Here is a 66,192-nt window from a genome sequence, read left to right as displayed (position 1 = left end):
CCCACTGTTCAAAAAACCTGTGAGGTGTAAGTACTCACTGTAACACTGTTACGTTCCCAGAGGGGTCTAGTTTCCAAAATGTAATGCCATGTGTTTTTTTTTTTTTACTTTCCTGGCACCATAGGGGCTTCCTAAATGTGGCATGCCCCCAGAGCAAAATTTGTAACTCCTTCTCTTCTGAGACCTGTAGTGCGCCAGCAGAGCACTTTTCACCCCCATATGGGGTGTTTTCTGAATCGGGAGGAATTGGGATTTAAATTTTGGGTGGTATTTTCTGCTTTAACCCTTTGTAAAAATGTAAAATTTTTGGGAAACCAAGCATTTTAGGTAAAAATATATATATATATTTTTTTACATATGCAAAGTCGTGAAACCCCTGTGGGGTATTAAGGTTCACTTTACCCCTTGTTACATTCCCCAAGGGGTCTAGTTTCCAAAATATAATGCCATGTGGGTTTTTTTTTTGCTGTTCCAGCACCATAGGGGCTTCCTAAATGCGGCATGCCCCCCGAGCAAAATTTGCTTCCAAAAAGCCAAATGTGACTACTCCTTTTCTGAGACCTGTAGTGCGCCAGTAGAGCACTTTTCACTCCCATATGGGGTGTTTTCTGAATCGGGAGGAATTGGGCTTCAAATTTTGGGGGGTATTTTCTGCTTTAACCCTTTGTAAAAATGTTACATTTTTGGGAAACCAAGCATTTTAGGTAAAAATATATATATATATTATTTACATATGCAAAAGTCGTGAAACCCCTGTGGGGTATTAAGTTTCACTTTACCCCTTGTTACGTTCCCCAAGGGGGTCTAGTTTCCAAAATATAATGCCATGTGGTTTTTTTTGCTGTCCCAGCACCATAGGGGCTTCCTAAATGCGGCATGCCCCCCGAGCAAAATTTGCTTCCAAAAAGCCAAATGTGACTACTCTTCTGAGACCTGTAGTGCGCCAGTAGAGCACTTTTCACCCCCATATGGGGTGTTTTCTGAATCGGGAGAAATTGGGCTTCAAATTTTGGGTGGTATTTTCTGCTGTTACCCTTTGTAAAAATGTAACATTTTTGGGAAACCAAGCATTTTAGGTAACGTTTTTTTTACATATGCCAAAGTCGAGAAACCCCTGTGGGGTATTAAGATTTACTTTACCCCTTGTTACGTTCCCCGAGGGGTCTAGTATCCAAATTGGTATGCCATGTGTTTTTTTTGCTGTCCTGGCACCATAGGAGCTTCCTAAATGCGGCATGCCCCCAGAGCAAAATTTGCTTCAAAAAAGCCAAATGTGACTTCTTCTCTTCTGAGACCTGTAGTGCGCCAGAAGAGCACTTTTCACACCCATATGGGGTGTTTTCTGAATCGGGAGAAATTGGGCTTCAAATTTTGGGGGGTATTTTCTGCTTTAACCCTTTGTAAAAATGTAACATTTTTGGGAAACCAAGCATTTTAGGTAAAATTTATTATTATTTTTCTACATATTGCAAAGTCGTGAAACCCCTGTGGGGTATTAAGGTTCACTTTACCCCTTGTTACGTTCCCCAAGGGGTCTAGTTTCCAAAATGGTATGCCACGTGTTTTTTTTTTTGCTGTCCTGGCACCATAGGGGCTTCCTAAATGAGGCATGCCCCCAGAGCAAAATTTGCTTCAAAAAAGCCAAATGTGACTCCTTCTCTTCCGAGACCTGTAGTGCGCCAGCAGAGCACTTTTCACCCCCATATGGGGTGTTTTCTGAATCGGGAGAAATTGGGCTTCAAATTTTGGGGGGTACTTTCTCCTATTACCCTTTTTTAAAATGTAACATTTTTGGGAAAACAAGGATTTTAGATAATTTTTTTTTTTTTACATTTGCAAAAGTCGTGAAACCCCTGTGGGGTATTAAGGCTCACTTAATTCCTTGTTATGTTCCTCAAGGGGTCTAGTTTCCAAAATGGTATGGCATGTGGGGGGTTTTAGCTGTTCTGGCACCATAGGGGCTTCCTAAATGCAACATGCCCCCCAAAAACCATTTCAGATAAACGTACTCTCCAAAATCCCCTTGTCGCTCCTTCGCTTCTGAGCCCTCTACTCCGCCCGCCGAACACTTTACATAGACATATGAGGTATGTGCTTAGTCAAGAGAAATTGGGCTACAAACACAAGTAAAAATGTTCTCCTTTTACGCCTTGCAAAAATAAAAAAATTGGGTCTACAAGAACATGCGAGTGTAAAAAATGAAGATTTTGAATTTTCTCCTTCACTTTGTTGCTATTCCTGTGAAACACCTAAAGGGTTAACACACTTACTGAATGTCATTTTGAATACTTTGGGGGGTGTAGTTTTTATAATGGGGTCATTTATGGGGTATTTCTAATATGAAGACCCTTCAAATCCACTTCAAAACTGAACTGGTCCCTGAAAAATATTGAGTTTGAAAATTTTGTGAAAATTTGGAAAATTGCTGCTGAATTTTGAAGCCCTCTGGTGTCTTCCAAAAGTAAAAACACATCAATTTTATGATGCAATCATAAAGTAGACATATTGGGGGAGATTTATCAAATGATTTAGACTGGTTTTTCCTGTCTAAATTTGTCGCACAGAAAGTCGCAGTCTAAATATGTGCGACCTTTCTGCGACTTTTGCTGTAGAGGATTTTTAGAACATGATGCATGCAAGTCTATTTTAGACGGAAATGCATTGGAAAATGCATTGGTGCTGAATTTATCAAGTGCGACTTTTGTGCGACAAGTCGCATCTGCCCAAAATACGCTGAAATGTCAGACCATGTTGGAGCAGGTCTAAATGCAGTTTAAGCTGTAGACCCTGAAGTCTGAGCACAGAATTTATCAAGGGCTGTGAGACCTTTGATAAATTAGGAGCACAATAGACAGGAGACTACCACATACGCTGGTCTATAAGCATACCCAGAATAGACTAGAATAGTAAATGTCCCCCATTGTATATGTGAATCAAAAATTTTTTTATTTTGAATATCCATTTTCCTTACAAGCAAAGTTAGAAAAATGCAAAATTTTCTATTTTTTCATCAAATTTTGGGATTTTTCACCAAGAAGGGATGCAAGTTAACATAAAATTTTACCACTATGTTAAAGTAAAATATGTCACGAAAAAACTCTCTCGGAATCAGAATGATCAGTAAAAGCATTCCAGAGTTATTAATGTTTAAAGTGACAGTGGTCAGATTTGCAAAAAATGCTCTGGTCCTTAAGGTGTAAAATTGCCTGGTCCTTAAGGGGTTAAATATGCCCCCATGTATCCATTCTTCCTGATCCTGATTTTCACCCTCTATTTTAACGTGCTGCGCTGCCAAACTACTAAAATGACCTGTAGTCAGTTTACTTCTTTGCTGACTGACGGCCTTCTCCTATAGGCCACAGAATCCCTGCACCTCACAGAATGGGGTGGAAAAATTGTGACATGGCCTGGGGGGCCTGGCTTATCATGGAGATAGAGAAGGAACCCAGGCTCTCAGACAGGGCAGTCATCAGGTGATCTTCGTCTCGGCTGGGGGAGAGGGCCCTGCCTAGGAACGATTTATCAGAAAAGCAGTGGATGACTGACTGGCCAGTTTACAGTACTTCCTGCTGGAAAGTGCTGCTGCAAAGAGGGAGAGCGGGGCGGACCATGTAAATGATGTGTATCACAAAAGTAATACACTTTACAGCAGGAGGCTATTACCACATGATAATCATTTTAAGTTCCTATAGGAACTTTAATATACAATCATTAGATTGCAATGTACTGTTCAGTACTATCTCATAACAAAGCACCCACCGGCACTGCCATTTTGCCTATAGATTCCGTTATCTGCATTAATCACAGCATCTATAAGATTAATGGCAGAAATTAGCATGATTGCTGATGTCGCCATTAGCGGTGAGTCCCTGGCTGCTGATAGCAGTGGAACTCACCTGCTAAGAAGTGAGCATAACTCTTGCACTCGCTTCATAGACACGCCGTAAATGTATGACACTGTGTGTGCCGTGGCTTACTCCGATGCAGTACATTTCTGGCGCATGTCTTTAAAGGGGTTAATGAGAGATGTACAGTATATAGCTGTTTTCCCTTCACATGACTTAAGAGATGGACAGTGTCAGGCCCTGTGACAGACTGCAACTTTAGTTGAAATTTTAAAATGCAAGAGGTTTAAAAGATGTGGTTCCAATTGTAAATATTGTGTACTGTTTCTTTAACAATATCATACACCTTGTGCTCTGTAACATTTATAGAAGTCAAAGAATACAGATTTGCACAGTGTTGAGCATTTTGTAAGAAAGACACCCACGTGATGGGCGACATGACAATATCTTTGTGTCACGTTGGGCAGAAATAGAGTGAAGCCCTAATCTTGCCCACACCCTCTATTTCTGCCTACTTGCATACCTGTACTAAACAACGGGTCCACAACCACGAGGACCGTCCCTTCCGACGTACATGCAGGGACAGACAGAGTTAAAACAATAAAATAAAAAACAGTCGGAGTCGAGGAATATCTGGAGGCACACAAAATTAACAGGGGTCGATAACAGGAGTAAACAAAGTACCAGAAAACTAAGCAGGAGAGTAGTCAAAAAGCCGAACCAAAGATCAAAACTTGAAGTCAGAAACACTATGATTGCTGGTTACTAAACAGTCTTTCACTGGCAACTGCAAACAGAGTGAGCTGGACTTAAAAGGGTACTCTGGCCCTAAGACAGCTTATCCTCTTATCCATAGGATAAGGTCTGATCGTGGGGGTCCTGCCACTGAGGACCCTGCAATCTCTCATGCAGCACCCACCTGTGTGAGCTGCACGCCAGTGCTGGAGGATCCCACCCAGCGGCAGGACCCCCATGATCAGATATCTTATCGCCTATCCTTTGGATAGGGGCTAAGATGTCTTAGGGCCTGAGTACCCCTTTAAGTAGCTAAGCCCACAGGTGCAGGCTCAGCCTGGTTAGCTGCTCACATCCCAGATTGACTAGGGCGTAGAAAAGCAACCAGGCCAAGCCAAAACTCCGGGAAGTTTAACCCTTCAGGTCAAACACGGACGAGTTATTACACTCTGATTGTATATACAGTCCGTTTAGTATATATTTCCCTGCCCCACAGTCTAAAGCTTAGTTTCAAACACAGCCACAGTAGGCGGGGCTATAGAACCTGTTCTTCTTTATGTGAGGAGAGTAGGCGGACACTAAGCCAAATGGGCGGGGCATTAGGGGATTTTACTAGAAAACAAAGGGTCCTCTGGCTCTTTGAACTTCCTGCAAGAGGGGAGCATCTGCTCCTCAACACCATAGCCTGGGATGGAGAAGTATATTGCTGTATCATTTCTACACTAAATATTTATATCACTCAGATAGATCCATGCTAGTTTGCTAAACATAGAGTATGTACTAGTGTATTAAAGGGGTTATCAAGGTAAAAACTTTTTTTTTATATATATATCAACTGGCTCCAGAAAGTTAAACAGATTTGTAAATTACTTCTATTAAAAAATCTTATTCCTTTCAGTACTTATGAGCTTCTGAAGTTAAGGTTGTTCTTTTCTGTCTAAGTGCTCTCTGATGACATTTTTCTCAGGAAATGCCCAGTTTAGAAGCAAATCTCCATAGCAAACCTCTTCTAAACTGGGCGTTTCCCGAGACAGGTGTCATCAGAGAGCACTTAGACAGAAAAGAACAACCTTAACTTCAGAAGTTCATAAGTACTGAAAGGATTAAGATTTTTTAATAGAAGTAATTTACAAATCTGTTTAACTTTCTGGAGCCAGTTGATATATAAAAAAAAGTTTTTTCCTGGATAACCCCTTTAATGCTTGTATGTATGTCTTATTTGGTTTAGCTAATTAATGTTTTATTAAATATTATCAACTTTCCTGGTTACCGAGTGATTGTTCATTTGGTGGGTATACACTGCTGGTACAAGACATTTATGCCAAAAATACCTTGTACAATTATTTCATAGTTGTACAAAATTTAATCAGTGTTTCTGGGTGTTTACAAGCATATTTAGGCCCTATAAATTTAGCCTTTACTTCCTGCTTCTGTTTCAAATAGTTGGTGGCCATTTTGGGGACTCTAACAAGGGAAGCACATGGTCGGGGGAGGGGCATGTTTGTTGTACTCTAATCCTAAACCACAATTGGTGTAGTCAGTAGGGTTCCCACAATAAGTGGAGATGCAGACAGGATTACCACCCTAGAACCACAACAGTTATGTTGAGGCCTTGTGCTAAAATAAAAAAGTCCCCCTCCCCATCAATCTTCATTCAATAATAATGACAAAATGTTACAACATTTATTACATTAATTTATTTAATTCAGTTGATTGGACATGATTGGAAACACACAGTCATGTCTTTATGAGGTCTTACAGCTGACAATGCATATCAGAGCAAAACCAGCATGAGGTGGAAAGAGCTGCCTGAAGAGCTCAGAGGTAGGATTGTGTGAAGGCAAAACATTTCTACTGCACTGAAAGTTTACAAAATCACAAAGACGTGGTTTAAGGGATGCACTAAATTAATATTCTGCATATGTAGTGCCAAATAGGGATGTTTACAGGGTGTCCATAGCTGCTCTTGAGGAAATGAAGGATCCCTTGATCACCTGGGAGATAAGCAGCTGACTTATTTTCCTCTTTCCATTTAAAAACCATGCACTCTTGGCTTAGTGTGCATGTATAGCCCCTAATTCATAATCTACAGACCATCCAATAATTTATCCTGGAAATGTTTATTGTAATTATCATACTAAATAATATTGACTATAGGATCAGTCTCTTCCGGTATTTGTGCCTAACAGCATCCTTTTGGTCCGCAGCAGCTGCTGTAGCTAGGAGGTAAAGGCTGTTTGTTCTGGTTTTCTACTAGCTGGAATGGATCCGTGATGATTTGCTATAAGTATAAAAAGAAAACCCATCAACACAAAAAAAAAAAAAAAAACACAACAATTTTTTTTTTAAATATTATAGATCACAAATAGCTTCATTGAATACAGGAAGTATAAAAATATTTGAATGCCGCCTCCATCAACATTGGGTCTGCTCATCTCCTATGCTTTACCCAGCAGCTCTGCTAATTCGCCATAAGGCTGGAACTCCACTGAGTTTTTTTTTTGCAAAAACGCCGTCAAAAACGCCAATTTTCCCGCACTGCGTTTTTTCAGTGAAAAAACGCTGCGTCCAGATGTTAGCTGCAAGTCAATGGTAAACTGCAAAATGCCAGATTCACTTGGCATTTTTCAGTTTGGCGTTTTTTTTTATCCTTTTGGCGTTTTTCAGCAATTTCGGGCTCAGAGGCTGGATTTTCAAAACGCCTGCCAAAACCTAGTTTGGCGTTTTTTGCCCTGAAATCATGGTGTTTTCCTCCCATAGAAGTCTATGGGAGAGCAAAAACGCCAAGAAAAACGCCATGTTGGTTTTAAATTTTGCGTTTTTGCAGGCGGTTTCTATTCTTTTTTGGACTTTAGCGATCCAGAAAAATTATGGAGATACCTTTTTTATAAAAATTTCGTAGGGTACCATAACATTTTTTTTTAGAAAAAAGATACAGTAGTGATGGAAAAAATTGTACCTGACGAAATGTATCTTTTTATTACGGAATGTTTATTCATTTTTAAACAGGGATCAATTTATGTAAGCAGGTAAAGCACTAAAAATGTAGCCGACAATAATAAAAATGTATTGTGTGCGTGTTTTTCACTTATTATTTTTTTAAATTTTTTAGGTAGTACTACTACTCCCAGCATGGAACACACTGTTCCATGATGGGAGTAGTAGTTACCTGTACTTATTGACAGATCGCCCGTTGCGATCCTCCTGTATAATGTATAGATGCGGCGGTCGCTCTTCTCTGGTCCCCTGCACTGCCGTATATATACACATATTCATATTTCCCGAAGAGCTGTGATTGGCCAGATGGTTCCAGCCAATCACAGCTCTCTGTGAGAAATCAGAATGTGTATATATACGGCGTGCAAGGGGACCATAGGAGAGCGGCCGCCGCATCTATACATTATACTGGAGCATCACAGCGGGTGTCAGGAGTGATACCCGCTGTGATCTTTCCTTAACTATAAGTACTACTACTCCCAACATGGAGTACACTCTGCCCCATGCTGGGAGCTGTAGTACCTGCATTAATAGACAGATCGCAGCGAGTGTCAGAAATTACACTCGCTGCGATTTGTCTATTAATGCAGGTACTACAGCTCCCCGCATGGAGCAGAGTGTGCTCCATGTTGGGAGAAGTAGTGCCTGCTAAAGGACACATCACAGCGGGTGTCATTACTGACACCCGCTGTGACTGTCCTGTCTATAGCAGAGATGGAGCGACTGTATACATCGCTCACATCCCTGCTCTGCACTGTACTTCGGGCCGGCCGCTCATTCATTCATCTTTTCCTCAGAGCTGTGATTGGCTGAAACCATCCGGCCGATCACAGCTCTGGGTGGGAAATATGAATGGCCAGTGATGTGAATAGAGCAGAGATGTGAGCGCTGTATAGAGCCACATCACTGCTATATTATGGACGATCGCATCGGGTGTCAGGACTGACACCCGGGGCGATATGTCTATAGTACAGGTACTACTACTCCCATCATGGAACAGTCTTGTTCCATGCTGGGAGTAGTAGTACTACATAAGAAATGTGAAAAAAAAAAGAGAAAAAAAAAAGTTAAACACACACACTTTATAAAAATTTTTTTTTAAATTTTGTTAGAAAAAATAAACATTTAGTTAAAGGGGTACTCCGCCCCTAGACATCTTATCCCCTATCCAAAGGATAGGGGATAAGATGTCAGATCGCTGGGGTCCCGCTGCTGGGGACCCCGGGGATCGCTGCTGCAGCACCCCGCTATCATTACTACGCAGAGCGAGATCGCTCTGCACGTAATGACGGGCAATACAGGGGCCGGAGCATCGTCACGTCACGGCCCGCCCCCATCAATACAAGTCTATGTACTTGCATTAAGGGGACGGGCCGTGATGTCTTGAGGGGCGGAGCCATGACGTCACGCTGCTCCGGCCCCTGTATTGCCAGTCATTACGCACAGAGAGATCTCGCTCTGTGCAGTAATGATGGCGGGGTGCCACAGCGGCGATCCCCGGGGTCCCCAGCAGCGGCACCGCGGCGATCTGACATCTTATCCTCTATCCTTTGGATAGGGGATAAGATGCCAGGGGTGGAGTACCCCTTTAAATACATTTTTACATCCCTACTGCATCCTTTTTTTTTTTTTGGTAGCCAACTATTTTGTAAAAAAAAAAGCAAAAGGGGACAAAAACGGCAAATTCCACACAAAGGTAAAAACGCCAGAAAAAATGCCAGAAAAAACGCCAAAACGCAGGGGAAAACTGTGGCAGTTTTTTGGGTGTTTTTTCTGGCGTTTTTATGCCACAAAAATCACAGGGCAAAAATCTCAGTGGAGTCCTAGCCTGACTGCTCTGTATTAGTAAAAGCCCACAAATGGCTTACCAGCTGCAGATTTTAACTACATTAAGGACAAAATGTTTATATCTACTGACAATTTAACAACCTGTGAGAAAAATGAACAATAACGTTATCGTACATTTCTATTATTCCCATATGGGCTAATGTTGAAGCAATCTATACATCATTTTTTTTATTGTGTTTATATTTGTATTAATTATTGCTAAATTATTTAGACACATTAGATGTTGGTAGTAGGATTGTCCAACCTTCTAAAGTGTATGGTGGATTCCTGGCAAAGCTTGAGCCTGGCCTGAGTGGCAGAGGAGGTGATCAGTGCACAGAGGGGAGTGACTAACTGGTGAAGGGGCCAAACTGCTGGACACAAAGTAGCTGAGGGAAACACTTAGGGGGCTCTGAAGTCCAATATATTTTTTAACTTTGATATCAGCACTGGAGGGGTTAATTACCTAATGAGAGGTATGTACGAATTCATACGTTATACCGTAAAACCTGGCGATAGGTCCGCTTTAATAATCCCCTTTACTTGGGTTATAGTATAATACAAGATGTTTTGTCCTTTAGGAGTTTATCTTTTTACATCATGCAGCCCAGCACGAAGCAAGGTCAGAGTATGATATTTACAAGGAACATTCCTTTCTCATATGATAGTACACACAGTTCTTCTTTTCTATAGACCTCGATAATCCAGGCATTTGAAGAGAAATCGCACTTCAGCCAAATATTCACCGTTGTCATCATTTAGTGCATAACTTGAAAAGTAGCAGAATTGTGTGTTGTGTTTTGCAGGGCTGATTCTGTACATAATGGCCCTCATTTACTAAAGTCCAACCGACTCTTTTTCTCGTTTACTGCGCCAAAAGTTTAGTCGCAACGTCTGTGCGACTATTTATGCGACCAAATTTTAGGCGCACAACCGACACTTTAGAAAACACTTGGAGTGTGGGTTTTTTTTCACTCTAAAATGGGCATGTTTTATGCAAAAATTCGAGTTTTACCGACAAAAACCAAAAAAATACTCGGAGTACTTCCAAAATCACTCGTCAAAAAGTGTGAGTTTGCCTCACACAATAACCGACAGCCAAGAGGACGAGTGAAATTCCAAAAATGGTGTGATTTCTAACAAGGGACTGTTTGCCATTGGGTTTTGTGTGAAAGTAACTTGTTTTATAACCTGAAAACATTTTGTACAGTTCAACACTTTTATGAATAAAATATTGAATGCTTTTGTGATAGTTTATGTTTATATTTTTTTCTTTTCAACACATTTGCCATCTTAGGTTTAAATCAATTTAACACCCAAGCTGATAAACAAGGAGAATTGTTGTAATGTTTGAAAAATTATAACACATGAATACTTTTGATTCATGAAAACATTTTTAAACAACCAAGTCTAAACCATTTTGATTCAAACAAATAATTTCATTAGCTCGGAGTTTGTGCGACACAATTGACTAGTGCGACACAAAAAAACCCGAAATGTGTGACAGATTAGTAAATAAGCCTGAAGAAAAAGACAAGTGATATCGAAATCACTCCAGAATAAACACTCCGCTCTTAGTAAATCAGGGCCAATGTTGCCTAAAACGGTTCTATGAGATTATTAGAACATAAAAGGATGTCAGGTGTAACCACTGCATAATTTTAGAGGTTACCTCTTATTACTTTCTAAATTGTTTACTAGGACAAACCTAGTAAATCCAATTCTCAACTCTTCTTGGACCATGTCACATTTGTAGGTGTACAAGGAGTCCAAACAGAATTAGTTCTTACTAAGTTCCCACTTTTCTCCAGTCATCCTCCATGATTGCACTGCAGGAGAATAGAGAATACCAAATAACAACCTTCAGGGAGGAGCACAGCTTTAAAGGGGTACTCCACCCCTACACATCTTATACCCTATCCAAAGGAAGGAAGATGTCTGATTGCGGGGGTCCCAACGCTGCGATCTTCTGTACACTGAGGACAAGCGGGGCTCTGTGCACTGAGGACAAGCGGGGCCCTGTACACTGAGGACAAGCGGGGCTCTGTGCACTGAGGACAAGCGGGGCCCTGTACACTGAGGACAAGCGGGGCCCTGTACACCGAGGACAAGCGGGGCCCTGTACACCGAGGACAAGCGGGGCCCTGTACACCGAGGACAAGTGGGGCCCTGTACACCGAGGACAAGCGGGGCTCCGTACACCGAGGACAGGCGGGGCTCTGTACACAGAGGACAAGCGGGGCTCTGTACACTGAGGACAGGCGGGGCCCTGTACACTGAGGACAAGCGGGGCCCTGTACACTGAGGACAAGCGGGGCCCTGTACACTGAGGACAAGCGGGGCCCTGTACACTGAGGACAAGCAGGGCCCTGTACACTGAGGACAAGTGGGGCCCTGTACACCGAGGACAAGCGGGGCTCCGTACACCGAGGACAGGCGGGGCTCTGTACACAGAGGACAAGCGGGGCTCTGTACACTGAGGACAGGCGGGGCCCTGTACACTGAGGACAAGCGGGGCCCTGTACACTGAGGACAAGCGGGGCCCTGTACACTGAGGACAAGCGGGGCCCTGTACACTGAGGACAAGCAGGGCCCTGTACACTGAGGACAAGCAGGGCCCTGTACACTGAGGACAAGCGGGGCCCTGTACACTGAGGACAAGCAGGGCCCTGTACACTGAGGACAAGCGGGGCCCTGTACACTGAGCAATTTTTATTGTTCATATTGTATCTTCTGAAGAAATTTAGAAAGAAGATGGATAGAAGGAAATAAATAGGTTAGATGAAATACCAACTTGTGTGCTAGTGCACCTACTCTCGAGAAAGAGTCCTTTATATAGGGGCACTTTTAAAAGAGTAGTGCGGTGAAACATAACTTACCCCTATCCAAAGGATAGGGGATAAGTTATAAATTGAACTGGGTCTGACCTTGAATGGGGCCCCGGCAGTCTTCCGAAAGTGGCCGTTCCGACCCTCCACAAGAAGCCGCGGCCAACACGCCCCCCTTCATGTATCTATTTGGGATACATACACCCCCCTAGAGTTACCAATGCAAATTCCATACATGAGAGGTTAGCTCGAAAGAAAGCCACGTTGTAATACCACATCCAACATGGAGACAGACGGGGAGCATATTTTGTAAGAAATTAGCTCTGTTTATCTATTCCTGGATTCGTTTTTTTAAAGATGTAAAGAATCTTTAAAAAGGGGCAGGTGTCTTTGCAGTCTCTTTGGTTACTTGAGTATGATTTTTAAGAATCTCCTCTCATAACTTGATTTGGTCTCCATCAAAGGTAAAACCTAGAGGATCCCAAAGTATATTGATTTCCTGAATTTCAGGGTTATTATTCATGATAAAGATGTGCTTCTTCGCTGTTGTTATACCAGCAGCCTAAACTATTCCTTTTTTATATTAAAAGGAACCCTAGGAGAAAGTATAGGGGTGTAAGAGGTGTCAGGCATCGCTGTATGTAAGCCAGATCCTACACAGGATGGTACCCAAACTTATGTGTGCACCATTACGGGTACAATGGCCCCCACACACAGTGATGCAAGTCTTGGCATCTTCTGGTGCCCTCAGAAGTACGTCACTTAGCTTACCTAAAGAAGAAGCACCGGAGAATGAACTTTCTCCAGTTTTCTATTATACTTTTTGTTTCAATTTCTCCTAATTTTCAAGACATTATTTTGCTTGTATAACAGTTTCTTCATACAGCGGTTTAGCTTAACTATTTTATACTATAAAAATATTTTTAAATTAAATTGAGAAAAATGTTATCAAACTTATATTTCACCTTTTCCGCACAGCATTGTGCTGAAGACTTTTCCTTTTCCAAGGGCTTAAATAAAAATTCATATGAAAACCTGGAAGACTTCAGGATACTCCACAAGTCTTCATCCACCAGTGTAGCTTCTCCTTCCTATAAAGAATAACATATGGCATAACTTGAACAATTTAAAAAGGACCTGTGGTCAGTAAAAAAAAAGGATATATATTTTTGCTACCGTATTTATTTTAAATATTACAATAATATGGTACCTTGAATGTGAAGTTTGCATCAAACTGAATATCATTCTCACAGCCTGTGATTTCTCCATTGTAAATAACCATCCCCTTTTCTTTCACAGAGTTCTGTGGAAGCTTAAAAAGGCGAAATGTTGCAGAGACAAACTTGAGGTCACCTAAAAGAACAAGAACAAAAAAAAAACATGTTACTATAGATGGCACGCATAAAGATGGTTGAGTATCCCCAGCTTCCTCCATAGAGAAACCAGTGCAGAACTGTTTCAGTCTGTTTTCAGCCCTAAATATCTTATTTCCGTACTTTAGAAGTACACTGGTCCCTCAACATACGATGGTAATCCGTTCCAAACGGACCATCGTTTGCTGAAACCATCGCATGTTGAGGGATCCGTGCAATGTAAAGTATAGGACAGTGGTCTACAACCTGCGGACCTCCAGATGTTGCAAAACTACAACACCCAGCATGCCCGGACAGCCAACGGCTGTCCGGGCATGCTGGGTGTTGTAGTATTGCAACATCTGGAGGTCTACAGGTTGTAGACCACTGTTAGAGGAAGTTGTACTCACCTGTCCCCGCCGCTCCGGACCGTCACCGCTCACCACCGCTGCCGGGGATGTCGCTGTCCATCGCTGTCGTCGCGTCCCCGAGGTGTCCCAGACGCTCCGGCAAGGCCTCTGCTTCCCTGGCATACACGCTCTCCGTCGCCGCCATCACGTCGCTACGCACGCCGCTCCTATTGGATGACGGGACCGCGGAGCGACGTGATGACGTCGATGGAGAGGATCCTGAAGAGGACACGCCGGAGCCCCGAGGACAGGTGAGTGACCATCACCGGAGCTCACAGGGCACCGTAAACGGCTATCTGGTGGCAGCTGAAGCAGTCTGCGCTGCCGGATAGCCGTTTATGCGATGGCCACGACATACAAAAGCATCGTATGTTGATGCTGCCTTAAACATGCGATGGCCTCTGAGAGTCCATCGCATGTTGAAATTATCGTATGTCGGGGCCATCGTAGGTCGAGGGGTCACTGTATGTGTAATGTGTATATCCATAATTTTTCTTAAAAATATTTGTTTTACCATATTATTTCAACCCCAAAAAAAGAAGCACTCATAACAAAGAAATGAAATAAATCAATACCTGCTTTATTAAAAAATACATCAGATAATGGCATAAAAATTATAATCACATAATTGCATATGTGGTATGGTAGGCAAATATAGGTAGGCAAATAACCCTATGGACCCATAGATCAAATTGACAGTAAGGAAACAGAGTGCAAAGAAAAAAATATGACTTGGATAAGTAAATCAATGCAGAAAAGTAACTTCAGAAACAGAAGAGTAAGCACAAAATAGAGAGTCACAAAAAAAATGGATCAAAGTGAATAAGAGATGTTAGTACCTGCCATGTATAGAGCCAACCAAATGCATACATAACACAATGTACTTTTGCTACAAATTGCTTTGTCGGGAGGCATCCAGTATACCTTGGTAACGTGTAGATCAATATTTTTTTACCATATTATTGTAGCAGCTTTCTTTCGGGCTAACCTCTAACGTATGGAATTTGCATTGGTAATTTGGGGGGGGGGGGGGTGAGGGACACATGTGAGGGGTCCCTCACATATATCAATTCAGCAGTGCCCCCATCTTCAGTACTACCAAAAATAACAGCGATACAGGGTGATTATTGCCAAAACAGGCATATATAGTGTCCTGTGTATTAGGTTCAACCATCAGCCAACATCAGAACATGGATAGCGGTGCAATGTGAGAGTGAGACACAGAGCAGGAAGGGTGGTAGGGCAATGACCATTTTGTGCCGATCGGTTACTTCTACCGGCCTCCATATTGGAGTTTGTTATTGGATTTAATCAGCGCCTGAGAATCTTCCTTTGTTGACCTGCGACTAGTTGAATTGTGTCTGGATCATGGTGGAGCTCTATAGCGCTCAGTGCAATATAAGCCATAACAAGTGTCCCTACACTACACAAAGCTCATTTGTTGGTTGATAACATCTTTTAAGTAGACTTAAAAATCACTGTTTGTCAGACGTACATCTCATGTAAATAGGGGATCTGCAGCCAACAATGATAGAAGTAAAGGGCTGCATGGATGATCCAGTGACCTTTCATGTGATCCTGCTCGCAAGATAATTGAGCCACACAATAAGCTGCTTAAACAAGCACAGATCTACTTGATCAACGCTCACATTTTAACACAGAGCCAGTGAATGAATATGGGCTGCCACAAGGATGATTTCAATTCATTGTGGGTTTGCCTTTGCACTTATGGTTCTACGGTAGGTTATCCACATCGTTATGCACCTTGTAGTGTCATAAATATTCTTTCCCGGGAGCCTAAAGACGTGTCAATCTTCCCTTGGATAAGAACAGAATCAACTAAACTCAGTTTTTAATATTTTACCAAACATATCAAAAAGAGTTCTGTTCCAATATGTAGCAGAGTGGAATGCATCAAGGTTACAGATGGCTCCTCACATTGAAAACTCAATTTTCCCTGCCCCTTACGTAAAACATTCAGATAAGGTATCAAGGTCTCTGGCTAAAGTGTGGGCTGCAAAATGACAGATGGGAGTAAATAAATCCAAGAGAATTTTCCAGCATCTGAAGTCATAGTTAGTAGTAGATGTTTGTGTAAATACAGCTTAAACCTAAAAACTAAAAAAGACTCGATTGCAGGTAGTCTAGGTGTCTGAACTGTAGCATTATGCTTTTTGGAAGTTATGTTTCTGTGTGATCTTTTTGGTTGTTTAAGAACATGCGCCACCTTAGCAATCTTTCTTTACAACATAAAGCCAAGGTATGCTAATTCAACTGTTCAAGCTAAGAATCCAGTCCTGCTTCTATATGGAGATGCAGGCTGTACTCTGTTCTTCAAGGACTAAGGAACCCGAGGTTATGTTAAGTCAAAGATTCATTTAATAGGAAACTGTGTAGTAAGAAGATAACATAGGACATAATCATTTCTCTTCAAAGGGCTTGCACAGTGTTAGCAAAACATGGCTGCTTTCTTCTAAAAACAATGCCACAATTGTGTCTGGTATCGCAATTGAGCTTCATTAAACGGGTACTCTGCCCCTAGACATCTTATCCCCTATCCTAAGAATGCCAGCTTTGGGCGGCCGTGGTCGTCAAGCCCCCCCCACATCTTATCCACTATCCTTTGAAGAGGGGATAAGTTGTCCAGGGCAGAGTACCCCTTTACATTTAGGGGCAGAACTTTAATACCACACACAACCTATAGACAGATGTAGCAAGGGTTTTGTAAATAGGAAAGCAGCTATCACTGTATCTACCAATGCAGACAAAAATAGAACCTTACCAATAATATCCTCTAGTTCTTTATTGTTCACGGTGATATAGCTGGAGGTGACTAGTCGTGGTGGGCTAAATCCAATCTCTTCAGCAATCAGATAGAGGTCCTTCCAAGAAAGGGCTCCACTAATACATTCTCCTACGTAGATGAACAGAAGGTTAAATAACTGGATTAGCTTTGTCTTCTATCATACCAGCTGAAAACCAACATCTTGGGAAGAGAGGTTTGGTTACCTAAAAAATGTAAAGCTTCTGCTCTAAGCCATAAAGTGCTCAGTATTGTATTCCTTTTGCTTGTCTCCTATGTTACTGGGGAAGTATCAGGGTTCTACTAGTCTTGGAAGACAATTAAATTAAGTTAGGAAACATTTGAATAAGGGATTCTAAAGAGTTGATACTAAAGCAAGAGGAGTCATATTAGAAAGAAAATACCTAAATTTGGAGATGAACAGATGTTTCATTTAAGATAGACTATTTGTAATAAATTCTGCAGTGAGTGCGGCTGCCTAATGGCTACAGCCTTTTAAATAGGGTTGCCATGCAGTGAGTTCCATAGCAACCATTCTGTGTCAAATTAATAGGGTCTTCATCTCAAAGGCAGATAAGGGGAACAAAGATTATCAGTACTTAATCCACATTGTTCTTTGGCCCAAATTATTCCATCTGCCTGGAACCAAAAATGTCTGGTTTTGTCCACAGCAACCAATTGCAGCTCAGCGTTAATTTTACAACAAAACAATTTTGCTTTCAGGCAGACTGATAAATCTGGGCCTTTATCTCTTAGTGCCCCCTTATTGGTCAAGGAGGGACTTAAACAAAAAGGCTAAAATTTTTATAAAAGTATAAAAATTTCCATACAAAGATAACTTAAATTAACTAAGTTATAGTATATCAACATTCTATATATTTTATATTTAATTTTTTATAGATGAAATTTTATTTTTACATAAATTTTTATAGAATTTTGTCATTTATTGTGGTATTCTCTTTAATCAAACACAATGAAGAGCAGAGGTTTGCTGATACGTCTGTAAGTTTATTGTGACATCGAAATGGTGACAGTGAAGGTTCTGTGGTCCAACAATACAATCTGCTTATTGGTCAACAATTAGATGTCGCAGAACAATTTGTCACCTATTATGTCTACACTGTTTCAAAACCTCCTTACAGATAATGAATCAAAATTGCATCAAAATAAAATTGTATAACACATTTCTTATGAATTTAACATAATACAACTGTAAGAACATGAAAGATTAATGAATGAAACCCTATTCCAGACAGTGAGTAAATAGGGGGGTCTACATACTGACTCTCCATTAATTAAATGGAATGGGAAGCAGCTACAAAGAGTTTCTCTCTGCAAGACTCCACCACTTACACACAAAAATGTTGTCAGGGTAAGTAGTCACAGGGGCGGGTCTCAGCGGCTGCTTTCTGCCTCTCTGGCACTGACTTACACGTCTCTCCCTATCTGTATATATTATTCAGCGCTTGCGGGGCGGATAGCAGTGCCAGGACATGCCCTAATGATTCCCGTAGTTATCTGGGTCCTGACGGCATTTTTAAACTATGATTTCTCTGAAAAGCCTAAATGTTTTAGAATAAATCATAGTGTGTCACATTTCCTCAGGCTGGGTTCACATCACGTTTTTGCCATACTGTTTTCAATTAGTTTTTCTAAAGAAAACCGTATGGCAAAAAAAAATGCATGGAACAGTATGGAAAAAAGTAAACCGTATGCGTTTTTAAACTGTATACTGTTTTTAAACGTGCATACAGTTCCGTCCATTTTTATAAAAAAAAAAAACATACGTTTTTGAAAATTTTGGCCATTTTTAATGGAAGGGGTGTTGGGTGGGGACTTTAGGAGGCAAATGCGCATGTGCAAAGTAAAAACCGTATATGGTTTCCTGTTTGGAACCGTATATATGTGCGTTTCCCATTGACGTCCATGTCCATAAAAAGACAAAAGTGCTTACATACTTGTAGGTACCCAGTGTTTTCAGATTATATTACATCGGTCAGTTTACAACACAAGTTAAACCCATAATGACAGAGCCAAGAGGGGAGCTGTTTCTGAATAAAAGCAGATCATTTCCCCTAATCTCAGACACCCCCTTAAACATTTTTATACAATGTTCTTCACCTGAACTTACCCCAAAGCACTTTATTCTGCTTTAGTTCATCAGGAACTGGCTTGTTAGAATAGACATCACTAAAGTACATTTCTCCGCCATCCTGTGAAACAGAATGTTCTCTTTAAATGTTCTGACATTGAAGATCCAAGATACCAGACACAGAGAGATATCTTGCTTGTTTTATATTGGGCTATCTTAAATTGGAGAATATTGTAAAAGGATTGTGTTAGTTTACTGTCGCATCCCTGCAGGCTAAAAGATGGCCACATGCCTAATTCCACAACTTACCGTATTTTTTGCCGTATAAGATGCACTTTTTCTTACCCAAAACTGGGGGGGGGGAAGAGTTGGTGCGTCTTATACAACAAATACACATTAAAACCTGTCCTATCGCGGCGGTCCCTGCGGCCATCAACGACCGGGACCCGCGGCTAATACAGGACATCACCGATCGCGGTGATGCCCTGTATTAACCCTTCAGACGCGGCGATCAAAGCTGACCGCCGCGTCTGAAGGGAAAGTGACACTAACTCGGCTGCTCAGTCGGGCTGTTCGGGACCGCCGCGGTGAAATCGCAGCGTCCCGAACAGCTTACAGGACACCGGGAGGGACCTTACCTGCCTCCTCGGCATCTGCTCCGTGCCGGGATCCCCTTCATGGCCGGCGCTCTCCTTCGTTATCATCACGTCGTCGCGCACGCTGTCCCGTCATCCAATAGGAGCGGCGTGTGTAGCGACGTGATGGAGGCGACGGAGAGCGAGGATACCGGGCAGCAGAGATGTTCCCGGAGCGACGGTGACACCCCGGGGATGCGGCGACAGCAATGGAGGGCGACATCCAGGGCAGCGGTAACGGGTCCGGAGCGGCGGGGACATGTGAGTATTACCTCCTATACCAGTGGTCTTCAACCTGCAGACCTCCAGATGTTGCAAAACTACAACCCCTGGCTGGGAGTTGTAGTTTTGCAACATCTGGAGGTCCGCAAGTTGAAGGTTCAGAATCTTTTTTTTCTAGATTTTCATCCTTAAAAATTGGGTGCGTCTTATATGCCGGAGTGTCTTATATGGCGAAAAATACGGTAGTTAATGCACGTGACAGAGCCCTATGTATGGTGCCTGTACGGCTCCTTTAGAATGAAGACACACCGTTACCTTGCACTGCTGTAGAGAACCTGTCGGATTCTGCACATGGATATTGTTTCCCAGGAGCAATGCTTCTAGAGGGGAATATCACTGTATATATGTATATATGGTGTACAGTGCCACTGTTTTACAGAAAAAAAAAACACCATTGTCTGCTTCTATATTAAATTGGAGCTATATGAAGGCAAAAATTGAAGCTCATGCACCTCTATGGTAGTGCTATTTACAGCAGGGGCCGCAACACTTCAATCTGCTTATGTCATGCCTGCTCATTAATGGCGCATGCTTAATGTCAGTCGAGAGGGGGGGGGGGGGGGCAGGCGTGACCGAGAGAGGCATTGTGGCCCTGGAGCATAGCTCACCACTATTTCTGAAAGAGAGCATACATGTTTTTTTTACAATATAAAAGTATCCTACATCCCGGAAATTCATCATGTGCTGACTACTTCTTTTCCGTGGTGCAGTTTAACACAGTGAGGTTTGCATTCTACAAACATGTGAATAGATGGGGTCACTTTTACACTTGGGTGATGAGTATGTTTAGTTTTGCTAAAAATATATGCAGTAGTAATTCAGCACCCATGCCTATTATTATTTTAAATGTATTATTATTGTTTTTATTATTATTATTATTATTATTAGATTTTGTGTAACTATAAAGAAAACTCTAACCAGCTTTCAATTACCATGAATTGCATAAATACATATTTTCCAAGGCATTAAACAGTCATATAAGTAAGCAATATTATTATATGATTTTTTTTTATGATTTTTGTATTTCTGGTTTACCTTGAGCACTCTGTAGGCTTCTCTTAGAACAGCCTTCTTATCAGGGGAAAGATTGATCACACAGTTAGATCTACAATTAAGAATAAATGTATTATATTATCTTGATATCTAGATATATCATGTTGTTTTTCTTTTTTTCCTTGTTATCCTTCGCATGCTAAGAATTTATACAAATACGGAAAAAGTTCCCGTATAAACTCCTTACCATTTTTAAGATCTCTGCTTGCGGTCATTTTATTATTTACTTTCAGGAAATATCATTCCTCGTTGCAAGATAACGCTCTAGGGGTAGGGTCACACGTAACATATCCACAGCGAATTTGATGCTACTGACTGTCCCTAGAGTGTGCCTCCTGCTTTGCCCGTGTGTCCTGCTTTGTCTGCTCATAACAGCAATCTGCCCCTACGCACGCGCATGCGCAGTGTACTCATAGACATCATGGCTGCTCCCGGCCTAGCTCAATGAACAGGAAGAGCGACCGTGATGTCTGTGAGTACTGAGTAACTGTGAGTAACTGCGCATGTGCAGGCGACTCGCAGATCACTGTGTGTCTGTGAGTAGTGGTGGACTGTTGCTGCGGGCAGACAAAGCCAGATGCATGGGCACAGCAGGAGACACACAGTCAGTAGCGTATCTGCAGCGTCAAATATGCTGCGCATGCGCTACATGTGACCCTACCCTAAAGCTGTAACTGTGATGAGCCATGCTTCTGTGTATCCATCACATGACCATGAGAGGTTTTTATAATGTAAACCAGTGGTTTTATAATGTAAACCAGTGGTCTTCAACCTCCAACTCCACTGCAGCCAACGGCTGTCCAGGCATTCTGGGAGTTGTAGTTTTGCAACATCTGGAGGGCCACAGTTTGAGACCACTGATGTAAACAATGAAGGGTGCTAACGAATGACAGCATGTAGACATAATGAAAACCATAAGGAATGGATACAGAAAGTATATTAAAAACTTTTAATTTGATAAACAATGAACAAGCTTTATTTGCTGAAAGCCTTTATATATTCAGTGTTTACTCCCAGTTTTTAGGCCAGTTTACGATCTATACTTACATGATGATGTCATAACTTTCGTCAACTATGCCGACAGCTTTAAGATCTTCAATATACCCATTCACAAAATTAATATTTGGTTCCTGGTAACCAAATTTTTTCATGTGGTAGTCAATATACTTTTTGGAGATTTCAACCTAAATATAAATAAATGGTCATATGATGAATGCTATAACACTATAAAAAAGTAAAGAAATGTAACATTTAGCTGAGTAAAAGGAGAATAGTAATAAAATAAGCTGGAGAAGCAAATCCAATCTTCATGAACCAAAGGTGAAATTTTCAAATTTCGAGGAATAGCTCACAGCGGAGAAAACAAAGACAATAAAGAGGTACCCAAAAAGTTAAAAAACATAAATACATGGCCATAAATTTACATGTTGTACATTGATCTACTGCTTCTCCAACTAATATAAGTGAGTCAGTATACATTTTGATCAGACTGTATAAGCCCACTTGCCAGCTTCATAGTAAGTGGTCCCTAACCTAATAGGCGTAGACCACCACAGCTGCAAAAAGTAGCGCCGTCCTATTTGGCCAAGGTATCTTTAACTAGGAGGAGACAGCATAATGGTAACTTAATAGTTTCTGTAATGGTGCTAGATGTGGATCCACTGACCTGAGTGGCTGATGACACGGGATGTATCGGGGAGCGGAGTCTAAGGTGCCGCTGGTCTTCACTAGAGCCCGCCGCAAGGCAGGATGGATTTGCTGTGGCAGGCGACACCCAGGTCGCTACCCCCGATACCACTCAACCACACAGGTAGCTGGGCAAAGCGAAGTACAGAAGGATGAGGCAGAGACGTAGTCGGACTTAGCAGAAGGTCAAGGCAGGCAGCAAAGGTGCAGAGTCAAAAACGTAGCGGAAGGGTCTGAACACGGCCAAGGCAAACGGACAGTAAGAAACGCTTAATCTCAGGCAGATGGCACTGAAGATTCGGTAGGGAAGTGTGGGAGGTGCAGGGACTTTATAGTGTCAGGTGTTTCACATAATTATTGGTGTACTGACTCTTTAAATTTCAGAGCTCCGGCGCACGAGCGCCCTAGGAGACGAGGACGCGCATGCCAGAGCTGAGAGGCAGAGGAAAAAGCAGCAGAGGAGCGTGGTAAGTGACGGGCTGGGATTCGCATGCGGGCGTGTCTTGCGATGCGAATTCCAGCCCCGCCGGCAGCAGGGGAGAGGGGCACAGTGCGCTCATGGCCAGGAGAAGTGGCCGGAGCGCAAACTGTAACAGTTTCCCTCAGTTTGCTGGCTGGGAGCATATAGTAAGGTGAGCTTTTGACATCTGTCCACATGATGTGGTGCTGTGTAATGGCAATTTTTTCTGCAATGTTGTGCCTGTGGGGTGGCATATACCAGAGCGGCGGGGGGGGGACTCAGTATGGCAGAAGTGGCATGGCTGGACTCCTGGGTCACTCTCCCTGTTGGCACTGGTATCTTGGCGATGGTCTCTGCTCAGTGCCATGCGTATTAGGTTAGAGACTCACTTGTAAAAGGTGGCCATGGAGTTAAACTCCACTGGTAAACTTTTTTTTTTCATGAACTGGTGCCAGAAAGTTAAATTTGTAAATTACTTCTATTTAAAAATTTTTAATCCTTCCAGTACTTATCAGCTGCTGTATAGTACACAGGAAGTTCTTTTCTTTTTGAATTTCTTTTCTACAATACGGGAATATGGGTGCACTACTGTGGTAGATGTATACAATGACATTGGCTATCCCTCAACACTGATGTTAAAATTGAGACATTAGCCAGTATATCCTCATATGAAGGACATACCAGAGCCTGCACACCAACGCCAAGGTTTCTCAAAATGGCGCGGGACCTAACACTAATCCTACCTGTGCGTGATAAGCAAAACAGGGGCCAGTGGGCAATTACGGCAGCATTCAGTCGACTCACAGCCTCCTCCCAGGTACCCGCCAGCGTGACTGAGCACACATACAATGGGAGGGGGAGGCAAGCTGCAAGCCCCACCTTAGTTGGCTAATATAGGTGAATGGCCTCACAGGTGCTACCCTAATGCTGCCTGGAGGATATTCAAGGCGCATTAACTATGCATTGGTGTGCAGGCTCTGGTATGTCCTTCATATGAGGATATGAGTGTTGAGGGATAGCCAATGTCACTGTATACATCTACCACAGTAGTGCACCCATATTCCTGTATTGTATTCTAATTGTTACACATCCACACCGTTTATCTGGTGTAGGATTCTATTGTGGCACTTGTAGTCCGCTGCAGGCATCCTCCATTGTATGCATTTTTATGCTGGGGATCACCCCTAGCAACGGACTACAAGGGCAGGATCTGCTCCCCCAGTATAAATGCACAACCGCATTTGGGGATGAGCACCTCCAGCCATTTGAGACCACGTATTTTGTTGTTTGTTTATATTTTGTACTTGGAGGTGTGTAAACTCCATAGTTAATGCGCTTTGAATACTTCCAGGCAGCATTAGGGTAGCACCTGTGAGGCCATGCATCTATATTAGCCAACTCAGGTGGGGCTTGCAGCTTGACTCCCTCCTCCCATTGCATGTGTGCTCAGTCACGCTGGAGGGTACCTGGGAGGAGGCTGTGAGTCGACCAAATGCTGCCGTAATTGCCAACTGGCCCCTGTTTTGCTTATCACGCACAGGTAGGTTAGCGTTAGGTCCCATGCCATTTTGAGAAACCTTGGCGTTGGTGTGCGGGCTCAGGTATGTCCTTCATATGAGGATATACTGGCTAATGTCTAAATTTTAACATCAGTGTTGAGGGATAGCCAATGTCATTGTATACATCTACCACAGTAGTGCACCCACATTCCTGTTTTGTATTATTCTTATTGTTACACATCCACACCGTCTATCTGGTGTAGGATTCTATTGTGGCACTTGTAGTCCGCTGCAGGCCTCCTCCATTGTATGCATTTTTATGCTGGGGATTGCCCTTAGCAAGGACTACAAGGGCAGGATCTGCTCCCCCAGTATAAATGCCCAACCGCATTTGGGGATGTGCACCTCCAGCCATTTGAGACCACGTATTTTGTTGTTTGTTTGAATTTCTTTTCTGTCTGACCACAGTGCTCTCTGCTGACACCTCTGTCCAATTTAGGAACAGATGGAGAAAATCCCCATAGCAAACCTGTCCTGCTCTGGACAGTTCCTAAAATGGACAGAAGTGTCAGCAGACAGCACAGAAAGGAAATTCAAAAAGAAAAGAACTTCCTATGTAGTACAAAGGAGCTGATAAGTAATTGAAGGATTAAGATTTTTTAATAGAAGTAATTTACAAATCTGTTTAACTTTCTGGCACCAGTTGATTTAAAAAAAAAATTTCCATTGGAGTACCCCTTTAACAAGTGGGCTTATACCATTTGACCACAATGTATACTAACAACCTTATGTTGGTTTTGTAAATTTTGCTGGCAAGCAGCCATGCTTTTTTTCTCTCTAAATTTGTAAGACAATAAAGAGGCATTGAACGAGGGCAAAAATAAAAATAAAAAGAGTAGTGGCGAATAAAAAGAAGAAGTAGAAAAGGAGTGCATTGGTCCACCCTTCATCCCCAGTTCAAAAGAATTACTATCTGCAGGGTTTTTAGTGAGACCCATATATTCATGATGCTGCACAGGGAATGTGAAAACCACTTACTGACCTGTAAATATTATCTTGAATGCACAATTTTCAAAGGCAATGGGAATGTTGGCAGATTTTTGTAACAGTGTTTATAGTATTACTATTGCTTTGCATAGTGGGACAACCTACCTGCTCATCAGTCATGTCTATACCAGTGACGTGTCCCTTAGGGCCAACCAGCTTGCTTAACATGTAACAGTCTCTGCCGCTTCCACTGCCCAGGTCCAGAATCCTGCAGTTCTCCAAACACTCAGGTACCACAAGTCCACAGCCATAGTAGCTATAAAAGAAGTAAAGGAGTCAGCGCACTTCAATGCCTGGCGTACAAGACTATTCAGGAATGCATCAAATTCTGCAAATGTTGTGTATAAGTCAATTGTATCCATATGGTGTTTTATGTGGTGGAGGCAGGGCCGGATTAACATAGGGTGGGCAGATGGAGCTGCAGCTCCAGGCCCCTAGGTTAAAAAAAGGCACAGCCGGACAAAAAAATTAAAAAATGTTTTCTTTGCCTGCGATCGTTCCCTTATGGGAATCCAGGACACTTGTCCCGGATCCCCAGATGAGCGAGCGCTGCTTTCAACTGTATACGCCCGCGCACATACAGTTAAAAGGTGCCTGTCAGTCAACCAGGCCATGAACTATGCCCCGACGCAGGCGCCCATGATGTCACTCATCAGCGCCTGCAGAGAAGAGAGGACGCTGCCTGATGAAAGCGGATGGATGTGACCATGCTGAACTGCACAGGACTAGGTGAGTACCAATTTTTGTTATTTTTGACTGTGCCAGGCATTAAGTGGTGGTGGGGTGGCTGCTTAAAGGGGTACTCCGGTGGAAAACTTTTTTTTTATTTTAAATCAACTGGTGCCAGAAAGTTATACAGATTTGTAAATTACTTCTATTAAAAAAATCTTAATCCTTCCAGTACTTATTGGCTGCTGAATACTACAGAGGAAATACTTTTCTTTTTGGAACACAGAGCTCTCTGCTGACATCACGAGCACAGTGCTCTCTGCTGAGATCTCTGTCCATTTTAGGAACTGTCCAGAGTAGGAGAAAATCCCCATAGCAAACATATGCTGCTCTGGACAGTAACTAAAATGGACAGACATGTCAGCAGAGAGCACTGTGCTCGTGATGTCAGCAGAGAGTTCTGTGTTCCAAAAAGAAAATAATTTCCTCAGTAGTATACAGCAGCCAATAAGTACTGGAAGGATTAAGATTTTTAATAGAAGTAATTTACAAATCTGTTTAACTTTCTGCACCAGTTGAATAAAAAAAAATGTTTTCCACCGGAGTACCCCTTTAAGAGGACCTGGCTACCTGCCTGCCTATTAGCCTGGTCCCCTCCCGACCTATAAACCTATCCACCTGGCTGTCTACCTGCCTACTCACCTGGCTCCCTCCCTACCTACTCATCTGGCTCCCTACCTAACTGGCTGTCTATTACCCACCTGGTTGCCTCACTGCCTACTCACGTACCTATCTGGCTGTCTATATACCTAAAGAAGAGGGGTTGCTGCCTATCTACCTACTTACCTGGCTCCCTCCCTACCTATCTACCTAACTATCTGACTGTTTATTTACCTACCCACCTGGCTGCCTACATATCTAGCTGACTGTCTACCTACCTACTCACCTACCCACCTGTCTGCCTACCTACTCACCTAACTCTCTACCTACCAAACTGGCTGTCTACCTACCTACCCACCTACCCACCTGTCTGCCTACCTACTCACCTAACTCTCTACCTACCAAACTGGCTGTCTACCTACCTACCCACCTAGCTGCCTACACATCTAACTAGCTGTCTACCTACCGACCCACCCTCCTACCTGGCTATTGGAGATCACAGTTAGCCAGATGTCACTGAGCTTTCCCAGGACAGTAGTACCATAGTCAGCACTACATGTTAATGGTATACACACACATACAGATAGCATATACAGACAAAGTGTATATACAGACATAACGAGTGTATACACACATAAACACAGCACATACATACATACACTATACAGAGTGTCAGGGTCGCCATCAGGGGGTACAACCAGTATCCCAGTAAGGGGCTCAGGGCTCAAGGGGGCCTGGCAGCTGAGTCCTACACTGGGGCCACTGTCGGAACCAGCAGCTTTCACCATAAGGCCGCCCCTCTACTGGGGCTGAATAATAAACTTCATTATTAATACAAACTGTGACTGTACAGTTGTTGGTTTACTGTACAGTCACACAGAACCCCCTTTCCGCTGGGACTTCCACTTTAAGGAAATAGTGGCTGTCAGGAGGTAGTATAGTGAACGTGCCTCGCGCAGGAACCCACTAGTGTGGGCCATGGCAGTAGGTCCCGCCCGACCCCATACTGGAGGGACAGGAAAGCACGGCCTGTATGGGGCCTATAACTATGGGGGCACAGAGGTGGCCTATCACTATGGGGGTACAGATGGGGCCTACAACTATGGGGGCACTGAGAGGGGTCCTACAACTCAATATGGGGCCTACAACTACATGAGGGCACAAAGCGGACACTATTACTGTATGGGGCAATTCATGAGGAGTTTGTAAAGGGTGGACATTATGCTGAAGAAAGGAGCCAAAAATGTTTGTATTGCTGCTCTGGAGGTTCTGTGGCGATGAGTCTTGGCTGGGAGAAGTCTTTATGATGATCCGGGCCGGGTAATGTAAATAAAAGGAAAGTGAACGACTAAGAGAAGAGAAAACTCCCCCCATCTCAACTTTGTTACTTACCGTGAGCTCACCTCTTCATGAACTTCTGTCAGTGCATCCCGTATAAATTTTGGCACCGGCTTGGATGGGGTCACACATGCATTGGTTTTTAGATCATTTGAATTCTTCAGGTATTTCCCATAATATTCCTGTGTAATTGGTAGAAAAAAAAACAGTTTATAGTGTGTGTCTTTTGGGAATTAGAATTACGTAACTCAAAGTAATTCACAAAAATTTGACTATATTTAAGGTTTGCAAAGGAAGATAAGATATAAATGTCCAATAGATTGAAGGTAATTTATAATGAACATACGGACACCAACAAGAAGGAATTGATCATTAAATACTATGCAGTTGCCCTCCTCCAGAAGAGAGAGATTTCGGCTTGACCAATGAGTTGTGTTCCATGGCTCTCTAAAGAGGCTGAACATTGACTTGCAGGGGTTAGCAAAATTCCTATTGTGTCAGGTATAAAAAAAAAATAAACATCTACTTACCTCCCGCCACTCCCCCGGAGCCTGTGCTGCCCTGCTATGGTCCCCGGTTCGCTCCTCTTCTGGGTTCCCTGTGGTCAATATGTCATGCTGCAGCTCAGCAAATCGCTGGCCTCAGGGAGGTCTCACCTCATCCTGTGATTGGCTGGACGACGATCTGACGTTTTGAGCCCCGGAGCAGGTCTTCTTCCTGGTGCCGGGGCTCAATCTGCCAGGCTTGATGACATCTTTGGGCACTCATTGGCTCATATGCATAAGCATATATAGATTGGTTGATGCCTACACCCAAATCACATTTTACATACATGAAAAACACAGAAAACTACTGTGTTCTATATGGTTTATACCAAAGTATTGTCCCATCAAGGAATGCTAATAACTGTCAATAAGACTAATGGGAAAGCCATTGAAAGAATTAATGGGGGTCTCTATCATAGGCTGCTCTGCAGGTCAGTAATTCCCAACCTCAATATAACAGGGAACCTCTGAAATTTTTTTCCACTTTAAGGCAACTTCTAATGCCATCCCTGCCTCATAGGAGCTTGGTAAAGGGGTGGGTAAATCATTGTATCTTTTTTCACAGTGAGGCTAAATTCAAATAGTGTAAAACAGAAGCAGAAAAAATAAATTCAAATTTTAAGGCAGAATTTCATGCAAGTATTTTTTAAAGACAAATTTTCACATGCAAGCATTTTTTTTTCAAAGGGGTACTTCGCCCCTAGACATCTTATCCCCTATCTTAACCCCCGCGATCTATCCTGCAGCACCCCGTGTCATCTGCTGCACGGAACGAACGTCGCTCCATGTCTGATGAAGGGAGATACAGGGGCTGCAAGTCTATGGGAGGGGGTGTGGCGACAGTGGCAGAACCCCTGCGATCAGACATTTTATCCCCTATCCTTTGGATGGGGGATAGGATGTCTAGGGGCGCAGTACCTCTTTAAGCTTTCTTAAAACGTATTTTTAGTGTATTTTTGTGTGCGTATTTGATTACGTGTGTATTTCACATTTACTGGGTGCATTTACAAGCCTTCTTAAATTTATAGATGTTGCTACTGTGAGTACCTGAAGAGATTGAGACAATATTCTGGTAAAATGCCACAACAATATGTGTGTAATACCCAAGAGGAGCAGCCATATTGTTTCTTTTTTTTAAAGGCGAAAACATTCACATTATAAACACTGGTCCATATACGCCTTTGAAATGTGGCCTGCAGCTCCAAACGTATTGGCAGAGTATTGTAGATTTCCTGACCTCTCTTGTCTCCATCCCAATCCCGCTGGATCCTCTGATCTGCCTATTTAGTCTCCTCTCTGAAGAATCCTGGCAACATTATTATTTTTGGCTAGGAAAGCGGTAGCCCTACGCTGGATAGACCCCCGTCCGCCCTCTCTCTCACAGTGGCGGTAGTTAGTTAATGATATTCTCCCATATGAACAATTAGTTTTTAAACATAGAAAATGCCCTAATAAATTTCCTAATGTGTGGGGCACTTGGTGTGGCTCTCCCCTTACCAGATACTCGCCCTCAGTTTTACTTCTTTAATGTCCTCTGGGGCTCTGGGCTCTCCCTTTTAATTCCTGTTGACCTCTTTCTTTTTGAAATGGTGTCAGCGTCTACCCTTTCCTTCCTCTCTTGTATCCCTCTTAGTTTTGTATCTCTCTCTTTGTTTTTCTTTTCCTCACTCTCTGTTCTCCTCTATTGTGGGGTAGCAGCTGGTTTGTCCTCCATTCCCACCCTGTGTTTTCCCTGGTTGGATCTATGGTGTGGGGCTGTGCCCCTGCAGTATGGTGGCATGAGGTTGTGCTTTATGTTCTTTTAGTTTTATGGTTGGGTTCTTCCTGATTGAAATGCTCTACATGACTGGAATTGTGTGACATTTGTTTTTCCTGTGTATCTGATATCGATACTTCTATTCAAACTTCAATAAAACGAGTTTAAAAAAAAAAACGTGGCCTGCAGGCATATTGCACATACCGTATTTTTCGCCGTCTAAGACGCACTTTTTCTTCCCCAAAACTAAGGGGAAAAAGTCGGTGCGTCTTATACGGCGAATACACCCCTATTGCGGCGGTCCCTGTGGCCATCAACGGCCGGGACCTGCGGCTAATACAGGACATCACCGATCGCGGTGATGCCCTGTATTAACCCTTCAGACGCGGCGATCAATGCGTCTGAAGGGAAAGTGACACTAACCCGGCTGTTCAGTCGGGCTGTTCGGGACCGCCGCGATTTCACCGCGGCGGTCCCGAACAGCCCGACTGAATAGCCAGGTTAGTGCTTACAGGACACCGGGAGGGACCTTACCTGCCTCCTCGGTGTCTTCTCCGTTCAGGGATCCCCTGTATGGCCGGCCCTCTCCTTCCTCGTCGTCGCGTACGACATGATGACGGCGACGGAGAGCGAGGATACCCGGCCGGCAGCAGAGACGTTCAGCAGCAGGCCGGCAGCAGAGCGACGAGGACACGGCGACAGCGATGGAGCGACATCCAGGGCAGCGGTGACGGGTCCGGAGCGGCGGGGACACGTGAGTATTACCTCCTATGCAGTGGTCTTCAATCTGCGGACCTCCAGATGTTGCAAAACTACAACTCCCAGCATGCCCGGACAGCCAACGGCTGTCCGGTCATGCTGGGAGTTGTAGTTTTGCAACATCTGGAGGTCCGCAGGTTGAAGACCACTATTGGGTTCAAAATCTTTAATTTTTTTGATTTTGCACCTAAAAATAGGGTGCGTCTTATACGCCGGTGCGTCCTTCCTATAGGGCGAAAAATACAGTATATTTTGGTGCAAAAAACACATGTATTCTGCACTACAATACACATGAAAAGATGCCATGTGAATCTGGCCCGACATGTTTTGGTTGTTGCGGTGTTCCTCATGAACTCCCGTTGGTTTTTGGGTTGGCAAGCAGGGTTCCAAGTGGTTTCTAACATACTATTACACAGGACATTTTAGATATGTCCTAGAAAAAGTAAAGATTGGATCCTTGTTGTGCCGGCAGCAGTGCAGGTGCAGTGGGGGTTTCCAAGGACAATACTAGTGAGTCCGGTGGTCTATGGACAGAGGTACTGCATTGCTTTATATACAGATATAATAACAATATTTCAGGCAACTTCATGGCATTGCGTGTCAAATAAATCATTCCTGTGAGTACATAGCTACAGATGTGAGGCTAAACAAGTCGGAGGGTTTGGCTTTGGTTACAGTGAATAGACAATGTCTAGTACTAAGCGAACAGATGTGATTATGGGTAGAAATACCTTGACATCTTCATGGGTCTGAAGACCTTGGGAGCAGCAGCTGGATGTGGGATCACTAGACAAATCAGCATTAAGAGAACATTAGACATTTTAACCTCAAACCACAAGACCGAGGCAATATTCACGCAATGTTCATTTTTTTCCTACTATTTGGGTTCTACAGAACTCAATAATAAAACAGCTATGTGCACATCAGATAATAAAGCCATCAAATTAAAGTAGCAAGTTCTTTATTTTTGGCCAATTTTGGGTATTACAAAGAACAATTTTGAATACCGTAATTGGCTGATTTTGTAACCAATTTGCTTAAACATTTTTTTGACAAAAAAATTGATTATTTTTTAATGGCTAAAAAAAATGGCGCTCAAACTTCTGCTGATAGGGAATATGTATCTTTGTATGAGAGTTTTCCTATAACACCCTTAGTCTAAATGACTAATATAAATGATTAACGAGTATTCCAGAATAGAAGTGCAGCACTAGAGATATCTTGGAGATATTAGTAGAGGAGGAGGATAAGCACAAAGCATTAGCACATAGGATAGAACTGGGGTTGTGTACAGAAATAAGTGAATATACAGTCTATTATACAGTAATATAGCAGATGGTACAGAATTGCAAATAGCTTTTTGGACAAACCAAAGTTTTCTGTTTTAGTCAAAACCAGTGTTTCCCAACCAGGGTGCCTCCAGCTGTTGCAAAACTACAACTCCCAGCATGCCCGGACAGCCTTCGGCTGTCCGGGCATGCTGGGAGTTGTACTTTTGCGAAAGCTGGAGGCACCCTGGTTGGAAAACACTGGTTTAGGGCCCATTCACATGTCGGAATTCAAGAGGAATTTACTTCCTTTTGAATTATCCGCTCCAAAAGAATTGCCATCTCTAGAGATAAGCGAACTTACAGTAAATTCGATTCGTCACGAACTTCTCTGCTCAGCGGATGCTGACTTTTCCTGCATAAATTAGTTCAGCTTTCCGGTGCTCCGGTGGGCTGGAAAAGGTGGATACAGTCCTAGGAAAGAGTCTCCTAGGACTGTATCCACCTTTTCCAGCCCAAGGGAGCCCCTGAAAGCTGAACTAATTTATGCAGGAAAAGTCATAAACTGCCGAGCCGAGAAGGTTGTGACGAATCGAATTTACTGTAAGTTCGCTCATCTCTAGCCATCCCCTCTGCCATTGACTTCAATGTAATTTCCGCTGTCCTGTTCACACAGCGCAAATTCCGCCCGCGGAATTCCGACGCTGAATTCCGTTCCGCCTGAAGAAAGAGCATGTTCATTCTTCAAGCGGAATCCGCTAGTAGAATTCAATTGAAGTCAATGGGAAAAAAAATTACGCCCGAGATCGTTTCCGCGCGGAATGCGCGTGGAAAAATATAGAAGAGACAGACCATGGAAAAAGCATGACAACCAATCTCCAACCCACACTCCACCCTTTTTTTTACTCGTCAGCCATTTTAGGACAAGATAGAAGCAGAGCAAAGTGCTGTCTTTCCAAAATCTGTTAAAAATTGAGCGAAACTAATGATATTAATTATTAAGAAACAAATTTCTGACTAGCACAATCATAAATAGGCCGATTTGGCCCTCCCACAAACCCTCCCCTTCCTTCTTCCCCCTTTCCGCTTGCATTTCCGCTTGCATTTCTGCGCGCATTCCGCACGAATTCCACGTGAATTCCGTGCGGTTTCCAATTTCGATTTTTCGGACGTAATTTTTTCTGCTCGAATTCCTCTTGAATTCCGACTGGCTGAGTTCACACCACGTTTTTCAAATACGGTAACCGTATACGGTTTTCCGCAAAAAAACGTATACGACCGTATTCGAAACCGTATGCATAGAGAATGCATTGTAAACCGTATTCCAAATGTCGTGTACGGTTGCATTCGTTTTGCCTCGAAACAAAAACGCTGTCGACCACGTTTTTGCCTCCGGTTGGAAAACCGTATGCGAACTGTATGCGGTTCTTTTAACATTGTTGTCTATGAGAACCGTACACAGAATTTCAGAATACGGTTGCACACGGTTTTTCTAATCCGTTTTTAGAGTTGACACATGCGCAGATCTTCTCTCACACTCTCCTCAATCCAGGGTGATCCACACAGGAAACCACTCCCACATCCTTTGGAATTTCAATAGAACAATAGTAACTTTATAAAATTGCTGGAAAACTAATTCCAACAAAATAGCAAAACCGTTGGCAAAAACTGATGCAAACGGATAGAACCGTACGGGGAAAAACCGTATACATTTTTATTTGGATTCATACGGTTGTATAAGGTTGCATACGGTTTTTGCCATACGTTTTTTAGCGGAAAACCGTATACGGTAACCGTATTTGAAAAACGTGGTGTGAACCCAGCCTTAGACTGAATAAGCAGAATGTGTGATGGAGCTAGAGCACAGGAATTGGCATGTTAAGGCCCTTTCACATGTCGTAATCCATCTTAAAAATGAAAGGGGTATTACAGGAAAAACATTTCTTTTTATATATCAACTGGCTCCAGAAAGTTAAACAGATTTGTAAATTATTTCTATAAAAAAAAATCTGAATCCTTCCAATAATTATCAGCTGCTGAGGTTGAGGTGTTCTGTTCTGTCTGGCAACAGTGCTCTCTGCTGACATCTCTGCTCGTCTCGGGAACTGCACAGAGCAGAATAGAATTGCTATGGGGATTTGCTTCTACTCTGGACAGTTCCCGAGACAGGTGTCATCAGAGAGCACTTAGACAGAAAAGAACAACTCAACTTCAGCAGCTCATAAGTACCGAAAGGATTACGATTTTTTCAATAGAAGTAATTTACAAATCTGTTTAACTTTCTGGAGCCAGTTGATATATAAAAAAAAAGTTTTTCCCTGGATAACCCATTTAAGATAGGAATTTCTGCTACATGAAGTTAATATTGTGGTATTCACACTGCATACCCTACAATCCAGAATCAGAAAAAAAAAATCAACATGTCCATTGTTTTAGCAGAATCTCCTCAGAAAGGCATAGCCATCAATGGAGACAGCATGTGTCCGAGCGGTCCTAGTGCCGACTAATATCGCTGCTGCTTCCCATATATCCTAGCTGGATTTGTGTGAAAGGGCCCTTTGGCTTAGGTTATGTAACATTTATTGTTTACTCCTTTCTTCTTTCATGCTTGTTTACATGGCCATGGTTTGTGAAAAAACACTGTATTCATGTACCATATAAATAACTGTATAGCATACAAAGCATAATAAACACCACAAACAATACCAAGTCAGGAGCAATATATTAGATATAGAGACAATTGTATCAATACTCCCCTTCTTATATAGTAATGAGACACATTATATATCCACAAACACAACAGCGGAGACGTATTACCTGCACTGTGACATGTTCATGCTCTGTAGCAGCAGCTTCCTCGCATCCCATAATGCACTGCAGTTCTATAGTTCACTCCCTCCCCCTCTCCGTGTATAGCACATGAACTCCATACCCTCAGCTGTATTCTGCAATGTCATCTGCCTTGTATACATTGTGGGTGGATCACTGTTCTTTAGATCATTTATCATAAGCATCATCAAAGCTACATTCATAGACTGGCAGGCAATGCTGGTGTTTGTAGTTCTCCAGCACTAGAAATCTGTAAACTCTCATTCCTAACTCCTGTGCATTGCATGTACAAGTTGTTCTGTACTTATCAGCATGGTCCTTCAACTACAGTAGAATCTCCCAATAGTGGACACTCACGGGGAATAAAAAAGTGTCCGCTTTTGAGAAATGTCCCTTATTGGGAAAAAAGGCTCAAAAATCTTTCTACATGATGGAATACTGTCCTGTACTCACTATAGAGTGTAATTACCTATAAAACATGATAGAAAGGAATATCACAGTAAAATCTCACAGTGATGTTTAATCTCCCCTTATTCCTCCTCTGTATCATTTCATTCCCCTTTATACCCTGTGCCACTTTATTCCCCCCCAATACTACATCATTCCCCCTTTATTACCCTCTGTGTAAATACATCACCCCCCCCCCTTTATGAAATGGCACAGGGGGATAAAGAGGAATGAAATGGCACAGGGGGGGTGGGGGTGGCACAGGGGTTGGTAAAGAGGGGGTGATGTGGCACAGGGGGGGAATCAATAGGAAATTATGTGGAACAGGGGGATAAAAGGGGGGGGGGATGATTTGGCACAGGGGGAAAAAAAGCGGCAGGGGGGATCAGGAAAGGAGGGGGGTGAATGATGTGGCTGGCAGATGTACAGAAGCAGAAGACCACTGTTTAAACATCAGTCTTCTGTGCTGTGGCTTCTCCAGGGGGTGCATTGGGGCCTTGTCCCCTACTGGGAGTGTTTTGTCCCATTTCGGGTGTGTCCCCATCTGCTATTGGGATTGTCCCTTATTTGGAGGGTGTAAATACATTAAATCTTATAGGACTTAATTTATTTGCAACTTTGATTGCTGCGTCTAAGGGGTTAATCCCGGGCATCACAAGGGATCAGTGATGTCCGGCATTAGACACGGGTCACCGGGACCACTGTCTGTTTAAATATCCTTCAAGTACTTATCAGCTGTTGTATATAACAGAGGAAGTTGTGTAGTTCTTTCCAGTCTGACCACAGTGCTCTCTGCTGCCACCTCTGTCCATGTAAGGAACTCTGCAAAGCAGGAGAGGTTTGCTATGGGGATTTGCTCCTACTCTGGACAGTTCCTGACATAAACAGAGGTGGCAGCAGAGAGCACTGTGGTCAGACTGGAAAGAACTACACAACTTCCTCTGGAACATACAGCAACTGATAAGTACTGGAAGGCTTAAGATATTCAAATAGAAGTAATTTACACATCTGTATAACTTTCTGGCACCAGTTGATTTGAATATTTTTTTTTTCTAGAGTACCCCTTTAAAGAAACTAAAGAGCTTGCATAACCCTCCTGGCATCTTCCAACAGCTGACCCAGACCCCCCCTCCCCCATTGATCTAATATTGATGCCTGTCCTGAGTATAATCATCATGTTTTTTGACCCTGGATAATCCTTTTAACAATTCCTTGGATAGGCAACATACCAAAAGTTGGAGGCACCCATAGACTGTGTTGACACTGGTCTTAGTAGTCAACAGAGTCTAGTTAAAGGGTTGTCAAGGGTTTTGTGAAGGCTCTGTATACATTTAGAAACAGTATAACACCTGTCTGTAAGCTTTGTAAGGTACAAGCCACAGTGGTGTGATGGATGTTACGCCATGGACATCAACAGTGCCTGGTAGACCCTACTGACTCATAATCGTGTCCCCTAAGATAGTCATAGGTTGTTAGTTATGTGTAAAAGCCTTTTGATATATGGTCACATGGTTATAGATCTCACATGATAATGGTTGTCACACATTAAAGTCACATGTTTTGTTACCCAGAGAGCACCAGGTAACCAGATGACCCGCAGCTAGCCTATGGGCTCCTTGCACAGCCCCCCTTTATAAGGAAGGGAGGAGCTGCACCTGCCTCTTTTGCTCGTGTTTCACTTTCTGCTGAGATCAATCCTGTCCAGACGTCTCAGAGCCAGTGTCCAGCACATCTGGAGGCCTCAAGCCTAAATTACAGCCACAAGTCCGTAAGTCAAGTCATCTCTGTCTGCTGTCACTATCTTCAGTCAAGTCTATTATACTCAGCGTGGTTGTCCTAAAGTCTGTCAAAGTCACTGCAAGTCCCAGCAAGCTGCGAGGTCCTCTGTGTTACTGGTCACCTCTCTGGGATCCTAGCCTAGCTGTAAAGACTGTTCCTATCTGTCTACCTCAGTAAAGCTACCATTAACCCTAACCTGACCTTGGACTCTTATTTGCCCTGCTTAACTGGGACTAGCGGTGCTACCGTTCGGGTGGTTATCGGGAAAATCACGCCCTGGCGTCACGGACATTTAGGGGTTAATACCATCTGCCCCTGGGCTACAACATCAGCCCCATACACCTCACATCGCACCCCCATGGCCCACCACATTTGTATGGGATTTTACCTATAAGGCATGCTTAGGCTAGGTTCAGACTACGGAATTTCCGCCTGCAATTCCTCTTTGAAATTGCAGGCGGAAATTCCACTTGCTAAAATATATAGTGTAGTGAATGGGTTTCCGTTCACAAATTCACACTTCGGAATTTGTGAACGGAAAATCCGCTTGGAAATTTCCGCCTCAAGATTGGCGTTGCTCTTTCTTCAGGCGGAAATCCGCACGGAACACATTGCAGTCTATTGGAGACTGCAGTGTCCGCACAGTCCTGCTCAAAAAGGCATAGCCATCAATGGAGACAGCATGTGTCCCCCCGCTCTGCCCGCCCCTAGAATTCCAGGCAGAGCGGGGGAAGATGACCACGAGAGCTGCAGGGGCCAATGTAGTGGGGGCAGCGTGGAGGAGGCAGCAGCAGCATCATAGGCAGCAGTGAAGATCGCTGTAAAGTGATCTTCACTGCTGCTTCTAGGAGTTTCAAAACTACAACTCCAAGCATGCCCAGACAGCCTTTGGCTGTTTGGAGACCAATCTGTGCTCTTCCAGATGTTGAACTACAACGCTCAGCATGCCCAGACATGCTGGGAGTTGTAGTTCTGTAACATCTGGCACTTCAGATGTTGCCAGACTACAAATCCCAGCATGCCTGGGCAGTCTGGGCATGCTTGGAGTTGAAGTCTTGCAACATCTGGAAGGCTACAGTTTGGACACCACTACACAGTGGTCTCCAAACGGTTCTCCTCCAGTTGTTGCAAAACTACAACTCCCAGAATGCCCTTTGGCTTTTTTGGGCATGCTGGGAGTTGTAGTTTGGAAATTGTAGAAGTATGCCTCAAGATGTTGCATAACTACAAGTCCCAGCATGCCCTTCTGCTGTCTCTGCATGCTGAGAGTTGCACAGGCTACATTCACATGGGTGGGGGTTTACAGCAAGTTTCTCACTGCAAGTTCGAGATGCAGCAAATTATCCACTGCAGCTCAAACTCCCAGCGGGAAACTCGCTGTGAACCCCCGCCTGTGTGAATGTACCCTAAAACACTACACAAAATAAAGGGTAAAGCACTACATATACCCCTACAAAGTACCACCCCCCCCCCCCCCCCCCCCAAATAAAAAACATCCGGTACGGCACTGTTTCCAAAACGGAGCCTCCAGCTGTTGCAAAACATTAACTCCAAGTATTGCCGGACAGCCCTTGACTGTCCAGGCATGCTGGGAGTTTTACAACAGCTGGAGGCACCCTGTTTGGGAATCACTGGCGTAGAATACCCCTATGCAATCCCTAATTTATGCAGCGTGTAGAGGTGCGTGTGGCACTGTGGGTTTATGGAACGGTAATGCTGTGCGTGTCGGACATAGCTGTGATGAAGCTCTGATAGATAAGTAGTATCCAATACAATCCAATATGAAAAGTATGTTGCAGAAAAAATCGGCACTCACCAAGGCTTCAGTTCTTCATGCTTTATTTGCAAAAGTGCATACTCACATATAAAAGGAAGGGAGACATACAGTGGGGGGATATTGGGCATTTTGCCCCCCACCAGTGACCCCATTTTGGAAACTACACCCCTCACAGAATGTAATAAGGGGTGCAGTGAGCATTTACACCCCACAGGTGTCTGACAGATTTTTGGAACAGTGGTCCGTGGAAATGAAAAAAAATTATTTTTCATTTGCACAGCCCACTGTTCCAGAAGTCTGTCAAATGCCAGTGGGCTGTAAATGCTCACTGCACCCCTTATTACATTCTGCGAGGGGTGTAGTTTCCAAAATAGGGTCACAAGTGTGTGGGGGGGTCTACTGTTCTGGCACCATGGGGGCTTTGTAAACGCACGTGGCCCGACTTCCATTCCAAACAAATTCTCTCTCCAAAAGCCCAATGGCGCTCCTTCTCTTCTGAGCATTGTAGTTCACCCACAGAGCACTTTACATCCACATATGGAGTATCTCCATACTCTGAAGAAATGGGTTTACAAATTTTGGGGGGCATTATCTCCTATTACCTCTTTTTAAAATGGTAAATTTGTGGGGGGGGGGGGGGGGGCGGGGAAACAGCATTTCAATGGAAAAAAAAATTTCATTTACACATCCAAAAAGTCGTCAAACACATGTGGAGTGTTAAGTCTCACTGTACCCCTTGTAACGTGCCTTGAGGGGTGTAGTTTCCAAAATAGTATGCCCTGTTTTTTTTTTGTTATGGAACCATAGGGGCTTCCAAAATGTGACATGTCCCCTTCAAAACCATTTCAGCAAAATTCACTCTCCACAATCCCATTGTCTGAGCCCTCTAGTGCACCCACAGAACACTTTATGTTCACATATGAAGTATTTCCTTACTCAAGAGAAATTGGGTTACACATTTTGGGGGGCAATTTCTCCTTTTACCCCTTGTAAAAATTCAAAAACTGGATTTTCTCCTTCACTTTGCTGCTATTCCTGTGAAAACACCTAAAGGGTTAACAAACATTCTGAATATCATTTTGTATACTTTGAGGGGTGCAGTTTTTATAATGGGTCATTTATGGGGCATTTCTAATATGAAGTCCCCTCAAATCCACTGAACTTGTCCCTGAAAAATTCTGATTTTGAAAATGTGAAAAATTGGAAAATTGCTGCTGAACTTTGAAGCCCTCTAATGTCTTCCAAACGTAAAAACACGTCAACTTTATGATGTAAATATAAAGTAGACATATTGTATATGTGAATCAATATATCATTTATTTGGTATGCCCATTTTCCTTACAAGCAGAGAGCTTAAAATTTAGAAAATGCTAAATTTTTGAATTTTTCACCAAGAAATGATGCAAGTATTGACGGAAACTTACCACTATGATGAAGTAGAATCTGTCACGAAAAAACTCTCGGAATCAAATTCATAAGTAAAAGCATCCCAGAGTTATTAATGCTTAACGTGACAGTGGTCAGAATTGCAAAAAATGCTCTGGTCCTTAAGGTCAAACTGGGCTCAGTCCTTAAGGGATTAAAGAAACTTTTGCATAACAGAGCTTACATAACCCTCCTGGCATCTTACAACAGCTGATCCAGACCCCCCATCAATCTAATATTGATGCCTGTCATGAGTATAATCATCATGTTTTTGGACCCTGGATAATCCTTTTAACAATTCCTTGGATAGGCAACATACCAAAAGTTGGAGGCACCAATAGACTGTGTTGACACTGGTCTTAGTAGTCAACACAGTCTATCTAAAAGGTTGTCAAGGGTTTTGTGAAGGCTCTGTATACATTTAGAAACAGTATAACACCTGTCTGTAAGCTTTGTAAGGTACAAGCCACAGTGGTGTGATGGATGTTACGCCATGGACATCAACAGTGCCTGGTAGACCCTACTGACTCATAATCGTGTCCCCTAAGAGGTCGTTCTTTTTGACAGGAAAAATAGTGATGCGTACAGTGCTATTCTGATTCAGATGTGAACACAGCTTTATCTCCATTCAAGAACACAAGGCTGACCTTCAATACCAGACACATCCAGTGGACAAAAGTTGTGTTGTGTCTGTGTAAAAACAGATTGTTCTTCTAATATTCTTTAATGCAGTGGCATGTCAGAGGCTGGTGACGTCATGTTGGCCATACACATTTGATTATTATAAGCAGGACATGACGATTTTGACAGGACTGGCTGACTTCTTACTGCTTATGGCGAGGAAACAAGGAGCGCTCCCTGTGCTGTATCGGTGGTAATAACAGAACAATGTGAACAGGTGTGGTGCTTGCTTACCTGCTGGGGTTGTGCAAAAGAGGTACAACACTTAGAAGAGCATGGAAAAAGAGGAGACTGCAGCGGCTTCCCATGCTGACTGGCAGACGTGAAATTATTGGAGACGGAAAGAGAAGACTGGAAGTGAAAGCTGGATCGCGCTGTCACAGAGGAGATAGGTACAAACTTGTACGGTAAGGTGCTTTATTCTTCTAAACATGCAACGCGTTTCAAAACCATTGGTTTTTTTCATCAGACATGATATAACTGAACAATAGACTGAATTTATACACACACTTATGGGGACGTCATACACGGATGTGACGTGTTGTACTCTAGATAAAACCTGGATTACCAGATCTTACTACTGATAATAATAAATATATAGATAACACAGAATGACACAATCATATAGCAAAATAATAACCATTAAATATAAAACTAATACCTGTTGTAAATCAGGAAAAATAAAAAATAGACAGGATATAAGGGTATTTAAGATGTTGAACATTTTAGAGGGTCGTTTTTTTATTTAATTTAGCCCAAAGGGCCATAATGAATTGATATTAAAGATCCAGAAAGATTCCCTGTTAACAAGTTTCTGGAACCTGTTGTGTGTCCCTTCAGGGATAGCCTCAATTATCAATACCGACAGGCAATGAGGATCGCCGGCATGGACCATAGTAATATGTCTTTAGACACTATGCTGCATAAATTTGGTATGGATATTATGGCGATGTTTATTTATTCGTGCCCTTAATGTCTGTACTGTTCTGCCGATATATTGAATTCCACATCTGCAGGTCAGTAAGTATACAGTAGTCCCTCAACATACGATGGTAATTCGTTCCAAACGACCCATCGTTTGTTGAATCCATCGTATGTTGAGGGATTCGTGCAATGTAAAGTATAGGAAGTTATACTCACCTGTCCCCACCGCTCCGGACCGCGTCCTCACCACTCCCGATGCTGTCCCACTGCTCCGGTGTCTTCTTCGCGATCCTCCGGCTTCTTTCGCAGGGTCCGGGCCTCGCTTTCTGGTGACTTTATTACGCTGCTGCGCCGACACGGCGTGCGTAGTGACGTAATAACGACGCCGAAAAGCGAGGCCCGGACCCTGGAGAAGATACAGAAGACGCCGCAGGATCGTGAAGTGGACCAGGAGCAGCGGGAATAGGTAAGCGAACCTGCCCGGGATGCTTAAACTGCTATCCGACAGCAGCTTAAGCATTTTGCGCTGTCGGATAGCAGTTAATGCGATGGCCCCGACACATAAAAGCATTGTATGTCGATGCTGACATCGACATGCGATGGCCTCTGAGAGGCCATCGTATGTCGATTTTATCATATGTCAGGGCCATCGCATGTCAGGGGGTTACTGTACAACGAACATAGAAGAGCAATCAAAATGGCTCTTAATAGAAAAAAAGCTCTCTAGTTGATAAGAGCCATTTTGATTGCTCTTCTATGTTCGTTGTATATTTACTGACCTGCAGATGTGGAATTCAATATATCGGCAGAACAGTACAGACATTAAGGGCACGAATAAATAAACATCGCCATAATATCCATACCAAATTTATGCAGCATAGTGTCTAAAGACATATTACTATGGTCCATGCCGGCGATCCTCATTGCCTGTCGGTATTGATAATTGAGGCTATCCCTGAAGGGACACACAACAGGTTCCAGAAACTTATTAACAGGGAATCTTTCTGGATCTTTAATATCAATTCATTATGACCCTTTGGGCTAAATGAATTGATTGAAAAAACAACCCTCTAAAATGTTTTACATCTTGAATACCCTTATATCCTGTCTATTTTTTATTTTTCCTGATTTACAACAGGTATTAGTTTTAGATTTAATGGTTATTATTTTGCTATGATTGTGTCATTCTGTGTTATCTATATATTTATTATTATCAGTAGTAACATCTGGTAATCCAGGTTTTATCTAGTTTCTCCATGTTTTGTGGAGTACAACACGTCACATCCGTGTATGACGTCCCCAAAAGTGTTTGTATAAATTCAGTCTATTGTTCAGTTCTATCATGCCTAATGAAAAAAATCATGGTTTTGAAACGCGTTGCATGTTTTGAAGAATAAAGCACCTTACCGTACAAGTTTGTACCTATCTCCTCTGTGACAGCGCGATCCAGCTTCCACTTCCGGTCTTCTCTTACTGTCTCCACTACTGCTTATGGCGGCCTCCCAGCTGTCCCTAGATAGATGAGGTTTGGCAAGAGAAGGATCAGGAAGTTGGATTTTAACATGCCTGATCCTTTTTTCTTTGGGGTGTTTGGCCTCAACCTACCTTACTCTTAAGTGAAGTGCACACTATGGTGGTATGGGGAGAGAGAGGGCTGTCAGCCAGCTACTGGCCACCAAGTAAATTAGACAAGATTGTATTTTTATATTACGTTGCTATTGCCTAGTAGAGCATAAAGAGCCAACTAAGATCTGCTGGCTTGGGCTGGGTTCACACGTAGCGGGAATATGCCACATGGTCAGTTACTGTGCAGCAAACATGTGGCTTAGCATCGTGCACCCGTGTATTGGGTTTAGGTGCTGGCTACTTTTTTTTTTTTTTTACTGTGAAGCAAAGCCACACGTTATGCTGCAAACGGCTTCAGTTTAGCAATGCTGTCTTTGCAGGTGAAACATTTTCTTTTACATACTTCACCTGCAAAATCTGAATAACCAACAACTGCAACAACATAGCTAAATTGCAGTAAAACACCTGCGGTTATGCTAAGCTGTAACTGGCACATGGGACACTATCACTATGCGTGAGCCCAGCCTAAGGGTATGTTCCCACAACGCAATGTACATACGGAATTCCACTGAAATATTCCGCTGCAGCAGAGTCTCATCCTGCTGCACTGTTCACACGGTGGAATCTGCCGCGGAAATCCCAATTCTGGCATCCGCAGAAAGAATAGACATGGCACATGACATGGGTGGACATTCCGCACATTTTCCTAACTTGTGAACATACCCTTAATGCAAATTCTTGATTTGCAGTGTATTATCCTCATCTTCCATGTCTTCAATATTATCATTGACTTTTATTAGCAATAGGGGAAACAATACAGACGTAAAAAGATCATATTTACATAATGTACAAAACATCCACTGAGTTTTACAGATATAAGTAGTCAAGCAATAAAAATATTTATAATAATAATACAGAAGTCTGGGGCAGATATATCAGCACTGTCACATTTCTGTTGCTATGCAACCATAAATCTAAACCGTGTATATAATACATTTATGGAGATGTTGTGATATATATCAATACAAGATCTGATTTATTGTCATGATTTAGTAATGGTGCAGCAGAAAGCCAAAGCATTACTGCATTATAACAAACCGCAGGAAACTATACTGCGGTTATTGGAAAACGTATGCTAATAGATCTGTTTTTGTTCACAAACATGGTAAAACTGCTCCAAAAGCTTCATATACAGTATTTACCTTTATGATAAACCAGTTACTGTAACCTGCAAAAAAAAATAAAAAATAATCATGCAGTATTACCATAATATTACCACCCCCCTTGTACATACACCCTGACACCAGTTGTATAACGGTGACAGGTTGATAAATCTGCCCATCAATGCATTAACTACAAGTGTTTTCAAGTTTTTCTCTAGAACAAGTAAAAGAGCCGTCCGACAGCGGGTAAACTAATGGCAACATTCAGTGCACTTCAGATGTGTATCCAGAGCAATTCGGGTTTTTCTCATTTTAACAAATGCTTCAGCTGATCCTGAAGATTGGAGGACTGCTCAACACTGGACAAAACAAAGAAAAAGAGATGATACATATAATATAATTGTTAAATGTTGATATTATGTGCTGAGGAATAGAATACAATGGGTAATATATTTGCTGCATGCACAAAAGGTGGGAGTCAGGAGGCATGTTGGGGTCAAATTCAAGGACTAAGCTTTGTTTTGTTTTTTCCCCTTCTACACGGGGATAATGCAGCAAAAACTACATCAAAACTGCAAAGTTGGGGCTGCATTTAGGGATTTAGTTTGTATTTGCTGTATACTTTACCTCTTCTAGGATAGACTTGCTAAAGAATAAGCACCATATACTTATTTGAATTTGCCCATTAATGGGGTACTCCGCTGCTCAGTGTTTGGAACAAACTGTTCTGAACGCTGGAGCCGGCTCCGAGCTCGTGACATCATAGCCCCACCACCCTCATGATGTCATGCCCAGGGGCAGAGCGTGACGCCATGAGGGGGTGGGGCTATGACGTCACGATCTCCTGGTGCCGGCTTCAGCATTCGGTACAGTTTGTTCCAAACGCTGAGCAGCGGAGTACCCCTTTAAGGAGCCATGTCAGCATGTCAATCATGTCAGCATGATTACTGACTTACCCTAACCCTAACTTAGTGTTTTTTCCAACCAGGGTGCTTCCAGCTGTAGCAAAACTACAACTCCCAGCATGCCCGGACAGCCTTTGGCTGTCCGGGCATGCAGGGAGTTGTAGTTTTGCATCAGCTGGAGGCACACTTGTTGGGAAAGACGTCCTTTAGTGAAGAAAGCCAGAAACCTTCGCTAAAGGCCGCGTTTTTGTCGAATGTTCCTTTGGCCTATAGCTAGTGCTCCCAATCCCTCCATACACTTTCGGTTTTGTTCTCAATAGGGAGAGGAGGGATGAGCCAGAACAAGACTTTTCTGACAGCGGCTTCACTCTCTCTAAGAACAATAGGGCCAGGCAGTTGAAATCCAACATGCCTGATCATTCTCTCCCCTGACATCGTTTGTGGAGGAAAATTTGGAAGACTATAGGGTTATTTTCATTAAAAGGGCCCTGGTAAAATAGGAGAGAGAAAAAAAAGTCATACTTACATACCTCAGGTCCACCATTGGTCCCGCCATAGCTCTGGTTCTTCTTCTTTCGGTCCCCAGCTGCTTGTCTCTTCAACCTGCTTCTAAGACAAGTTCTTGGAGTAGGACCTTTCCCCTCGCCAATCACTGGCCAAAATGGCACCCTGAGCAGAAAGGTCCTGCTCTAAGCACCCGTGTCAGAAGCAGGCTACAGAAACGAGTGACAGAGGACCAGAAGAAAAAGAACAAGTGCTGTGGCTGGGCCAGAGGGAGGCAGTGGTAAGAAATAAAAAAATGTTTCTATTTTTACCAGTGCCCTAGCATCATATTTTTTGTTACAGCAGAATACCCCTTTAATGAAAATAAGCACAAAAGGTTAGTACATAAAATGACGATGCTGCGACTAGGGGAAAATAAGTGTAAATGGGTTCATGAATATTAATAATATATATATATACATACAGTACAGACCAAAAGTTTGGACACACCTTCTCATTCAGAGTTTTCTTTATTTTCATGACTATGAAAATTGTAGATTCACACTGAAGGCATCAAAACTATGAATTAACACATGTGGTATTATATACATAACAAAAAAGTGTGAAACAACTGAAAATGTTATATTCAAGGTTCTTCAAAGTAGCCACCTTTTGCTTTGATTACTGCTTTGCACACTCTTGGCATTCTCATGATGAGCTTCAAGAGGTAGTCACCTGAAATGGTCTTACAACGGTCTTGAAGGAGTTCCCAGAGATGCTTAGCACTTGTTGGCCCATTGGGTTCAGGTCTGGTGACTGTGGAGGCCAGGTCATCTGGCACAGCACCCATCACTCTCCTTCTTGGTCAAATAGCCCTTACACAGCCTGGAGGTGTGTTTGGGGTCATTGTCCTGTTGAAAAATAAATGATGGTCCAACTAAACGCAAACCGGATGGAATAGCATGCCGCTGCAAGATGCTGTGGTAGCCATGCTGGTTCAGTATGCCTTCAATTTTGAATAAATCCCCAACAGTGTCACCAGCAAAGCACCCCCACAACATCACACCTCCTCCTCCATGCTTCACGGTGGGAACCAAGCATGTAGAGTCCATCCGTTCACCTTTTCTGCGTTGCACAAAGACACAGTGGTTGAAACCAAAGATTTCACATTTGGACTCATCAGACCAAAGCACAGATTTCCACTGGTTTAATGTCCCTTCCTTGTGTTCTTTAGCCCAAACAAGTCTCTTCTGCTTGTTGCCTGTCCTTAGCAGTGGTTTCCTAGCTGATATTCTACCATGAAGGCCTGATTCACAGTCTCCTCTTAACAGTTGTTCTAGAGATGTGTCTGCTGCTAGAACACTGTGGCGTTGACCTGGTCTCTAATCTGAGCTGCTGTTAACCTGCGATTTCTGAGGCAGGTGACTCGGATGAACTTATCCTCCGCAGCAGAGGTGACTCTTGGTCTTCCTTTCCTGGGGTGGTCCGCATGTGAGCCAGTTTCTTTGTAGCTCTTGATGGTTTTTGTGACTGCACTTGGGGACACTTTCCACCTAGAATATGACATATTTTCAGTTGTTTCACACTTTTTTGTTATGTCCATAATTCCACATGTGTTAATTCATAGTTTTGATGCCTTCAGTGTGAATCTACAATTTTCATAGTCATGAAAATAAAGAAAACTCTTTGAATTAGAAGGTGTGTCCAAACTTTTGATCTGTACTATATATCAATATATTAAAAAAAAACAGAGATCTCGCTTGTCTGTGTGCTTCCCAAATTAGTCTTGCACCCTCCAAAACCTCCACACCACATTGCTTTGTTGTGTGTTGATCTTTCCAGCCGTTACATAACCCTCTGTCGGGAGGGTGGAAGACTAATTTGGGAAGCACACAGACAATCAAGATTTTTTAAGGATCAGAACCATATGTACCCTAACAACATACATACACACACACACGACATGACCCCCACATCCACATGCTGTCCTGTTGATCTGTTATTCTCAGCACACTTCTAAAAACTCACATCAGGTAGTTAGTATACATTTTGATCAAATTGTACAAGCCCACTTGCCATGTCACAGCCACCTGATTCAGTGCCCATAGTGAGAAGGACCCAGTGGTCCAGCAGCCCCACTACTTAGACCCTGGATTCTTTACTGTAAGAGCAGTTAGACTATGGAGCTCATTCCCACATAATGAAGTGATGGCTTCTCCCTGGTACGGCACAATTGGCATCTGCCTTATAAAGGCTTATTTACACTACGGAATCTCCACCCGGAGAGGTTTTTGGGAGTCATTGTCTGGCACGGGCACCCAAAAAACGTGCGCAACCCACCGCTCTATTCATCAGGAAATTCGAGTCCCTGTTCTCGAGATAGAAGGGGTCCGAGTGGTTGGACCCTATGCTTTGTATAGGAGATAAGCAATACAGACTGGAATAGTCCTTTAAGCAACAGGAAGTGAATACAGTAAGTCCCAAATACCATACAGCGTGAGGAAGATCAAAACTATGCAAAAACAAATACATTTACACAGTACACAGTGATAAGAAGGGCACTCACTTCTTCTGGATGGCTTCTTGTCTGAAAGACAGATGATAAAGAGGTTATTAATGTACAGTCCAGTCTGTTGATGATACATCAAAGAACACTGGTAAAATGATTGCACTTACTGATACTGTAGATGAGTTGTTATTATTGCCATTTTTCTCAAGCTCTGAAAAGATCACACATTAAGCAAGTTAGAAATAATCAATAAAACAGAACAGAGTTTTCATTACTGTATGTTACATATCAGCAAGGTAGGTGCACTTCAATAGAAAAGCCCAGTGATAGTTAAATGGGTACTGCATCAAAAAGTCACTTATTCCGTATCCACAGGATAGGGGATAAGTGTCTGATCACAGGGGACCCGACCGCTGGGACCCCTGTGATCTCCTGCAGGGGTCGACTGTTCTCTGAAGCAGCACAAGCTGGGGACGGCACGCGCTCTATTCATTTCTAAGGCAACGCCAAAGAGACCCAAGTACAGCACTTGGGTCCCTCCGGCGGTGCCTTAGAGAATAAATGGAGTGTGTGCTGTCCCCAGCACACGCTCCTTTTAGAGAACAGGTGACCCCTGCAGGAGATCACAGGGGTCCTAGCGGTTGTAGCCCCTGTAACAGACACTTTGTGCTGCAGTACTCCTTTAAAGGATTTGTGATGGATTCGAAAATTTGTTTTCCAGAAACAACACCACCACTGAAGGGAATCGAGTTAGCCGCAGTACCACACACAACCTGAGGAGAAGTATGGCGCTTCTTATTTAGGCTAGGTTCAGACTACAGAATTTTAGCCTGCAATTACGCTTTGAAATTGCAGGCGGAAATTCCGCTTGCTAAAATGTATAGTGTAGTGAATGGGTTTCCGTTCACAAATTCACACTTCGGAATTTGTGAAGTGGAATTTGTGAGCGGAAAATCTGCTTGGAAATTTCCGCCTGAAGAATGGCGTTGCTCTTTCTTCAGGCGGAAATCCGCGCGGAACACATTGCAGTCTATTGGGGACTGCAGTGTCTGCACGGTCCTAGCGCCGACTGATTCAGTCGGAATCTCCGGGTGGAAAGTTTCTGCATGGAGATTCCATAGTCTTAACCTAGCCTTATTCTTAAAGAAGATTGTCGTATTTGTCTAATCCAGTACAAACCTACTTTAGAAAGGGAGCACTGAGAGGTATTATTATTGTAATTGGCTCACCTACAGTTGCATTAACCAGACCCCAATTTATTTGATACACATATTTGTGAGAAGATTAAACTGGTGACATCTATGATTGTGGCCCACTACTGACTTCTAGAATTAAAGAGTGTAATACAGTATGTACACCAGGGCTGATGTGCTTAAAGGGGTATCCCCATCTCAAGAAATTAGAAGTCCACAGGACAGGGGATAAAAAGCAGATCAGTGGACCATGTGGTTCAGTGCACCATGTATGCATGGCCAGCTTTCCATTCATTCTCTATAAGGCTAGGTTTACACTACAGAATTTCTGCCTGCAATTCCGCTTTGAAATTGCAGGCAGAAATTCCGCTTGCTAAAATGTTTAGTATAGTGAATGGGTTTCCATTCACAAATTCGCACTTCGGAATTTGTTTAAGCAGAATTTGTGAACGGAAAATCCGCTTGAAAATTTCCTAACAGTGTTTCCCAACCGATCAGTGTTTCCCAACCATGGTGCCTCTAGCTGTTGCAAAACTACATCTCCCAGCATGCCCAGACAGCCTTCGGCTGTCTGGGCATGCTGGGAGGTGTAGTTTTGAAACAGCTGGAGGCACCCTGGTTGGGAAACACTGCTTTATAAAGATTTCTAATCACTGCTATTTTTAATATTTTCTTACATCTTCTGAATGTAAAATGGTGTCTTCTTGCATCACCATGTTTCTTGCTGCATGACCAAGGAGCTAAAAGATTAAAAGAAAAGAAAAAAGTGATAAATAAATAGTGACTTCATATATTAAAAGTAATAAATGTACTGTCCACACCCAACCATTACAGCAGGTCCTGCTGCCCCCATCCCATGTACATCAATCTGGTAGCTCTCACCAGAAGCCATATAACATGCATAAGCTGCCTTTATGATACACTTGCAGTGAAAACAATAAAGGGTATGTATGTAATGTTTAAAGGGGTATTCTAGGAAAAAATATTTTTTAATATCAATTGGCTCCAGAAAGATAAATAGATTTGTAAATTGATTCTATTAAAAAATCTTAATCCTTCCAATAATTATCAGCTGCTGAAATTGAGTTGTTCTTTTCTGTCTGGCAACAGTGCACTCTGCTGACATCTCTGGTTGTCTCGGGAACTGCACAGAGTAGAAGAGATTTGCTTCTACTCTGGACAGTTCCCGAGACAGGTGTCATCAGAGAGCATTTAAACAGAAAAGAACTCAGCTTCAGCAGCTCATAGGTACTGAAAGGATTAAGATTTTTTAATAGAAGTAATTTACAAATCTGTTTAATTTTCTGGAGCCAGTTGATATATATGTATAAAAAAGGAGATTTTTATGCTTACCGTAAAATCTCTTTCTCGAAGGATCCATTGGGGGACACAGACCATGGGTATATGCTGCTGTCACTAGGAGGTTTGACACTATGGCAACAAGAAAAGTCGGCTCCTTCCAGCAGGGTATACCCGCCTCCAGGCCACTGAGGAAATCAGTTTTAGTCCCAGAGCAATAGGAGAAGACCGACAGGTCAAGAGAAAAACCACAAACTGTCCGAGCAACTAGAAGAAAAGGTAACTGAACACACCCTCGGACAGACAACTGAAATAGGAACACCAGAAAAAGGGTGGGAAAAAGATTTTACGGTAAGCATAAAAATCTCCTTTTCTCTATTGGCTCCATTGGGGGACACAGACCATGGGACGTACCAAAGCTGTCCCTTGGGTGGGAAAGGAATCAGTCAGATGGACGGCTGGACCACCGCTGCCTGCAACGCCTTACGGCCCAGAGTAGCATCAGCTGATGCAAAAGTATGAATCAGGTAGAACCTTGTGAAAGAGTGCAAAGACGACCACAAGGCTGCTTTACAGAACTGCGAGGCCGAAGCCACGAAGCAGAGGGCCCAGGATGCCCCGAAAAACGGGCGGAATGAGCCAAAACGCTGAAGGGTGGATCTTCCCCTTGCAGCGGTAAGCAGACCGGATCCACCGAAAAATGGTGGCCGTAGAAGCAGGTTGTCCTGTACGACGACCTTCCGGGAAAACAAAAAAAAGTCACACTGCCGAAAGGAAAAAGTGACAGAGATAAATCCGAACAGCCCTCCCTACAACCAGTTTGTGGAGCAAATGCTACCTGGGATGAGAGGGGGCCGGACAAAAAGATGGCAGGACAATGTCCTCATTGAGATGAAAAAGTCGAAACCATCTCAGGTAAGAAGGACGGACCTGGACGGAAAACAACTTGTCCTGGTATACAACCAGGAAGGGAGAACGGCAGGAGAAAGCTGCCAGCTCTGACACCCACCTAACAGAGGTAAGAGCAATAAGGAATGCCACCTTCCAGGGAAGGAATGTCCCTGAGAGGTTCAAAAGGAGCGCCTTGCAGGGCACCTAAGACCAACTGTACGTCCAAAGGGGGAGAAAGGGACCGAGAAGGAGGGGCAGCGTGTGCCACTGCCTGAAGCAGGTCTGGACATGAGAATTGACACCAGAGGACGTTGAAAAAGAATGGAAAGGGCCGTACTTTGACCCTAAAGGGAGCTGAGAGCCAACCCTTGGGCCAGCCCTGACCGGAAAGGGAGAAGGGGTCGGGGAAAGGAAAACCACGACCGGAGAAAAAGAGGTTGGAATAAAACCTTGAAAACGTTCCCCTGAAGGAGCCGGGACAATTATTCTCTGGATGAAAAGGAACTGGAGCGTGACCCGAACTGCCTTCGCTAGAGAGGGGGATCGGGGGGCCGGGAAAGAAAAGAGCATGAAGGGAGGCAAATTTGCACGTGGTCTAGGCATCCCGGAACCGTTTAGCTGAACTCCGGGAGGGACGGGACAGGAAGGAGGGAGCCCTCTTCCCGCTGTCACGCCCCCTTCCCATAGACTTTAGTAGAGGGGGCGGGCGTGACATCACGAGGGGGCGGGCGAGACGTCACGAAGGGGCCGGGCGTGACGTCACACCCAGCGGCCGCTAACACAGAAGCCCGCACACAGCGTTCGGAGTAATGAACTTCCGGACGCTGTGAGCGGAGCTCCGAACTGCAGGGCAGCGCACAACCCCTTTAAGCCACATGGAGCGACGGAGGGCTACCAGGTAGACTGTGGCAAAGGCATCACAGCGGCTGTGCATGTAAGCAGAACACAGAAAATCTTCAGCTGAGAAGCATCGGAGAGCTAGTTTAAATAAATCCTCCGGAGGGATCCTGAATACTACCCTGGCGGAGTAAGGAGACCATACTGAAAGGGCTTTTGACACCCAGACAGAAGCAAAAGCAGGAAGAAAGGAGGAACCTGCTGTCTCAAAGGCAAATTTTTCCAAAGCCTCCACCTTCACGTCTGCCGGATCCTTGAAGGCAGCCGCATCAGCCAACGTCAGGGTAGTCGCCTTAGAGAGGCGAGAGACCAGTGGATCCACAATTGGAGAGAAGGTCCACCGAGCAATGAGGTCCTTGGCGAAGGGATACCACGCTTGAACCTTCTTCGTTTCCTGAAACTTCTTGTCAGGGTGCCTCCAGGCGGATTCCAGCAGGGCGTCAAATTCAGAGTGAGAGCTGAAAGTCTTGGGTGCCGGTCGAGCACGAAGAAAGGAGACTTCTGGAGCCACGTCCGAAGTTCCTGGGTCCTTTAGATGGAAGGTGCCTCTCATGGCCAAAACCAATGAGTTCACCACATCAGGCATATCCGTGCGGTCCTCTGAGTCGGGAGCGCATACGGCAGGGGAGAGCTAAAACCTCGCGCTCCCGTATGCCTTCGTATGCGCTCCCGTGTGTCATTCATTTCAATGAGCCAGCCGGAGTGAAACGTTCGGTCCGGTCGGCTCATTTTTGCGCCGTATGCACTTTTACGACCGGACCTCAAACCGTGGTTGACCACAGTTTTAGGTCCGGGGGAAAAGCGCATACAGCGCAAAAATGAGCCGACCGGACCGAACGTTTCACTCCGGCCGGCTCATTGAAATGAATGACACACGGGAGCGCATACGAAGGCATACGGGAGCGCGAGGTTTTAGCTCCCCCCTGCCGTATGCGCTCCCGTATGGGAGAAAACGTAGTGTGAACCCAGCCTTATTTGGGAAAGCAAAAAATATAAAATCCACTGGTGCCAGAAAGTTAAACAGATTTGTAAATGACTTATATTTAAAAAAAAATCTTAAGCCTTCCAGTACTTATCGGCTGCTGTATACTACAGAGGAAGTTTTTTTCTTTATGAATTTCTTTTCTGTCTGACCACATGCAGGTAATGTCCGGAGTAGGAGCAAATCCCCATAGAAAACCTCTCCTGTTCCGGAAGGGTTAAAGTGGTACTCCGCTGCTCAGCGTTTGGAACAAACTGTTCCGAACGCTGGAGCCGGCAGCTTGTGATGCCATAGCCCTGCCCCCTCATAATGTCACGCCCCACTCCCTCAATGCAAGTCTATAGTGGGCGTGACTTGCATTGAGGGCGCGGGGTGTGATGGCATGAGGGGGCGAGGCAATGGTGTCACGAGCTCCTGGCACTGGCTCCAGCATTCGGAAGAGTTTGTTCCAAACGCTGAGCCGCAGAGTACCCCTTTAAGATTTTCAAATAGAAGCAATTTACAAATCTGTTTAACGTTCTGGCACCAGTTGATTTAAAAAAAAAAAAATAATTGTTTTTCACCGGAGTACCCCTTTAAAGGAGTAGTCCAGTGGTGATTCAGTGGTGAGCAACTTATCCCCTATCCTAAGGATAGGGGATAAGTTGCAGATCGCGGGGGGTCCGACCCCTGGGGCCCCCCGCGATCTCCTGTACGGAGCCCCGACAGCCCGCTGGAAGGGGGCGTGTCGACCTCCGCACGAGGCGGCGGCCGACACGCCCCCTCAATACAACTCTATGGCAGAGCCGAAGCGCTGCCTTCGGCAATCTCCGGCTCTGCCATAGAGATGTATTGAGGGGGCGTGTCGGCCGCCGCCTCGTGCGGGGGTCGACACCCGCTATCTCGGCGGAGAGCCGGGGCCCCGTACAGAGAGATCGCAGGGGGCCCCAGCGGTCGGACCCCCCGCGATCTCAAACTTATCCCCTATCCTTAGGATAGGGGATAAGTTTTTCACCACTGGACTACCCCTTTAAGTCTGTGTAGAAAAAAAAATGGAAATTCCTGCAGCAGACTTTGTACGCATGAATGTACCCTTATTATTCCATATCTATGGGGCAGACAGGAATTATTCTCGCAAAGAACGTAACCTGCAGAGCATGTCAATTTCTGCTGAAGATTTACGAAGATTGTAAATAATATAACATATTTATTACCCTTTCTTCTATATTGGTTTCAAGATATTCCAAATAACTGTAAAAAATGACATCCCAAAAGGACTATTATACAACTGAGTATGTTTTATGAATGACCCTTCCCTAAACCTAAGCAATACATCCCGCCCCATACAGTACTGTCCTAACCTCCATTGTCTGAGAACCAATGAACCATGACTGCTCTATTACTTTCCTAGTTGTCGTTACACTATGTACCGTATTTTTCGCCATATAAGACGCACTTTTTCTTCCCCAAAACTGGGGCGGTCCCGACTGCTCAGTTGGGCTGTTCGGGACCGCGGCGGTGAAATCGCGGCATCCCGAACAGTTTACAGGACACCGTCACCGTCTCCTTCGTCGTCATCACGTCGTCGCGCATGCCGTCCCGTCATCCAATAGGAGCGGCGTGCGTAGCGACGTGATGGCGGCGACGGAGAGCAAGGATACCGGGCAGCAGAGACGTTCCGGAGCGACGGGGACACCCCGGGAACTCGGCGACAGCGATGGAGGGCGACTTCCAAGGCAGCGGTGACGGGTCCGGAGCGGCGGGGACATGTGAGTATTACCTCCTATACCAGTGGTCTTCAACCTGCGGACCTCCAGATGTTGCAAAACTACAACTCCCAGCATGCCAACGGCTGTCCGGGCATGCTGGGAATTGTAGTTTTGCAACATCTGGAGGTCCGTAGGTTGAAGATCACTGTCCTATACTTTACATTGTATTTGGTTCAGAATCTTTTTTTTCTAGATTTTCATCCTTTAAAATTGGGTGCGTCTTATATGCCGGAGCGTCTTATATGGCGAAAAATACGGTAAACCTGACTTTCTTCATAACCGTACCACAAAGCTACATGACATCGCCCCCAGCCCCTGTTAAAGGGGTATTCCAGGCAAAAACTTTTTTCTATATATCAACTGGCTCCGGAAAGTTAAACAGATTTGTAAATTACTTTTATTAAAAAATCTTAATCCTTCCAATAGTTATTAGCTTCTGAAGTTTTCTGTCTAACTGCTCAATGATGATGTCACGTCCCGGGAGCTGTGCATGATGGGAAAATATCCCCATAGGAGCTGCAAAGCTCCCGGGACGTGAGTCATCAGAGAGCAGTTAGACAGAAAACAGCAACTCAATTTCAGAAGCTAATAACTATTGGAAGGATTAAGATTTTTTAATAGAAGTAATTTACAAATCTGTTTAACTTTCCGGAGCCAGTTGATATCTAAAAAAAAGTTTTGGCCTGGAATACCCCTTTAATGTTCATGATAACGTCTCTCACCTCGGAGCTGCGGGAACCTTTCAGCACTTGCTTGGTGAGAGCGATAACATCAGCACCGCACGTACTGACCTTCTCGGTGAGGAGCCCTTTTACCGACTGCCCGTATTTAGTCTGTCCATCCGCAGATGCTGCCATCTTGGCAACCACTTCCCTCTCCATCATAAGTGTGGCTGCTGTGGTGGCCAAAAAGATAAACACTTATCAAGTCACTTTAAAAATAATGATTATATAATGTCACATCATTTTCTTTCCTTATCAATTGTCTGTGAGAATAACAAACTTAAATATTATCTGCAGTACAGGGGAGTGTCAGACTTTAGGACCCGGACGATAACCCGATCTATGTAGTGACTGCTGGGACCCCCACCAATCCTGAAAATAAGGCCATTTTCACACAACGGAACCTTTGTGCAGAATTCCACTGAAATTTACTACCCATTGCCTTTAAAGGGGTACTCCACTGGAAAACATTTTTTTTTTTTTTAAATCAACTGGTGCCAGAAAGTAAAACAGATTTGTAAATTACTTAATCCTTTCAGTACTTATCAGCTACTGTATGGAGCACATGAAGTTCTTTTCTTTTTGAATTTCCTTTCTGTCTGACCACAGTGCTCTCTGCTGACATCTCTCTCCATTTTAGGAATTGTCCAGAGCAGGAGAGGTTTGCTATGGGGATTTGGACAGTTCCTGACATGGACAGAGGTGTCAGCAGAGAGCACTGTGGACAGACAGAAAAGAAATCCAAAAAGAAAAGAATTTCCTCTGTAATATACAGCTGCTAATAAGTACTGAAAGGATTAAGATTTTTTTAATAGAAGTAATTTACAAAACTGTTTAACTTTCTGGAGCCAGTTGACTTAACCCCTTAACGACCACGGACGTAAATGTACGTCCTGGTTTGGCGGTACTTCGCGCACCAGGACGTACATTTACGTCCTGTGTATGACCGTGAGCATCGGAGCGGTGCTCGCGTCATACACAGCAGGTCCTGGCTGCTATCAGCAGCCGGGGACCCACCGGTAATGGCCGACATCCGCGACCACGCGGATGTCCGCAATTAACCCCTCAGATGCCGTCATCTGTACAGATCACGGCATCTGCGGCAATGCGCATAATAAAATAGATGATCGGTTCGTCCGCAGCACTGCCGCGGCGATCTGATCATCTGTAATGGCGGACGGAGGTCCCCTCACCTGCCTCCGTCAGTCTCCTGCTCTGGTCTGAGATCGAGCAGACCAGAGCAGGAGATAGCCAATAATACTGATCAGTGCTATGTCCTATACATAGCACTGGAGAGTATAAGCAATTAAATGATTGCTATAGATAGTCCCCTATGGGGACATAAAAAGTGTAAAAAAAAAAAAAGTTGAAAAATGTAAAAAAAAAGTGGAAAAATCCCCTCCCCCAATAAAAATAAAAATTGTCAGTTTTTCCCATTTTACCCCGAAAAAGCGTAATTTTTTTTAATAAACATATTTGGTATCGCCGCGTGCGTAAATGTCTGAACTATCAAAATATAATGTTAATGATCCCGTACGGTGAATGGCGTAAACGTAAAAAAAATTTAAAAAGTACAAAAATGCTGCTTTTTTGTCACATTTTATTAAAATAAAATTAATAAAAAATGATATAAAAGTTTTATATATGCAAATGTGGTATCGATAAAAAGTTCAGATGACTGTGCAAAAAATAAGCCCTCATATCGCCCTATATAAAGGAAAAATGAAAAAGTTATAGGTGGTCAAAATAGGGCGATTTTAGATTACTGATTTTGTACAAAAAATTTTAGATTTTTTTTTTAAGCGGTACAAAAATATAAAAGTATCTAGCCATGGGTATCATTTTAATCGTATTAACCCACGGAATAAAGAACACATGTCATTTTGCTGTAAAGTGTGCAGTGTGAAAACGAAACCCTCCAAAATGTGCAAAATTGGGGTCTGTAGATGGAAATATAAAAAAAAGAGTTAAATATATTTATATTAATATAAAAAAAATGGATTTTAGAAGGCGAGGAAGAAAAAACAAAAATGCAAAAATAAAATTGGCCTGGTCCTTAAAGGGGTACTCCGGTGCTTAGACATCTTATCCCCTATCCAAAGGATAGGGGATGAGATGCCTGATCGGGGGAGTCCCCTGCTGGCGAACACGCTCCGGGGACTGATTACAAGCGGGGTGCCGCGTGCAAGATCCAGCGGGTCTCCAGCGGCAGGACTCCCGCGATCAGGCATCTTATCCCCTATCCTTTGGATAGGGGATAAGATCTCTAAGCACCGGAGTACCCCTTTAAGGTGAAAATGGGCTTGGTCCTTATTTTACACCTTAAAAGAAATGTTCTCCATCAGAGTACCCATTTAAAGGCCCGAGCAGCTCTGTAAACAAGCGCTAATCTTGTAAGTGGGCGCTCACTCACAGAGCCTGGTACAAGGCTTGACATAACACAGGGAGGGCCACACAAACCATCGCTATGGCGTTCATACAGCCATCACTTGTCTTCAGCATGTCCCCCATTACATGAGGAGATGGGCGGTCCACAAACAATGATTTTTTAATAGGTCAAAAAGTCCCGATCAGCCGATGACTTAGCATTTGCTTGTTACCAGCTGGTCGTTGGCCCTAGTACACAATTGCATTAACCCCATCCCGCCTTGCGCCTTATATACAATGCATCAGTGTTTTCCAAACAGTGTGTCTCCAGCTGTTGCCCAACTACAACTCCCAGCATGCCATAGTCATACAGCACTCGAATGGCGCAGGATCAGGAACTGACATCATAAAGCTAAGACCCTATTTCAACACATGAGGTCATTTAGCTTCTTAGATGTGTATTCATTGTAAGACAGGGGGAGGGGGCTTCCTCTATCGCCCCCATTACCCTGCAACGTAATTTCAGGGTGCGGATTGCTTGCTATGGCAGACAGAAGCCTAACAATGGCTTCCAGGTCCGCATATACCGCAGGCATGTTCTAGGTCAGTGTTTCCCAACCAGAGTGCCTACAGCTGTTGCAAAACTACAACTCACAGCATGCCCAGACAGCCAACGGCTGTCTGGGCATGCTGGGAGTTGTAGTTTTGCAACAGCTGGAGGCACCCTGGTTGGGAAACAAGATTCTAGGTATAGCAACACTGTATTATATACCGACATATATCACAGGAATACATGTATCCACACAATGCATAAATAACAAGCATTTCCTACATCCAGGGACACCATACTAGTTATATCTGGATATCAATTCTTATGTGCAGGCAGTCAGCACAAACATACAAAGAGTTAACTGTGAGCCAGGGCAGGCTATGAAGCAATACACAAGAGTTCATGCATTATACAGAACACATAGTACAGGGCTCCGTACACTAAACGTCACACCACATAAAGGGTTAACTGAAGGATTCCTCACCCTGTTTTCATAGGAATCCTGCAAACATCCACAAAGCCATATTATCTGCACTGTGACATGTTCACACTCTGCAGCTTCCTGTCCTCCCACAATGCTCTGCAGCTTCATGGCTTCCTCCTCCTCCTCTCCTGACATAGCACGAGCTCAGTTACCTCAGCCTTGTCTGCATCGTATGCTGTATATAGATTATACAGGTTCCTTGTCTGCATCGTATGCTGTATATAGATTATACAGGTTCCTTGTCTGCATCGTATGCTGTATATAGATTATACAGGTTCCTTGTATGTAGTCTACACTCTCTATAGATTATACAGGTTCCTTGTCTGCATTATACACTGTATATAGATTGTACAGGTTCCTTGTCTGCATAGTACGCTGTATATATATTATACAGGTTCCTTGTCTGCATCGTACACTGTATATAGATTATACAGGTTCCTTGTCTGCATCATACACTGTATATAGATTATACAGGTTCCTTGTATGTAGTCTACACTCTCTATAGATTATACAGGTTCCTTGTCTGCATTATACACTGTATATACATTATACAGGTTCCTTGTATGTAGTCTACACTCTATAGATTATACAGGTTCCTTGTCTGCATTATACACTGTATATACATTATACAGGTTCCTGGTCTGCATCGTACGCTGTATATAGATTGTACAGGTTCCTTGTCTGCATAGTACGCTGTATATATATTATACAGGTTCCTTGTCTGCATCGTACACTGTATATAGATTATACAGGTTCCTTGTCTGCATTATACACTGTATATAGATTATACAGGTTCCTTGTCTGCATTATACACTGTATATAGATTATACAGGTTCCTTGTATGCATCATACACTCTCTATAGATTATACAGGTTCCTTGTATGCATCGTACACTGTATATAAATTATACAGGTTCCTTGTCTGCATCATACACTGTATATAGATTATACAGGTTCCTTGTCTGCATCGTACACTGTATATAGATTATACAGGTTCCTTGTATGCATCATACACTGTATATAGATTATACAGGTTCCTTGTATGCATCGTATGCTGTATATAGATTATACAGGTTCCTTGTATGCATCGTACACTGTATATAGATTATACAGGTTCCTTGTATGCATCATACACTGTATATAGATTATACAGGTTCCTTGTATGTAGTCTACACTCTCTATATATTATACAGGTTCCTTGTCTGCATCGTACACTGTATATAGATTATACAGGTTCCTTGTCTGCATTATACACTGTATATAGATTATACAGGTTCCTTGTATGCATCATACACTCTCTATAGATTATACAGGTTCCTTGTCTGCATTATACACTGTATATAGATTATACAGGTTCCTTGTATGCATCATACACTCTCTATAGATTATACAGGTTCCTTGTATGCATCATACACTCTCTATAGATTATACAGGTTCCTTGTCTGCATTATACACTGTATATAGATTATACAGGTTCCTTGTATGCATCATACACTCTCTATAGATTATACAGGTTCCTTGTATGCATCATACACTCTCTATAGATTATACAGGTTCCTTGTCTGCATCGTACACTGTATATAGATTATACAGGTTCCTTGTCTGCATTATACACTGTATATAGATTATACAGGTTCCTTGTATGCATCATACACTCTCTATAGATGATACAGGTTCCTTGTATGCATCATACACTCTCTATAGATTATACAGGTTCCTTGTATGCATCATACACTCTCTATAGATTATACAGGTTCCTTGTCTGCATCATACACTGTATATATATTATACAGGTTCCTTGCCTGCATCGTACACTGTATATAGATTATACAGGTTCCTTGTCTGCATTATACACTGTATATAGATTATACAGGTTCCTTGTATGCATCATACACTCTCTATAGATTATACAGGTTCCTTGTATGCATCATACACTCTCTATAGATTATACAGGTTCCTTGTCTGCATTATACACTGTATATAGATTATACAGGTTCCTTGTATGCATCATACACTCTCTATAGATTATACAGGTTCCTTGTATGCATCATACACTCTCTATAGATTATACAGGTTCCTTGTCTGCATCATACACTGTATATAGATTATACAGGTTCCTTGTATGCATCATACACTGTATATAGATTATACAGGTTCCTTGTATGCATCATACACTGTATATATATTATACAGGTTCCTTGTATGCATCATACACTATATAGATTATACAGGTTCCTTGTATGTAGTTTACACTCTCTATAGATTATACAGGTTCCTTGTCTGCATCATAAACTGTATATAGATTATACAGGTTCCTTGTATGCATCATACACTGTATATAGATTATACAGGTTCCTTGTATGCATCATACACTGTATATAGATTATACAGGTTCCTTGTATGTAGTCTACACTCTCTATAGATTATACAGGTTCCTTGTCTGCATCATACACTGTATATAGATTATACAGGTTTCTTGTCTGCATCGTACGCTGTATATAGATTATACAGGTTCCTTGTATGCATCATACACTGTATATAGATTATACAGGTTCCTTGTCTGCATTGTACACACTGTATATAAATTATACAGGTTCCTTGTATGCATCATACACTGTATATAGATTATACAGGTTCCTTGTCTGCATCATACACTGTATATAGATTGTACAGGTTCCTTGTATGCATCATACACTGTATATAGATTATACAAGTTCCTTGTATGTAGTCTACACTCTCTATAGATTATACAGGTTCCTTGTCTGCATCATACACTGTATATAGATTATACAAGTTCCTTGTATGTAGTCTACACTCTATAGATTATACAGGTTCCTTGTATGCATAATACACTGTATATATATTATACAGGTTCCTTGTATGCATCATACACTGTATATAGATTATACAGGTTCCTTGTATGTAGTCTACACTCTCTATAGATTATACAGGTTCCTTGTCTGCATCATACACTGTATATAGATTATACAGGTTCCTTGTATGCATCATATACTGTATATAGATTATACAGGTTCCTTGTCTGCATCGTACACACTATATAAATTATACAGGTTCCTTGTATGCATCATAGACTGTATATAGATTATACAGGTTCCTTGTCTGCATCATACACTGTATATAGATTATACAGGTTCCTTAAATTGATCGTTCACTCATAGGCTATAAATTATACAAACTGGATCACTGTTCTTTAATCTCATTCATTTCAAGTGTTCTCCAAGTTATCATTATTGACTGGCAGCTGATTCTGGGGCCTTTAGTTTTCCAGCAATTAGACGGCTGACTTCTTTCGTTCCTATATCCTTTAATGTGTGAAAGTGGACTCCTGTATTTGCATGGTTACAGCCATGAATGCATATTAATATTAATCCAACAAGTTTTATACACTTTGCTTCTACCTGTTTACTTAGCTGTATGGCTGCAGCAGTGACCATCCAGTTTACTTCTTAGCATAGGTTTATGCAGCCAGAACCTAAGGGGGTTATTCACTGTGTGGCATTTTGATGCGCTGCACATTAGTCTGATGGATTTACTAAGAACTTTTTTGGTAAATCAAGTGGGACCATATCTGCCATTGTGCCTGGTGCAGACATTTCTATGAGCTGGCGAAGATTTCTGAGACTTGGTGTCACAATTCGTTCCTAAGACAGAGTCCCCTTCCAGACTCCTTCCCTCCCCCCTTGGAGCGAGCTGCATATATATGCCGAAAAAGTCACAGAATTTACTAAATAATTATACTGTTAGGGGAAAACTGCATCCACATCCACAAAAATTGTGTTTCAATAAAAAAAATTAAAAAAAAATCTATTGATGACATGTAAAAGAAAATTATGGTCATAATGGCCCAGATATATTGTTATAATACCATATTGTTAGGTTTAATATTCCATCAAATTGACTTATGTCTACTCCTTGGTTAGTGTATTTGGTTGTTTTTTTGATATGCCCCAATTTGGGCTATTTGGGCATTTGGAAAAAGAGGTGCAGACCGTTTACTCTTTCTTCTTGTATTTCGTGCTGTGCTAAGCAAAAAATGCATTAAACCCTTGAAAATGACAACTTAAAAGTTTGTCAGCTATGTGTGAAGTAGCTGCGCCAATTTGCAACGAAAATCTTATGAAAACCCTTAGTAAATATATCAGATCATATAAACAAACAAATGACACGCCCCTTTGTAGGGTTTCTGAGCTGATAAATCTTTTGGAAAGTAAGTTAACAATATTATACAGTTTCAAGAGTAATTTAACTCAGCACCTATAAATAGATTATTACAAATGGATTTCTGTGACATAAAGGTAGATTAAAAGTAGAGATGAGCGAGCCAAGCACCGTCTCGCTCTGAAATTTGGAGTGACAGCAGCTCGCCAAACTTTTGAACATTGCCAGGTTCGGCTCTTATGAACCTGGCAACGGCAGTAATAGTGGAAGAAAGGATGCGGAACACATGCCATTTTGGCACCTAAATGAAAGGCGGAAATACTAAAAACACTGAGATGATGTCAGGGTAGCCCAGCATACCTTGCAGCTGTCAGCAAGATCATATGACCCCAGGTTATCCAATAATTGCTTACACTTTGTGCCATACAGCTCCCAAGCCAATGTGGACACAGAATAGGGGTGGGTTTAAGTGGCTAACAAAGCCCTATGCACTCCATTGTGGCTGCCATTTTGGAGAGGGAAAGCTGTGAGAGAGAGCAAAAGCTACTGATCCCAGAAAGCCTTCACAAATCCAATAGAATTTCAAAGCAAGCTGAGCAAAGCATTAATCAGTGGGCTGACCTTAGACAGTGACCTCCTGTCACCTGCAGTGCTGTGTCTAGTTGGTGCACTATAAAGCCCAGCCAGCAGTGGATGAGCCCATAAAAGCTATCATATTGCAAGCTGAGCAAAGCATTGTTCAGTGGGCTGACCTCAGACAGTGACCTCCAGTCACCTGCAGTGATGTGCCCAGTTGGTGCTATAACTCCAGCCAGCAGTGAATGAGCCCATAAAAGCTATCACATTACAATACCTAACAAGCTGATCAAAGCAATGGGCTGGCCTGTATTTAAACATAAATACACATTAAAAGCGTTGTTAACATGGAATATGGATTTTAGGCAAAGATATGTGTATTTTTGGGTTTAGTCGAACGTATAGTATTTCTCCCTGGGTTTAACATAACTACACTTTTGAAAGCATTGAGAGTGAAAGGTGCATAGCCATTCAAGGACAAGTTGCGTGTTTTTTCTGGGTTTAAGAAAACATTTGTAACTGGGTTTAATATAAATTTCTAGAATTGAGAGTGAAGGTTAACTAGTGAGTGGGTGGCAAATCACCCCAAAAACATAAGAATAACCTCCAAATATTTTCAATAGTTACATAGTTAGTATGGTTGAAAAAGACATACGTCCATCAAGTCCAACCAGTAAAAAAAAAAGTCTGGTAAAGGAAGTGTTGAACGGTGTAGAGCAGGGGTCCTCAAACTACGGCCCGCGGAGCTCATATACCCGGCCCGCCGGGTGTTTTTGCCTTAGGACATCCCTATGTTCCGAAAGATGCTTTTGGAACACAAGGATGCCTCTGAAGTCCCTGCGGCCCGCGTTTACTTTAAAAACGCGGGGACCGCCGGGAGCAGGCACACGCAACGACGTCACTGACGTCCCATGCGTGCGCCCATGGCAACGGAGTGCGGAGCAGCGGAGAAGAAGCAAGGACGCGCGCGCTGGTAGTAGGTAAGTGTTTACCAGCGCCACGTCCCTTCGGTGTTCTGACCACCGATCCTCCGGTCCTGCTATGGCCAGACCCGAGGAGCGGTGATCGGAACACTGAAATGGGGCAGTACACAGGCATACAGCCTCCAGCTATACTTTATGGCTGAAGGCTGTATGCCTGTGGGGGAACATACTGCCAACGTAATTTGGGGGACTATACTGCCAGCCTAATGTGGGGGAACATACTGCCAGCCTAATGTGGGGGACTATACTGCCAACCTCATGTGGGGGAACTATACTGCACCTAATGTG

General features: G+C 43.1%; 2 protein-coding genes across 2 annotated transcripts; both read right to left on the bottom strand.

The window, feature by feature from the left end:
* Positions 1 to 6,254: 6,254 nt before the first annotated feature.
* Positions 6,255 to 35,463, bottom strand: LOC130281907 (arsenite methyltransferase-like). The gene is made up of 11 exons (XM_056529648.1): positions 35,364 to 35,463; positions 32,010 to 32,064; positions 28,273 to 28,400; positions 25,657 to 25,807; positions 21,907 to 22,043; positions 20,842 to 20,911; positions 18,929 to 19,010; positions 16,777 to 16,908; positions 13,443 to 13,585; positions 13,198 to 13,323; positions 6,255 to 6,861 (listed from the first exon to the last, which is right to left on the bottom strand). The coding sequence occupies exons 1-11, from the start codon at positions 35,381 to 35,383 to the stop codon at positions 6,763 to 6,765; spliced, it is 1,143 nt and encodes a 380-aa protein (XP_056385623.1). The 5' UTR covers positions 35,384 to 35,463; the 3' UTR covers positions 6,255 to 6,762.
* Positions 35,464 to 44,724: 9,261 nt separating this feature from the next.
* On the bottom strand, positions 44,725 to 60,326 carry BORCS7 (BLOC-1 related complex subunit 7). The gene is made up of 6 exons (XM_056529649.1): positions 60,168 to 60,326; positions 56,767 to 56,939; positions 50,905 to 50,967; positions 49,202 to 49,245; positions 49,092 to 49,112; positions 44,725 to 45,496 (listed from the first exon to the last, which is right to left on the bottom strand). Exons 2-6 carry the CDS (start codon positions 56,926 to 56,928, stop codon positions 45,445 to 45,447), a joined length of 342 nt encoding a protein of 113 aa, XP_056385624.1. The 5' UTR covers positions 56,929 to 56,939; positions 60,168 to 60,326; the 3' UTR covers positions 44,725 to 45,444.
* Between the last annotated feature and the right edge of the window lie 5,866 nt (positions 60,327 to 66,192).

Source organism: Hyla sarda, chromosome 7, assembly GCF_029499605.1.
Source record: "Hyla sarda isolate aHylSar1 chromosome 7, aHylSar1.hap1, whole genome shotgun sequence".
NCBI lineage: Eukaryota > Metazoa > Chordata > Amphibia > Anura > Hylidae > Hyla > Hyla sarda.
The sequence above is the reverse complement of the archived record's forward strand: the minus strand, read 5'-3'. Positions and strand labels throughout refer to the sequence as shown.

Bases quoted from the DNA above. Each gene is read 5' to 3' on its own strand.
- LOC130281907 (XM_056529648.1), bottom strand. From the start codon at position 35,383: ATGAACATGTCACAGTGCAG. The intron at 20,912-21,906 runs GTAAGTATAGAT...TCTTAATTGTAG, and splicing joins GAAAGTTATGACATCATCAT to ATCTAACTGTGTGATCAATC. The intron at 16,909-18,928 runs GTAAGTTCAGGT...TCATCTACGTAG, and splicing joins GCAGAATAAAGTGCTTTGGG to GAGAATGTATTAGTGGAGCC.
- BORCS7 (XM_056529649.1), bottom strand. From the start codon at position 56,928: ATGATGGAGAGGGAAGTGGTTGCCAAGATGGCAGCATCTGCGGATGGA. The intron at 50,968-56,766 runs GTGAGAGACGTT...TTAATCTTTTAG, and splicing joins AAGGTTCCCGCAGCTCCGAG to CTCCTTGGTCATGCAGCAAG. The intron at 49,246-50,904 runs GTAAGAAAATAT...TGATCTTTTCAG, and splicing joins CCATTTTACATTCAGAAGAT to AGCTTGAGAAAAATGGCAAT.